Here is a 67,820-nt window from a genome sequence, read left to right on the forward strand (position 1 = left end):
ATACGGGCGCAAGGGGGCGGATACGTGCTTACGCAATGTTTGGTCCGGTAGCCCAGCCTACATAAGCCTGTTACCCAACACATGGCGACACACATACACTCATAGACCCACAAATTGTCTCTATCAAACACACGACATCAAAACTATGTTGCATATTTATCTTTTCGTTCACCCCAATACGTTGAGCTTGTGCTGAATACGTCATAACACAAACAAGTCAAGCACAAAACCACAAAAGTAGAACAGAACAGGAAAGAATGGAGAATAACTCTCGATCATACACGTAACTTATTTGAATTCACAGTTTAGGGGGAGAAGTTTGCTTTGTTATGCGTCTGCAAACCTCATTAACCAACCAGCATCTTTAAATGGCGTGTATAAAGAGAGCCTGGCTGTAAATAAGTTTAAATGTCGTACCTATCAGTATCGCCTGGTCGTATTTCTCCAGCGCAGCCTCCATCTTCCTCTCGGCGTACAGCCCGTTGCCCTCTCGCCTCAGCTGGCCGGCCTGGTGCAGGGTCGGGAACCACTTGGCCAGTAGGCTACTCAGCACCACGTTGACCCGGTAGTTCTGGACGTCGTCTACTTTGGCGCTGTGCCGGCACTCTTTGCACACGGTGGGCCGCTCCTGCTCCTTCTCCGGCTCTTTCTCCTTCTTCTCTCGCTCCAGACACTTTTTGCAAAAGCAGTGTCCGCACGGCAAAGTCACCGGCTCGAAGAGGAAGCCCAGGCACAACCGACACGAGAAGTCGTTGTGCCCGCAACCTGTAGCCCCGGCACCCGGACACCGTGTCACCGCCGCCGCCACCGCCTCCTCCACCCTCCGCAGGGTACTGTTCAGGTGGTCGCCCCCGTCCCTCCTCCTGATGCTCCCGGACAGGTACTCTATGAGCTTCACCAGATGTGCAGGTCTCAGTCTCTCGATCTCCGAGGCTTGTCGGTAGACGCCAAAAGCTTCCGTAAATTTACCTGCGAACGCGAGAGCGTCAGCCCGCTTCACCATCAACTCCAGCCGGCTACTTGGCTCTCCGAGTCCCGCTAGCTGGCACTCGTAGATATCCGCTGCTAAGTCGAAGTTTCTCGACTGGAAAGCCTCGGCGGCCAGCTGTAACATGCTCTCACTCTCCGTCCCCATGGCGCCAGGCTGCTGGAAGAACTCTATGTGACGCATGTGTGCTTGTTACCTGCGCTGCCATTCATGTTTCCCCCCCGCAGCGGAGCTCTGAGTAGCACACTGCGGTTCCATGGTCCGCTCCAGGAAGTGTAATGTAGTTCTCAATGGAGCAGCCAGGGAGGAGAAGAGAAAAAAAAAAGGGTTATGTAAAAACTTGTGTCACATGACGCCGGACAGCTGTTCTCATTGGTCGAGTTGGGAAACTGTTACAAAACAATCTGCCATAACAGTTTGAGGGTCTGACCCGCCGACAGCCTGGGGGGTCAGAGGAGGGAGGGGGGCACGACCTCTTTATCTGGCTCATCCACACTGTTATGAACCAGTAATGCTCATTTAGACACCTACAAATATACTGCACTGTGTTTACACTGGCATAAAAAATAAATAGAGTAAACATAACTATTATCCACCACTTTTTTCACTGTATCATTGCTTTTTGGCCCATATTTTACAGCTTGTTCACATTTTTTTCTTCCAATGTGAAACTGTCTGTGATGATAAGTAGCTGCTCAGAGCCCTGTGATGATAAAAAAAAGGTTGCATGGTTGTTTAAGAACAGATTTTGAAATAAAAACTAAATGATTTATTTGAAAGCATTTAACTTCTCCATCTTTTATTTTTCTATGCATACCAAAAAGTATTTGGAATCTACTACTGTTTGTAATTTTGTAATAATATAAGCGACTGAGGCTGGTCACCAGCTTTAAGTGATTGTTCAGACGTTAACTTGTGTTTGTTCCGTCTTTCCAGTGTCACTGATAGTCCAGGTTTGACCCTTTGTCTCACTGGCAGTGTGCTGCTCCAAAATTAATGCAAGTGGATACATTGCCCCAAACGACAAGATGTGAGCAGCGATCCAAAACTGACGAATCTCTTTAACAAAGCACACCAGCACAGAGAAAGGTTAGGAGCAATCTTTACAGACTCCTGACTCCCTAAACAGCAGAACTACTTTTTTCTGTCTGAAATACAAGGACTCGCCCTGTCTCCACCAATTTCCCCCATCAAATACAGTGTATTGGTCACACAAAGGCATTTATTGGATGTAGAAGAATATGAGTAAAACTTTTACCACCACTTAAGACTCGTTGTCTCCGCAGGGCCAACACCATCCTGAAAGATGCATCCCACCCTTGTAACTCCCTGTGCTGTCTGTTATCCTCTAGAAGGCGATACAGATCACTGAACACGCGCACCACCAGACTGAAACACAGCTTCTTTGTAAGGGCCATAAGTGAACTCAACAAAATCAAAGATTAGACAATTAGTACCCCAAAAGTCAATTGCAATATTGGGACATATTGGGACATATTGGCATCTTGGACATATTGGGCATCTTGAGCTATGGTCATCTGCAGCTATGATGTCATGTGATGTCATATGGGGCATGGGACATGCGATGTCATATGGGGTGTTGTGGGATGTCGTGATGTCATGTGATGTCATATGTCATATGAGACATCTTGAGCTATTGGGACATCTTGAGCTATGGGACTACTTATGTTTGAATGTATGAATGGAACTGCGTGTTGTTTATTTATTGTTATTTATTATTTATTTATAGTTGTTTATTGATAGTTTATTGCTGTTTATTTATCACTGTTCAAATATTCAGGCACAGCACAAATGCATTTTGTGGTATCATCATGTACAGTGACAATAAACGCTATTCTATTCTATTCTATTCTATTCTTTTCTATTCTATTCTATTCTATTCTATTATCCAGGTCCAGGTCAATGATGCAACAGGCTAAGCTAAGTAGCCCACGTGTGCCTCTCCTTTGCCTCATCCTCCATAACTCAAGCATTCAGTTTGTGGGTCAGGAGGGCACCTCAGCATGTGAACCCTCAACTAAAACCCTCCTGTTTGAAAGACTTCTTCCTTTGTTGCCAGCCTTCCACTTAAACTATTTAGATCTTAGAATATGGCCACGTAAGTATGACCATCTGATAGAGTTTGATCTTTATCCACAGCTTGAAAAGTAAAGCCACACCCACACCTCTCCAATTCAACCCCTAACAGTTTCTAAAAGCATTCTTAGTTTCCAAATGTGTACCTTAAACATCAACGTATTAGTAACCACTGAGCTGGAGAGCACTTTGGAAGTAATGAGAGTCACTGTGGATCTGAATTCTACACTCTAAAGCATTGCAGGCACAGAGCAGGAATGCGTCCAGCACTGCTCCACCTTGTCACCTCCCCCAAACTGTTTTGCATCCTCCCACTAAATTGTTCCATAACGCTTGGGCAGGGGCCAGAGAAACTTGTGCAACGGTTATACAAACTGAGCAGGTGAAGACATTCATGTAATCATTTGCATCAGAAGAGGCGGACGTCGACCTCTCTCACTGACCCTCAGATCCATTTCTCGGGTGTCAGACATAACAGCACAAGGCAACACATCTTTGTCAGCTGACGACTTACCAAACTGACCCATCAGCATCAGTCTTTGTTGCATAGAAACGTGTTTGCATAATGTGTTGTTGTGTTAAATAAACAGTTAGCAAACGAATGAATGCTAAAGGGCTATTAGATAAATGTATCAGCCCATTGTTTTTACTACAAGTGCTACTACAGATGAGAATGAAAGGGAGTATAAGTATAACTAGTTGTCTTTGTTATGAGTGCACATGTACTGTAATAAGAAGCCTGGTGTAGTTAGAGGCAGGTGGAGGTTAAGGTTTTACTCTTATAACTCTGGTTAAGAGATTATCTGGGCTAGGAGCCTATCACGACCAGAATAAGCAGCATTGGCATGTGTGTGAGTGTGTGTGTGTGTGTGTGTGTGTGTGTGTGGGTGCGTGGGTGTGTGTATTCGATGCAGATTACCGTCTAGTTAGTAAAGTAAGTGCTTGTGTCGCTAGTAGCTGTATTAATATAGGTCGGCTTTTCTATCTTGTGAACTCAATCCAACACAAATGCACAAACATTGACTGACACACACACACTCTCACACTCTTGCAGAAAGCTAACATAGACACGGACTGACACCTATGCAAATGAGCACACGGATACAGGCTGTTATGCAACACGCACAGAGCACCTTGAAAGATTGTGTGTGTGTGTGTGTGTGTGTGTGTGTGTGTGTGTGTGTGTGTGCGAGTGCGTGCATGTGCATGTGTGTTTGTAAATAGGCCAACAGTGCAGTCTAGCCAGCTCTTCCAGAACAGACTGTCTGGACATTGTATACTGGGTCAGTACCAACGGTTTTATCAACACCCCAGACAGGAGAGCCCATTACACAACAGAGTCTCATTTGGCTGAATAGAGAGATGGACGATCGTGTAATGGATACTAAAGCTGCAAGTTTTTTTTTTATGTCAGAACACCAGCAGGATCTAATTTCCTACAGCCAATCTGATAGAACAAGGCTTTCATTAGATAGGGATGTGTACCCATACTGGACAGAAAGACAGGATAGAAGCAGGGACTCCAGAGTGTGGAGCCAGATTTGAAACTGATAGTGAGTTTGACGCATGTTCCTTTAGAATACGGAAACACGATAAGTCACGATAACCCAATTTAATCACGGATAAAAGTTTCTCATGGTTGTTTGAATAATGAGATACAGGCAGTTGACAGATCTGTTACGTATCAATTCAAGGAAAAGAGCTTTTGTGTAAAACATTGCCACTGAAATACAATCAGCACGCAATGTACCGAATGATTGAAGCTGACACCGCCTGCCTTGTTACAATAAATAAGAGAGGGAATCAGTAAGAACAGAACGTGTGTAACTTCAACTCCCCATTTAAGATTGCCTGTTAAAGTAGCAACACAATCCTTTGCCTTTTCAAAATTCATTACCAAGCTTCCATTAGACATCCCTGCATTTATTCATTTTATAATAAATGTTTTCCCTACTTTTATTTCCTAGAGCCTCCTTGTTCTTGAGTCATCCTAATGAAGTTTACTGAATACTGAAATATGAACAAAAAGAACTTCTGCTGCATTCACTAAGAGTTTGGCAGGGTTGAGTCATTACCACCTCAGAGGAACGACCCTGTTAAGGTCATTGCATGAAGATGGGTTGAGATTAGATATGAAATAACAATAGGCCCATATTTCCAATTTAGCTATAAATCCATCCTTCCATTTTCCACCCCTTATCCAGGCCATGGATGCAACAGGTAGCCCAGATGTCCCTCTCTCTAGCCGTGTCCTCATGCACTTCCTAGAGTATTCCATCATTTTCATCACAGGCCAGATGGGATGTATAATCCCTTCAGGATATTCTAGGTCTGTCCCGTTATTTCCTCCCAGTTAAACTGAATACCTCTCCGGGGGGGAATGTGTTCTATTTAGATGCCCAAACCACTTAAGCAAGCACCTTTCAACCTGGTGGAGGACCTTCTACTCTGATGTCTGCTGTCCTCACAGGGTGAACTCATTTCAGCCCCAGACTCATTCCTTTGGTCACTACCCAGATCTCATGACCAAAGGTGAGTGTTGGATTGCCTCCTGCTCTCTCTTTACCTAGGACAGTGCAGTGGAGCAGCAGTGCTTCAGTCAAACTCCTTCAGGTGCGTTGGCGGTTATCAGTGTATCACTCTAGATAAAATGTAAATTCATATAATAACCTCAAAGTCCTACATTTCAAATAAAGGAGATGAAAATAATTTGACAGTAACATTCAGCTTTTATTAGAGAAATGTGCAAGAGGTTACAATAAATCTCTTATTGTTATAATCGAAACACATTCAAAATAACAGGAAATCCTCATTTTACTTTTCACATATTGTACATTTAAATACTGTCAAATGCATGAATTGACTGAGAATCATTTCTACCATGTACCATTTACTCTCGAACACACAAGACTGCAGTGATGTTGATTGGTCACAAACGCTGGATCACAAGACATCAGTTCCCAACAAGAGTTCCCATTTGGTTCAAGAGTTCCGGAAGATACAAACTTGGCTGCATGTGTATTATGGCACAACAGACTCAAACCTCCCAGCAACCTCTGACTGACATAAGGTATGATACACAACTAGACAACACAACAAGAGGATAACAGACCCAACAGGTTATGGTGACACAGGAAAGTGTTTGCTCTTCAGAACACCTGTCAACCCACTGAACTTTACATAATAATTGTTTTGGCATTTGTTAACTGGTTATATAAGCGACCCAATAAACTGCGTCATTTGTGGAGAATATTACATTTAAGCATGGCTACTGTGGAATGTCAAAAGAAGCCGTTTACACAGTGATTTGTAAGGCAAAGAGTGTTAATAACGTTCTAAGATAGATGACATTAGATCTGTGGAACACATTCAGAGTGCATGACTGTTAGGTTGAAGTAGCACAACCAACTGTATGTGTAGGACTGTGGCAGATAAGAAATGAGGTGAAGTGCCATTTGTCCTGTAGGTATTCCTGGTATTCAGCTATCGGCCTTTACTGCATGTAGTACAGTTATCAACTCAAATGCCAAGTTGGTTTAAGATCATCATGATTACAATTACTTTATAGATCATCATAATTCTTGTCTAGTGTGCAGAAAATATACAAAATTTAAGTAAATCAGTGTGATTGAAGGACAGCTGTGTGGCTCAGTCTTGGATCTTGAGAACGCTCCTCTTCTCCAGGTCGTTCATCTCTTTAAGGATCAGAGCCACATTGTAGCGAAGCTCCTGGAATTTGGACACAGGCACCTGAACAGGAAAACAACAACAGTTCAGACAATGCTGACTGAAAAAGGCCTCATACGCCATTCAGCAAGTGATCAAACATGTGCTTGTGTCTTCACTGCGTCCTGGAGTTTGGGGCGTGGTGACACGTGGTACCAACCTGTGCCTCTCAGGGCACACAGGAGGAACCAGAGCGGCCCAAACCAACAATGTGATGGTAGCACAACACAATGCAAACCTTGAATGAATCAAACTCTAATGCGGGGGAATGAGAAAGAAAAACAGGAAAAGGAAACAGAAAACACTCAAATACAAGATAAAAGTCTAAAGGGTTAAAATGAAATCTGTGCTGCCAACAAGGCTGCTCTGGGCATTTTCTACATTAGCAGTGTGGGAGAACACTCTGCGTTCAGCTGCTAGAAGAAAGGAGAAGCTTCAGCGTGTCTAAGTGAATGAAGCGCTACAGGATCAGAGCCACGTGGATCCAAGATTCTCCCATTTTATTAAATGAAGGGCATCCAGTTGGTGTTTTGGAAGGTGGGTGTTGCTTCTCCAGTGAACAAGCACGAGTCGGCTTTGTCAGGAAGGCTACATGTTCTCCAAAATATCACGGCTGTTTGTTGACTCGCAAAAGGTTGATGTCAAATCTGAGGGCCCAAACATGTGCAGATCCCCAGTGCAGTGTAACTGTGGGCCATTTTGAAGCCCCATGCTGTGCACATATGGACGACTATTTCAGGACTGAGACCAGACAGCCCAGACACATTGCCAAGGTTTGGAGGATAAATAAAGGGTGTGTATGCTGCTCTAAATACTGTGTGTCTCACTGCTTTGATTAATGCTTCAGCTCTCAGTGTGACTCATCATCTGTCTGGATGCTTCTGCTAATGAACCCAGAGCTGAGGGAGAACATTTGTGTTTTTGTGATTGCACAGCAGATCCCTGAGTGTCCCTGAGAATCTTATGAACACAGATAAATTGGAGGCGAGGTAACGCATCAATGCAGTCTGCACATCGCATACAGTTGCTACTAATCTCCTAATTCTGGTGTAATCTGATGATGTAACCGCTACACTTGGTACATTGGCAGTCTGTAGCTCAAGTCCTCCTTCTCTAATGACGTTAGGAGGCTCCTTGACTGGCATGCAGCATCAAATCAGATATGGAATATGGCGCCCCCTGTTGGCTCAGGTTACTAATTTGTTAAAAATCTGCTGAAGCCTGTTTCATAATCATTGCTGAAGCCTGTTTCATAATCATTGCTGAAGCCTGTTTCATAATCATTTGCTCACATAGCTTCATGGCTATTGATGTGTTACAAATCCTATAATAATATAATATTTAAGATTCTTGGTGGCCATCCTTCATTTTCACTTAAGAAACAAGACAAATGTGTGAGTACCTCAAAGCGTTGAAGCGTCCCATCTGAAAGTTTCATCTGCATCAGGACAGACGGCTGCAGCGCTCTGGCTAAAGAGCTAGAGCGGACACAGAGAAACACTTTATCACACCGGTGACACTGCATTTGACTGCACAAATGATTATTGGATTGTGAAGAGGTGGCTTTGTGTTTGGAAACCTTATGACAGGCATTTGTCACAAATATATATTACCTGGTAGAAATGGCAACATCCACTCTCCATTTAAATTCTTCTATAGTGGGTAAATGGGGGTCGTGCTGGGAGGTCGCTGCCTCCAGAGCTGTGCGACTGCAAACACAAAGATAGATGTGAGCAAAGAGAACGTCTCCATAAATGTAATCGGCACACCAAATATAAGAGGGCAGCTGTTCACAGATTTGTAAAGACCATAGAATCCTTCCAGGGTGAAGGAACACCATGTGACCTGTGTACTGATGAGATCTGGATTAACGTACCGATTTCCAAAAACCACACTGGAGAAATCTGTGATGAAATCTTCAGGAATCCTAGTTAAACAACAAAACAAAATCAGAAACAATAAACAGGAATGATTATGGTCCAAAGCTTTGAATTGTGGTAAAAGAGTAGAGAGATCCTTGCCTCAGTTCTTTCAGATCTTCTTTGAAAGTCTATACAGAAAGGCAAAAATAAAATAGTTATTCATGGATTTATTTAAAAAATGACTTTACACATTGAGTCCAATACTGTAAGCGACAGTTTAGTAACAGCCTCTCACCTCCTGTTTGAGGGAGGCCATGGGGATGCGGATGGCCTCAGACAGAACTCTGTACATGCCAGCTACTATGTGATTGAGTGTCTCAGGTGTGATGGCGCTGGTCTCTGCTATGGACTTCAGCACCTCTCTGCATTCCTTCCCTTCTAACGCACTGACGACAGCTGGAGAGAGAATTCATTAACAATTATTATTAAGTTTAGCACTTCATATTAGATGACTATCTCCAATGTTTGTCTATTGTCACCTCATTTCATATAAACACTGCTCTGTTATTGAACTTTAACACAACATGTTGCTGCTACACAAATGCCACTGATCGATCAAGTAACAACAATAAAGAAGAAACGAATCACGGATAATCAATGTTGATGGTTTGTATAATACATCTCACGTTTGTTTGTTTGTTGTAAAAACAGTTATTTCATCTTAGCTTTTACCTTTAAGCAATTTTCTAAACAGCTCTTGGTCCACATCCTTCAGGTTTTTGGACAAAGCCTCGATTTCTGGCGGTATCCGGCCCCCGAGAAAGCTGGAGTCTTTCGCGTGACTCGACGCCATGCCTGGATATTAATTAATATCGTGCGATATAAGACGATAATAAAGGAGAAAAGGAGGAAGACTGAGTGGAGTTGTTGGTGTTCGCTCTCTTCCTGTTTGGATGACAGCTTCCGCTCTACGTCACGTGCGCGCGCCTGCGAGTCTCGCGGTGACAGTTGATGGTTAGATCATCGGTGGAAAGAAAGGATTTGCAAATGGAGGTGGCGGAAACATTCTCACTTTGAACGACACAAGGTTAGTGCGATTCTGTATCTAAGTTCACCGTTGCGTTGTCGTTAGACGCTTAGAGTCGTTATCCGGCCGAGAAAACGAGTCGGGCCTCGATTTATGGCTGATAAACGATACGTGGACATTTCGGAGCATTCGCAAGCAGCTAACCACGCTAGCTTGCCCTGTGCTTCAGCGATACGCGAAACTCTTTTACTAAATGTTATAAATGCGTAACTTCGTGGTATTCAACATTGGAGATGATATAAAGTTACTTTATATGTTTTATTGCGTTCGCTAAGATGTTTGCAGCATTTTTTGCGACGCATTGTCAACACTAACAATTAAGGAGTTTGATGTTTACGACGGGAGACCTCTAGCGGTGGTTCCCTGAACAGTTTTCTTCCCGTGTTGAGCTCAACAACAAATCCCTTTAAATGTGTAAAACATTGCTAAAAGTAAGCATTAATAAAACAAAACACAATGAATCAAATTAAATATTGCAAAAAACTGCATTTTACACTTTTATTTTCGAAGCTTTAAGACATAAATAAAACTTGAAAGAGTTGGAATAATATTTACAAATCTCCTTTTTTGATTGATTTGCTCACTCAAATATCAGTAAATGTAATGGCATTGAAAGCCACTATTGGTCAGGCTCATATTTATAGTATATTGGTGATACATAGTTATATAGATGGATGAAAGCATTTGCAGAGGACAAGTTATTAATTCTGTACAAGAAAATCCATTACATAAGACTTTGAACTGATTTTGCTCATTGACCTTTTATGTGGCTGTTGTTTATTTATTGGATTGAGATCTATTGCGTGGTGTTCCATGTGGGCGGCAGTGGCTCAGTCCATAGGGGATTCAGCTTGGGAAACGGAGGGTCGCCGGTTCGAGTCCCGTATGGACCAAGAAAGTGGACTGACAGCTGGTTGCCAGTTTGCCTCCAGGGCACTGCCGAGGTGCCCTTGAGCAAGGCACCGAACCCCTAACACTGCTCCACGGGCGCCATATAATGGCTGCCCTGCACCCCCTCTGTGATGCATGTGTTTGTGTGTGTGTGTGTGTGTGATATGAGGGGGTGCAAGATAAATTTCAATTGCATGCAATTTGCTGTGAATTGCATGCAAAATGACCATTAATAAAGTATCTTAAATCTTAAATCTTATGTGTTTGCCTTGTGTTTCAGGTACATCTGGCCATGTCTGAGTCTGTGTATGAGAAGTTTTTGGCCCCTGAGGATCCGTTCCCTCTGCTGTCTCAGAGGGCCAACCTGAGCGATGTGGGGACGCTGGACGTCAGCGACTTTGGCTGTCAGCTGTCCTCCTGTCACCGGACAGATCCACTGCACCGCTTCAACAGTAACAGGTGAGAAGAGCTCGAAGATCATTGCACATTTGAGGGCTGGTTTTTACTTGTACTTGTACAATGTGGTTTGAACAGTGATCATTTCAGGTTCTCTGTTTGCCGCAGGTGGAACCTCACTTCCTGTGGGACCAGTGTTGCCAGCTCAGAGTGCAGTGAGGAGCTCTTCACCTCTGTGTCTGTTGGGGATCAGGACGACTGTTACTCACTGCTTGACGACCAAGAACTAACGTCTCTGGACTTGTTTCCTGAGGGCAGCGTGTGCAGCGACGTCTCCTCCTCCATCAGCACCTACTGGGACTGGTCTGACAGCGAGTTTGAGTGGCAGGTTAGACCCAGTTACATTTCTCTCTGTGGTGCATTAACTTTTAAACGCCACTGTTTCTGCCTACTTTAAGACTCCATGAGATGCTGGTGTCATATTTTTCTGCATCATTTCTCTACTTCATTGTTGTTTTGTCTTTCTGTTGTCCTCCCAGTTGCCTGGCAGTGACATTGCCAGTGGCAGTGATGTCCTGTCCGACATCATCCCCAGTGTGCCGAGTTCACCGTGTCTGTTCTCCAAGAGGAAGCCCAAGCCTCACCCTCACCGCAACCTGGATGAGTTGCCCTGGAGCGCAATGACCAACGATGAACAGGTACGCTTCATCTCATTCCCCCTGCTTCTTAGAGAGACGAACACACACACACGTGGACATTTACAGTATCTGTGCCTACCTGCAGGTTGAATACATTGAGTACCTGAGCAGGAAGGTCAGCACAGAGATGGGCCTCCGAGAACAGCTGGACATCATCAAGATCATCGACCCCTGTGCTCAGATCTCTCCCACTGACAGCGAGTTCATCATCGAGCTCAACTGTCTCACTGATGAGAAACTCAAACAGGTGAGCTGTAAAGAAATGAAACAGCACATGTGAGGAGATCAGTAAGAGAGAGAAACAGATTTTAAATGGTGAAATTTATGAACCGCTTGTCTAACTCTTCCACCTTTTGGCCCTCAGGTACGTAGCTACATCAGAGAGCACAGTCCCCGGCAGCGGGCCAGCAGCACAAGAGAGAGCTGGAAGAGGAGCAGCCATAGCAGCGCCAGCACCAGCGGCGTGAGCGGCGCCAGCAGCAGCAACGCCAGCATGGTCAGCTCCGCCAGCTCCTCCACCGGCTCCACCGCCTCCAACTCTGTAGCCGGTAAGGCGCCGGCTCTGTCGGCTAAACGTTACATTAGTTATCAGGCGTAGTGATGCTTCCTGTCAGGGGAGCCCGACTCGGTTCTAACGCTTTCCTGAAAGCTCCTCCCGGGCTTTAATCTGGCTTGTGGTCGTCTGCTCCAGGTGGCACCGCTTCGGCCTGTAGTGGAAGCAGCGTCGCCAACATCAGCAGAGCTCACAGTGACGGAAACCTTTCCAGTGCCGCTGAGCGTATACGGGACTCTAAAGTAAGGAAGCTCAAGGAGAGAGTGTGAGGGTGTGTGTGTTTGGTGTGTGTGTGTGTGTGTGTTTCTCAAAGTGGAGCAGATCTGTTGTGGTGTTGGATGTTGTGGTGGTAGTTGTGCTGATTTTGATTCTTCAGTTCTTATTTAAGCTGAATGGACTTTAGGGGCTCAGTCAGGCTGAGTCTGACTCTGACTGAGCCTGCCCCTCACACATACATGTGGTGCATGCTTTACATTCTTAGTGGTTTAGTAAATACTAGTTGCGTAATTATTTGTGCGATGTAACTGCTCCTTGGTTGTTTACTTTCCTCCTCTAGTGTTAAACACTGAGTGAAGCAGCTCGACCTCTGGAGGAACAACAGCACAGATTCTTACACATTACTGCAGATAGAAGATTATACCACTGAGCCTGAACCAGAACAAACTGTGGAGCTTTGGCTCCCTTGGCTCTCAGTTCTCTGCTACTCTGCTCCCACGTCTCTGTGTCTCCATGTTACTCTGGAGTTCCCACATGAGTTGTAAAGTCTGCTCTCGGCTTGACAAAATCCAGGATCTTCCCGTCTCTGCTGGGGGAAATGTTTTGTTCTGACACAAGAGCATGAAAGTGTTGACACACAGGAGCTTGACATGTAAGCAGGAAGGTGGATGGCCTGATGATGGGACCAAGAATCAAAACTCCACGTACAGTTTGATGTTACACGGTCCTTAGATGTTCATGGGTAGTCATAATGTTGTTTTGTGTGACTTTTCCATTTTGACCTTCACCTTGACCTCTCCACTAACGTCTCTCTGCCCGTCTGCCTCTTTCAGAAGCGTTCGAAGCAGCGTAAGCTCCAGCAGAAAGCCCTCCGGAAGCGGCAGCTGAAGGAGCAGCGACAAGCGCGCAAGGAGCGGCTCAGTGGACTGTTTCTGAACGAGGAGGTGCTGTCGCTACGGGTGACGGAGGAGGACGACCACGTCGACGACCTGGACATACTGATGTGACCTCAGTGAACTGATCAGTGCTCCCGCCAAGTCTGATCCCTCGCCACCCCGCTGCCGCCATAGAGCTTGTCCACCATGACCTCATAGATCGCAGCATGCTTTAGCTCATTATTTGGCAAAAATGCTTGTAATGCATTTTGTAAGACAGTGTGATTGCCAGTAGTAGTTTCCAGTAGCTTGTAAGATAGCCTGACATATTGCTTGCTTATACTAGTGCAATACTGCTAGCGCTAAAACTTATGATAATGCTAAAGTAGCGAATAATAGTAACGCTGGCATCGCTCCGACTATAATACGGCTCAAGCTTTGTTAGGTATCCACCTCCATGTAGCGTGTTTGGCCTGCTTATAGCCACAGCTGCTGCAGTACAACAGCTTACTACAACCAGTGCAGTCAACATGAAGACTGTTCTAGATCATCGCTTTATCTGCTGCTACTTATACAGCCACGACTGGAGGAGGGACAGATCACACACTACAGTTTGTAATAAGCAGGGGTGGCAAAAGGTCAAAGTGTTAAATAGCTACAGGAAAGACCGACTGTGTTCTTCTGTAGCTCCAACTTACTAACGGTTACTGCAGGTCCAGACGACAAAACACACGAGGAAATGCTGCAAAGCTGTCGGACAACATGGCAGCGTGTAGCGGTGTCACATCTTTGATGGCAGACGCCACATTGGTTGTTGCGTCCGTGGTGACAGAGCTGGTGGCGTGTGAAGATCCGAGCCGATCTGTCTTTGTGTCCGCAGAGCGCCGTGGGTCCATTTCACTCTTTAGGCTTAGAGGGAGCACTGAACACCTGCATGTTAGAATCATTCACATCTTTATTTACATACTTTTCTCTTTGTTGTAAATAACAGCATATTTTCTTCTTTGAATTTTTCCTTTTTTTTTTTGTCTCATAGTGTGTTTATATTCCCGTCACACGTGGTTATCGAAGCTTTCAGGACACGTATTACTGAGATATGCTATAGATCGCCATCGATTCTTTTGACTCGACTCTTAGTTTAATGCTTTAATCCAGCTTTATTTCCTTTATGTAACTTTCACTTCAGTTGACTTGTGGTCGAGCTGCTGTGTGAGCGACTCACTTCTCTGTTTACACTCAGTGTTTCTGCCTCACGTTGACTCAAACAGTCAGGCGGATCTTATTCTCGCCAGGTTTTCAATGATTTGACTCTGAGCTTCTGATCTTTCCTTAAGTCTTAATAGAATTTATACGAAATACTTTCCTTTCCTCTTTATTTGAGCCTTATAGTTTTGTTTCTAGCTGGGAGGGGGTCGGGGGTCTGCGAGGGTCTATGTTGCTCTGTCTAGCACAATCAATCATCAATCTGTTTTTTTTTCACTGTGTACGTTTAACATTGAGCCGTTTCCTCATCCTTCAGAAGTGTGTTTAATGTTGCAACAGCACCAACACCTCAGAGAAAGGCTTTTAGTGAACATGACCTGTCCTGTTCTTCTCACCAACACCATTGTCTGTTTGTTTTTGTGTTTTTGTGTTTTTTTTCCCCTCTCTTCTCGGTTGCATAACAAACCGCTGCAGTTATTGGCCCCAAATCCTGCTTTCTCTTTCTAATATTCTGTGTACTGAGCTTTGACTCTGGTCTCTGTCTCCTGTATAAAGTTATTGATTACAGCAATTGTGATAAAAGCAGCTTTATGTATTCAGTAGTGATGAATTAGTAAAATTCTATTTTGAAAAGAAGATCATTTTGGAAAGAAAAAGCTGCAGTATGATGCAACAAAGCTTTTGTGTAAATAAATTACAGTTTAATTGCTTAAAAGAGGAGTATTTCGCCGGTTAAATTATAAGAAATTGACTGACAAAGATTTTTTTTTTTTTTTGCTACATCCATATCAATGTCACAAATACAAGCATGTTACATCTACAACTGAACTATCGGAGGCATTTTTTACATGATTCCTTTGTTCCTTACAGACTGCTGTGCTCTCTGTATTGACTTTGTCCCAGGTGGAGTTCCATTCTGTTATGCAGGTTGTAATATCCACCTGTTGCCTGTAGATGTCGCTAGCCAGAGATGTTGATGCTGCAGGTAGGACTATGAAGTCCATTCAGCAGATGTGACACGTTGTAAACTTTAAAGAATTAATTAAAATAAAATACATTGTTGCATCTTATGGAATTTGTGTTTTTTTTGGTATTGTCAACAACATACAACTTAACATAACAACATACTGTATGGTAAAGAGACACAGCACAGATTTAAGATAGGGGTCGCCAAAAAACAATATTTGTACCTTTGATGCATAATCAGTTATTTATACAGTGATAAAATGAAAACATACTTTTAATAAACTTGATTCTTAATATTAAAAGCTTAACACCAGTCCATTTACAAGGTCAGAAGAAATTTGTTGGAATACACAGAACATATCAGATAAACGGTGATGAGTTTGGCCGACAGATTTTATCCAATTCATAAAGGATTACATACGTTGATGTACTTTTGCCCATTCCAGTATTTTCCAGTAAATAAAGAGGAAGAACAACGTCACCCCTCACACACTACGCGTAGTTTTTTTCCCACCCGAGATCCGACAAACAGGACGTGATGGCCCCGTGACACCGACATGTCGTACATATCGGTTTTGCGCGGCTATGGCCATATAGTTTTAGGTTTAGGCTTAACAACCCTTCGCCTGATAATATAAATTTATAGATTTCGTGTTTTTGTTGAGTTCCTCTAATTTCTTCGTCTACTCTACACTGACCGTCTTGTCATCGAATCTGTGGTAGGAACAGATTCGTCCGCAACGTATAGACGTCACTTCCGGGAACAAAGGCAACTTCAACGACAACAGGGGTGAGCCCGCTCTGGCTCCTCATTGGTCGAGAAATATGGAATCAGGTGACGTAGCACTTCCGGGTCTGTCGTGCACGAGAGAGGTAACTGTCGGTCATTCCACATTGTGAGCAACTGAGCGGCGGTTCGCCTCGCTAAGGTAAGACTGAGTCACAGGATACTTTATGGCGCATTTCTTTTTACTACCATCATATTTTTTTACACTGCTGTTAATATTTGCAGACGGGATTGATCATTTTTACGCCCTAGTAGTGAACTTATCGAGCGGTTATCGGTGATTGAGTCTGAACTGACAGCGCGTGGCCGCTTTTGTCATCCTGTCTAAACCGCTATGTGTTCGGACTGAACCAATGAGCTTCAGCCGGAATATTGGGTTAAAAGTCTTTTAAAAGCAATTACATCTGAATTGAATTTCATTCATTATAGCGGCGTTATATTTTATGAATGTCCTTATTTTCTCTAAGTCGTGAGCACTTTGTAAATGTAGTCTCATGGGTAGAAACGCCGAGGCCACAGAATGATGATAATTTAACATTTCCTGTTGTATGATCGCTGTTTGTTTGCAACGTATGTTCAAAATGGCCCCGTTACCATGAAAAAGTGTCAGTAATTGAACGTTTAGCGTGTTCATCTTACTGACACGTTATCAGGCTGCTCCTCTCACATGAAACCATCACAATCCTCGCTGGACTAGTTCTTCTTCGCTCAATCAGAAGAAGATAAACCTCAATAAAAGCAACATGGTTATGATATCAACTACAACGTCAGGAGCAAACCATGTTGTCTATTTATTTTGGCCAATAATCCCTCTAAAAGACAGATACCGTGGATGAAGAGGTGTAATGACTCAGTGTTAGGGGGTTTACATCTTTACACAGCTGGGTTTGTCATGGATGAGGTATATCTGTGATTTCAACATATCAGAGCTTGTAAGAAGCGGTTGTGTGTTCCAATCGACCTGTTACTGTGATGTGTGAAAATAGGTCAACTGTGCTGCTGACAGCTGTGAGAGACAGTTAGTTACATCTATACATACAGAGTTACATCTACACACATTCTGTTATGTCAGCTTCCACTAATGCTTTAATTTGCCTTAATGTTGTGTCATTGCGTCATCCACAGCGGTCGCTTTAACCTTCACCTAAATCCTCCACACTGCGAGGGTCAGCTTGCACTGGAGTGACCTTTCCCCTGACCACTGCGTGGGGTGAGCCTTAAGAGCACTGCCATTGGTTGTCTGTAGCCTGAGCCTCTTCAGTGTGAATGGCAGGGTTGTGGTCATTGGCCAAAGTCCAAACTGGTCAGCAGGACCAAGTCACATCTCCGTGTACTTCAGCCTTCCATGACCAGATCAGATAGCCATTGTTTCTGATAGGGAAACAAAGTATCTTAATGCTAGAAGGAGGGACTTTGCCCCTTTTAACACCTCCCCCCGCCATCTGATGCTGTATAAATAGCGTTTGAAGGCTGACAGACATACAAGAGGTGCAGACAGAGAGGATGTAAGTGTGCAGTTTGACTGCACACAGTGAAGGAGAGGTAGGACACTTAAGCTCTTGACTTTTCTTAGCAGCTTCCTCATAGATTCGTAACCAATGTTTTGTTTGTATTCTCTTTTTACAATACGCACGCCTAAATTCTACTTCTGGCACGCAACTTCCTCCTTGTCTCTGTTGTGTGAACTGATGTTACCCTCAGATGCTGCAGAGCTAATCAGAGTGTTGATGCTGGTTTATCGGGGGGAACAAGTTCAGAATCCTAGTAGATATTTTTGTAGAGCAAAAATATTGTTGAGTCCTTTGAAGTGTGTGTGATAAATAATCTTAATCCTGATTGTATTTTATTTTCTATATGATGAAATATTTTGTGTTTAAGTGGATGAGATGTGTTTGTATAAAATTGATAAACTTCGTGTGTTTGGTGTTGTCAGGTTTCTTGACACACTTCCTCTTAGGCAGCGAAGGCAACTTGCAGAGCTCAGCACACAGTTCCACAACTTCTCTGAGCACCACTTCCTCCTGGTTCCCTGCTGGACGTACCCGACAGAGAACAGCATGGGTGTGCAGGCAGATTCTGCCCTTCATACCCTCCTCCTCCTCCCAGTCCACCTCCTCGTATGGCTCTACTCTGTCCTCTCCTTCCTTCCCTGGTACTTTTTCACCAATGCTGGGGAAAGGAAAGCTTTGTCCAAGCGGACCAAGGCCCGTTCCACCACAGGCAAATCAGAGGGGCCCTACCGCTCTGTGGACCAGTTTGAAGCTCTGGCCCGGGAGGACTTCCTCGGCAAAGACACGCTGGATAAGCTGTTTGATCAGGCTGTGGAGCGCTTTGGAACGGGAGATTGTCTCGGTACCCGGGATATCCTGAGTGAGGAGAACGAGGTCCAACCCAGCGGGAAAGTCTTTAAAAAGGTGAGTGAGCCCATCGTGTTCCTCCTCACTTAAACATGGTCGTTTAGATTAAAAGTGTGTTTGAAGTAATGAGCCACTCTTTCCCCTGCCAGCTTATCTTGGGGGAGTATCAGTGGCTGTCCTACCAGGAAATGGACTCTGTGATCAACCAGTTTGGCAGCGGGCTTGCAGCTCTCGGGCAGCAGCCTAAAAGGACCGTGGCCATCTTCTGTGAGACCCGAGCGGAGTGGATGATCTCTGCCCAGACCTGCTTCAGGCACAACTTCCCCTGTAAGGATCTCCTGCCTGTGAACTGTGACTCGTTTTGCTTCTGATTTAACCCGCGTGTTCTGATTTCACTCTGATTCCGGCTGTTGTGTGTTGATTGCAGTGGTGACGTTCTACGCCACACTGGGAGACGACGCCATCGCGCACGGACTGAATGAGAGCGGCGTGTCGCATCTCATTACCAGCTCAGAACTGCTGGAGTCTAAACTCAAAGTGAGCACCTTAAACTTACCAAACCTGCTCCCTGTGTGTGTCTGGAGAGCTTTGATCGCTGAGACGGCAGTGAAACGTCTCAGCGATCCACAGCAGCGGCCCTCTGGGTCAGTAAATAGAGCTGAATTTGATTGAATCAGACTTTCTATAGGAGTGCAGGAGGCAGATTGATTGATTTGTAAGATGTGGGGCTTTCATTGAGATGAGGTGTGTGTCTCTGTTTGCAGAGCCAATCAGGCTGGTGAGAGTATGAGACAGATAGAGCGGGCTGCTGTTTGAGGGTAAACTTTGTCACGTCAATGTTTGATCTGTCAACAAACACAGCTCCAGCGGTGAGGGAGACATTTCAGCTCTGCACTTTCATCGGGGTTACAAATCAGAAGCCGACGAGGTTCTTTATAGGAGTGGGTGCCATTATTGGAATTCACAGCAGCGGAATTGGCAAAGAGACAAAGACGCCGATCAACTCCAGACATAGTCACTGTTCTTCAATCCCAAAAAAAATTATATAATGAATTCTACAAGCTGTACTGCGTCCATCTACATGCAGCCATCTGATACATGTCCTCTGGGTCAGAACTATAGAAACCTTATGGTATTTACTATCATTGTCGGCCCAATTAATTAGGGTTAACAACATTTAACATTTAGGATATTTAATAGAGTCTGATTGGGAACATCAGCATCAAACCAAAGTGAATTAACTTCAGGTTTTATTTAGCGTCTTGTCTTATTGGCTTCTGCTGGCACACAGGGTCGATGTGTGTGTGTGTAGAAAGAGCCTACAGTCTAAAGGAGCGTGTCAAAGGAAGTCACGTGTCTCGTTTTCTTGTCTCTTCCTTTGGCAGAGCGTGCTTCCACAGATCCCAAAACTGAAACATGTGATCTATGTGGACCAGAAGAAAGTGAGCACGGAGGGTTACCCTGCAGGTCTCTCCCTCCACAGCATGCAGGCTGTTAGAGAGCTGGGAGCGCTGCCTGAAAACAGTGAGTCTCCCTCCCTCCCTCCCTCCCTCCCTCCCTCCGTCCATACCTGTGCTCCAAAACACATAAACCACCTGCAGCCTAAACCATGACCTGTTTGTCCTGCAGTGAGTCGACCTATAGTGAAGCCCCAGCCCTCTGACCTGGCTGTGGTGATGTACACCAGCGGCTCCACAGGCCTCCCCAAGGGAGTCATGATCATCCACAGCAACCTGATCGCAGGAATGACCGGCCAGTGTGAACGCATCCCTGGACTCGGGTGGGTTTCAGTATTGTAGGCGGCTATTGTGCAACACCGCCGGGATTAGATTAAGATTCCTGCCCGACGACAGAATGCCGACAGAAGCCCCCTGATCAGAGTCCCGTCTCACGCCTGTGAGAGTTTGAGAGACGCTCCTCTCCTGTTCCAGATGGAAGAGCAGTCGGCTTAAGTTGTGGAGGCATTTACATGAAGCAAATGAAATCAAGGCGTGGATAAATATCATTCAAATGACTTAAAACGCTTCACACAGAAGTAAATCCAGACGGCCCAGGACGCCGTGGCAACACGTTAACTGTAGTGAAAGTGACAAAAGCGTCTCACAGCCGTCGACCGCATGATAGAGCCTCATGTGCAGGAAGAGATAAATATATATCAGGGAAATAGACACTGCATCCCTCTTTACTGCCACTCTGAAAAAAATGCTTAGAATCTGCAGTAATGTGTAAAATGTTCAACCCTGGTAATAGCTGCTGCCTGGGCCTGACCTTTGACCTTTGTGTTCTGTAGGCCCGATGATACCTACATAGGTTACCTGCCTCTGGCTCACGTTCTGGAAATGACCGCCGAGATCTCCTGCGTCACTTACGGCTGTCGGATCGGCTACTCCTCCCCTCAGACGCTGTCAGACCAGGTAGCGTCTGCACCAAAGCCACCTGTTCCCCCTGTTAGTTTGCTTCATGTGCATTGCTGTTTGATTAAACTGTTTGCCTCCTTGTGTTACCAGTCAACAAAGATCAAGAGAGGAAGTAAAGGAGACAGCACAGTGCTCAGACCCACCCTGATGGCAGCTGTGCCTGTAAGAATGCAACTCCATTATTTCGACTTTCCTGTGACTCATCTCTCTCTCTCTCTCTCTCTCTCTCTCTCTCTCTCTCTCTCTCTCTCTCTCTCTCTCTCTCTCTCTCTCTCTCTGGCTCTCGCTCTCTCACTGACTCTGGCTCAAACTCTCTTTCTCACTCTCTCTCTCTCTCTCTCTCTCTCTCTCTCTCTCTGTCTCGCTATTTGTTGTGTTTGACCTACTTGTTGTATCTGTGGTAGCAATCTGTCTGGATTCATTTTTCATAAAGGAAATCATGGACCGTATCAACAAGAACGTGATGAGTAAAGTTCAGGAGATGAGCTTCATTCAGAGGACGCTGTTTACAATGGGCTACAGCTATAAACTGGAGCAAATCAGAAGGGGCTATGATGCGCCACTCTGCAACGCGTAAGAAACCCCTCTCTTCCCCTCAACCAATAATAATAATGATGATGATGTTATGTCAGAATGTAAATCAGACACACAGCATCCGGCTCCTTTGCAGTCGCTCATGTACAGCTTGTCTCTTCTGACCTTTTGTAGCCTGTTGTTCCGGAAAGTGCGGCGCCTGCTGGGAGGACGAGTGAGGTTGATGTTGTCAGGCGGAGCGCCTCTGTCGCCGGCCACTCAAAGATTTATGAACGTGTGCTTCTGCTGTCCTGTGGGCCAAGGATACGGACTCACTGAGACCTGTGGGGCCGGCACCATCTCAGAGGGTACGAGGAGCTACAAAGAGAGGGGAAGGAATGAATGTAAAGATGGGAAAGTGCCATTTTCAGTAACTGTGATGGAATTGTTTGTTAATATCCAGTGGCTGACCTCAGTACCGGTCGTGTTGGCGCTCCTCTCATCTGCTGTGAGATCAGACTGAGGGACTGGGTTGAAGGTAAGGTGGTTCACTGTTCACAATGAATATAAAGCATTTAGGCGTCACGGGCAGAGAATTCCACACTGACCGTCTCATCTTCAGGTGGCTACACCAGCAAAGACCAGCCGAGGCCGCGAGGAGAGATCCTGATCGGCGGTCCTAACGTCACCATGGGTTACTACAGGAGCGAGAATGCGGAAAAGGACTTCTTTGTGGACGAGAGCGGTCAGCGGTGGTTCTGCACCGGAGACGTGGGAGAGATTTGCCCTGACGGCTGTCTACAGATAGTGGGTGTGTATCTGTTCAACCACATGAAGGCTTGTGTTTGACTCATGGCAGTCATGTGTCGACGCTTTGAAAGGCACCGCATTCATCCTCGCATCATAGCATGATGTGCTGCACTTAATGTGGTCGTGCTCTCAACAGGCAGCCTGTTTGTGCTTGATGAGATCATAGATGTGTGACGGATGCATTTTTTTTTGTCCCACTCAGACCGAAAGAAGGATTTGGTCAAGCTGCAGGCTGGGGAGTACGTGTCCCTGGGGAAGGTGGAGTCTGCGCTGAAGAGCTGCGCCCTCATAGATAACATCTGTGCTTATGCCAACAGGTGAGGACGCCACAGTTCATTATCAGGGGGAAGTTTACTACACACACCTCCTCTCAGTAACACCCTTATTTACAGACAAAGTATAAATAATGCATACAGAATCACATGAAGATAGAATTCTCTTCTATTCTTTAGGCTGGAAGCATGAACATCTACGCTCACAGTCACTTTATTAACTCAACTAGATGACTAATGAAGTGTTTTTGTTCATTTAGTTTAACATCAGGTGGAAACTCCCAATCATTCCTAACTCTCATGCTGACTGTTGCCACTTCTGTGCTTATAATTACACGTTGACGTAAACTGTAAACATCCCTGTCCTCATCCTTGCAGCGAGGAGAACTATGTGATCAGCTTTGTGGTGCCCAACCAGAAAAGTCTGACAGATCTGGCAAAAAAGAGAGGCATCATGGGAACCTGGGAGGAGATCTGCACGCACCCTGACATGGAGAGGGAGGTTCTCAAGGCCATCAAGGAAGCGGCTGTCAACAGTAAGAGTTGACCTTCATTTATGATGCTTAGTTTGGAGCATAGCTGACTTTTGTGTTTGAGTCCAGAGTGGCAAAAAGGTTAATTTCTTCTCTTCAATATAATGGTAGATATGTGATGGTGAGCATAACTGTCGTCTCTTTCTTTCAGTTAAACTCCAGCGGTTTGAGATTCCAGTAAAGGTGCATTTGAGCCCAGACCCGTGGACCCCTGAGACGGGTCTGGTCACAGACGCATTCAAGCTGAAGAGGAAAGAACTGAAGAACCACTACCTTCATCACATAGAGAGAATGTACGGGGGCAAATAATTGAAACAGTCCTGGCCAACAACTCCACGAACTCCACTTACCACCATAACTACTGTTCTGAACTGTAAATACTGTTTCTGGTACATGTTTGTATTTTGAAGGTGTTGCTGACACAAATGACTTGAAACTGAAGCTGTAGATAGTTGTAGTCTGATATCCAAACTGTGCTGCTCGTCATGTTTGTGTGTAGGAATCTCTAGTTTAGGTTGAAGAGTTGCTCTGAAGTGGCAACTCTGACTCTGTGAGACCATAACAGCACTCAACTGCCATCCACTTCAATCTATTTGTACTCCATTTGTAGCAGATGTTCAGTGCCGGTGTTCTCCACAGATGAAAGCTTTTGTTCCGTGTTCCATTGAGACATTAAAATGTGTTTCACCGAGGAGGCTTAAGAAGCTCTGCAGTGAAGTTGGAGTACTGATGTCACCGTGCCTTCTGTCAGCTGTACAGTGCATTTTGTACAGTAAGTGGCACTTAAGATGAAAAAATAGCTTACACATTTGTTATCCGAGTAGCTGAACAGCAGTTGAACATTGAAGATTTAACAAATCTCCGCCCAGACACACATGATTCATGGATGGTTGAACTTGCTACACACGTTGCGCAAGGGCGTGTCTGCTTTTGTCTTACGATGCTATTTTAATTTATCCGGCCAAGCCTATTTATTTTGTGTCCATTGTTTTCTGACAGACCAGTTAAAATGACTCAGGAAGAAACGATTAGCAAAGCCTAAAAAGACAAATTGAAAAGTTGAAGTACGTCAAAATTCTTGTGGGCACTTTATTTAAGAGCAAATCGCGTTTTACTTCTAACCAATATGCTTCTTATTAGGTTTAACAACTGGCAGACTGCTAATACTGCGCATGTTACCTCAGTTAACACGTCAATGTGCCATTTGGTGTGAGGTTATTTAAAGTAAAGTTGATTCATTTTAAATATACTAGTGTTTTCTATGTATTTTCCAACTGCTGTCTTGTCAATGAATTTGCTACATGAAAAGAGTTCAGACATGAACTTTGACAGTCACTTCTTGATTGGTTGAGTGATGCCGCTCCCTGGTATGTTTATTTCATCATTCTAGTCTTGCCTTGTGCATTACTTGTTGAGAATAAATGTGCTTTGGTATTCAATATGGTCTGATAAGTTCATTTTATTATAAAACTGCGGAAACAAAACACGTCATAATTTACACGGTGATGAAGATGAGAGCCTCAGCTGTTCCAGTCTTGGAAACGGAAACAGTCACTTGCAATCTTCCAAACAGGCTGATCATTGTTGGGTGAAGGCTGAGCCGTTAAGAGGAAGTTCTGGTTGAAGAAACGCTGTTTGTTCCCTTCAAACTTCACGTTGCCAGCCGTCGCCACAAGCAGTGTAGTCTGGCCCTGGGTCGCCTGCTCTGTAAGCCAAGAAAAGCACATTGATGCTGGATTAACACGCTTACGCATAAAGAAAATCACATGTTTACATTTTAAAGCACACTAGGGTATTTACAGCCTTTATGAGATGAAAGGAAAAGGAACCTTCAGTCCAATATTTGCTCAGCCACAGAGTGAGACGTGGTGTAACACACACAGCCAGTGTGATGTGGTGTAATACACACAGCCAGTGTGATGTGGTGTAAATCACACACCCAGTGAGACGTGGCGAGACACACACAGCCAGTGTGACGTGGCGTGACACACACAGGGAGTGTGATGTGGTGTTACTCACCGTGCACCTGCTGACAGTCCAGTGTGTAGACCTGGAACTCGCTTGATGGCAGAGCCTCAAAGAACTCAGCGAGAGCATCCTGTCCTGACACCGTGTTTCCATTCCACACCAAGGTGGCTTTGTCCAGGTAGAGCCGGGTCAGATTCTGAAACACCACAGACGACATTTAGGATAGAAACATGCACATTATACTATGGGGACACAGTTTATCCAAACAAAACATGTTTCTCAGCTGACAGTCATAAAATATCGTCCTCCCTGCTGTGATCAAACTCAATCTCTAACGCCATTAAAGTACACTGACACAATGTTGAGCTGGATGTCACTCACCCTCCTTTTCTTGTCCATGCAGTCATAATAAATGGAGACAAACTCTTCGGAGTATCTGCATGACTGATCGGCGAGCGTCCTGACATCCTGAAATAATGATTATCATCAGTTATTCAGTGCTTATCGTGATGTTTATTGACAGCAGCAAAGAGAACTAACATACAAGTTTCGGTCTTTTCCTGGCAAGGCAAAGGCACCCCGACGTTACATAGTGACAAGACGATAACGAGACAACGTGTCTGCGTCACCAAGCAGGTTAAAGTCATCAGATAACATGGTAACTAGTTCATCGACAACACCGCCTCGAACACGTTGGAAACTAGCCCTGGATAGCTACTTAGCTAACTTAGCATGAGGTAATTTCGCACATAAAGCTCAATACTTACAAGTGTAGTTGCCATTAATAAACGAATAGACGTACGGAGGTCGGGCCGCGGCGAAGAGTTTAAATAGTCCTCAAGCGTGATAGTTTTCTATGTATTCTTTGTCTTACGCTTGTCTGCTTGAATTACTTTCTGTGTTTTGAATTTGTTCCTTTTAGCAATAATAGCTAACATTCGCTTGCATGTATTACTTCCTGTACTACCAATCGCACTTACCAAAATAAAGTGCTGATACGTTCGCTCCAATGTACCTTAAACGCATTGGCTGGATTTTACTCTGAAAGGGTTTACAATCGGTTTATTCAAAGCGGAAGTAAAATTCTTAATTTCCTGAGTCATTGCGGCGTTGAAAGGAAAGTATTGACAGTCTCGTCTGAACTAAACAGTGGCGGTGGAAATAGTATTATAAAAACTTTAAACTTGGTTTAAAAATGGAAGGGTCGGTATCTAATGTGGAGGTGTGTAATCTAGCGTACACGGGGCAGATTGACCAATTAAAGCAATGCATTATTTCAGATAAATCGCTCGCTTGTAAAACGGATCAGGTAAGAGAGAAAGTGCACGTAGCTCAGTGCAGCACAAAGCCTTTCTATTTTTATTATATTTCAGTTTTATATTTCACTTTCTTCTCCTTCTCTGATCCCAGGACCACAGGACCGCTCTGCACTGGGCTTGTTCTGCTGGACACACAGAGATCGTGGAGTTCCTGCTTGACTTTGGAGTTGAAGTGAATCTACAAGATGATGTAGGCTGCTGCTTTAAGTTCATAGTTTAATTAACCCTTCATTCTACAGCACATGTGTAGTTGTTTTCATGACAGAATATTAGGAGCACCTGTCAGTAGCTTGCGGAGTAAACCTGTTTATCTGCTCTCTAATACTTCCAGGCTGAGTGGACTCCTCTCCACATCGCAGCGTCTGCAGGCAGAGAAGACATCGTGCGGTGCCTCATAGGTAAAGGAGCTCAGCTGAACTCTGTCAATCAGAATGGCTGCACTGCTCTGCACTACGCATCCTCCAAAGACAGATATGAGGTGAGGGGTTTGCTTGTATGAAACATTGTTGTGCTGTTGGGTGTCAAATTGAATATTTCTTGAAATGGGAACTCCACTGATAACACCTCTCTAATGCCTCTCTAGCTCCATGTTCCCAGACTCTCTGACTCATAACTGCTGCCTTCTAAAGTAGCATTCTGAGGGCTGAACTGGAAACTTATTTTAGTCCAACTTTGAGTCATTTGGTTGTGATCATAGCTCCTATCTTCATGGGGAACAAGGTCAGGAGTGAGATGTTACATTTTACACACATTGAATTGGATTGTATGAACTGATACAGACAAGGGAAATATATTGTGTTATTGGTTGTGTATTTAACAAGACCTCTGCTAATGGGAATAATGGACATTGTCAACAGTGGACATGGTGCGTTAGAGACTCCTGCTCACAAACGTACACATAATCTTTGCTGTGCATATTTAGCTGATGCAGAGGGTGTGAATGTGTGTGTGTGCTCTGGGTGCAGAAAGCTGCTGCAGCACTGCTCTCTGTTGGTTGAACTTAAAACCTTCAGCCATCCTGCATCTCTGGCCACACAAATGCATGAGGTCAAGTAAATGCTTGCCTGCTGATAAAATCATCAAAACCTGATTTGATGATTTGATGTATTACTATTGAAGCACAACATAACACTATACCATTGATGAAACCTCTATGAAGCATGTGAGTAACACACCTGACTCCCCCCCTCTTATAGATTGCCCTGCTGTTGTTGGAAAATGGAGCGGACCCCAATGTCACAGACAAGCTGGAGTCCACGCCTCTGCACAGAGCCGCTGCTAAAGGAAACTACCGCCTGATCCAGCTGCTCCTCCAACAGAGTGCATCAACCAACATCCAGGATTCACAGGGAAACACTGCTCTGTACGTGTCTGGGTTTGGTTCTCATCCCTGTTGTTTGGGGAGGGAGAGGTTCTTTCTCTTCAGCTCAGCCTCTCAGTGTTGTATCTTCATATTTACCATCTTGCCTCCATTGTGTCCTCAGCCACCTGGCATGTGATGAAGAGCGTGTGGAGGCTGCCAAGCTGCTGGTGGAACATGGAGCCAGTATCTACATCGAGAACAAGGAGGAGAAGACCCCCCTTCAGGTGGCCAAGGGGGCTCTGGGGTCCATACTCCGTCGGATCGTTGAAGGATGATTCACACCCTGCTGGTGTTTCAGCTGGACTCCTGTCACCTCTTTGTGTAACCACAACTTCCATTCCCACCGTCCTCCTTCGACCAGCCTGGAGTGGCACAGTCCACTGCCATGATGAGGGTGCAAGCAGAGGAGGAAGGTTGACCAGAACTTTACAAACTTTACCTACTATACAAGTTCCAGAGACCGAGCATGGAAGCTAATGTCTGCTCACCGTCACTCTCCTGTACTAACAGGTGCAAAATGTTCCCCTGGAGGTTTGACCTGCGACCTTTGACCTGTGCCCAGTCTGTGCTGTTACACAAGAGTACTTTCATTTAACCTGCCAAATTTTTCAGTTCTCAAACATTAAACTAATTTGTTTTTGAATTAATTGTTGAAGTTCAAGTAACACAACCTCACATTTCTTAGAAGTTTGTTATCTTCCAGTGGAGCTGTGAGGTGAAACATGAAGGCTCAATAAACAACAGGATTTATACAAATAAAATTGTTTTCAGATCCTACAAATGAACTCACATGACCTATATATGATTTTTAAACTCTGCAGAGTGACAAGACATCATCATGGCCTCAGAGGGGAGATGTGTGTAAACATAAACAGATCTTATCTGCTAATAGAACCTGTTGGTGAAGTTGTGATAACTTTAAATGACTTATTGTATATTAAACCTTTGAAGTTGGTTTACAGCCCGCCAGACAAAGAAAGCGCCTTTAATTCTGAAGCCCCGCCTCCTCTGACGTCACGCGGGGACGCGCCACTGGCTTTCACTTCCGCATTGTGAGGTCGCGTCTTATTGACACTTCGCCATTAAACACTTTGTACTGTTTTTAACTTTCCCAATGCACGACGAACAGGTCGACGTCACAGAGTGAAGACCTGCTGTCCTCGGATGCGCACAGGTAATGTTACTGTAACTAATGGAGCCTCAGAGAACCTTTGACCTGGATAATGTTACGTAGCCTTTCTGTGCTAAACTAGCTTGGTGGATGACACCTCCGCCATTCGGTCTGCTGATCGATCTTTAACGTTACAGAGTCCAGGTTGTGTTTTTATGTGGCGGAAGTCTTTAAACGCTGTGCATCCCTCTAACGTTATGGCTGACAAGTGTCAAAGGCAAACGGCGGTGAATCTTTAGTGACGTACACAAACATCTAAAGCTGCAGGACGATTCCAGAGTTTTCTGCTCCACAATGTAAACACACAGCAGCAGAGGCTTCAATAGGAAGAGTGTGTTGTTCTATTTATGCTTAATCAAATGTTATGTCATTTAAATGTTTATACATACACACACTGATCTAGATGTGCATGACTAAACAACTCAGCAACAACAAAGTGACATCCGTGCAGAACACTACGCAGTTTAACATGCAGGTGAGGCATTCAGGACACAATGATCTCCCAGCACAGTTTGGTATCAGGTCACAGAGCTCCATCATCATCATCATCATCATCATCATCATGATGTTCTCACTGAGCTGCTGGATCCAAACAGATGAATCATGAACCTGCTCCATGTTACAGTTCAACACACTGATGTGTGGTGGAGCACCTGGCAGATCCTCCCTCAGAGAGAATGCATCGTGTGTGTGTGTGTGTGTGAGAGAGAGTGGCACTCCTCTCTGCTCTGCTCTGCAGTCAGTGTGTAACCTTTCACCTTTAATATTAGAATTCCATTCCTCTAATCCACCCGGTGATCCTGGCTCTTTAGCAGGGTGTGTGTGTGTCTGTGTGTCTGTGTGTGTGTTGTATCAGACCTCATTGTGGCTCATGAGCCCCTTGAGGAGTGTGTTGTGTTTGTCCCTTGGATTCTGTGTGGTCTGGTGTGTGAAGTGGGTGTGTCCCGGTGTGTTTCAGTGTGTGAGCCTGCAGCCAATCCTGCCTGTCCTCCCCCCATCGCTCACATGGATCAACCACCGCCTCCATGTGACCACAGCCTAGCAGCTCCTCTTAAAGCCACACCGACCCGTCTGGGCTCTGTGTTCCTGCCTTCATTTCACTTACACATTTTGTTCAACCCTCTGAAATGAACTTCAGTTGTGCCACAGATAATTAGTGACAATATTAACCTGTTAATCTACCAAGAAGTGATTTAGCTGATATTTGAATCTTTAGATGTTCAGTTAAAATGTTCAATAACTAGATAAATGTATTTTTCTTTCTCATTCCAGGCATTCTGTCATCAAACTCCTCCCCTCAGCCGTGTCCTGGTTGATGCCATCATGTCTGCCGGCACCTTGGAGGCCGACCATGCTGTGGACTTCTCCTCCATGAACAGTCGCCTGGATTCGTTCTACGGCTCCAGCCTCGCTCAGCAGGTGTCGGCTGAGCGACTGGCCCGGGCCGGCTTCTACTTCACGGGCCACGCTGACCGCGTCCAGTGCTTCAGCTGCCACAAGACTGTGGACAACTGGTGCAGAGGAGATACGCCTGTAGAGAGGCACAAGGAGGTAAAGATGACTCAGAGCAGCAGGGTCACATGGACGTGCCAATACACATTCTGATTTACAGTCAAGACTCTGTTGCTTATAACAGACACAGAGCTACATGAATCTCATCTTATTCTCTAATATATGGCTGTAATCTGTGTTGAGTTGACGTTTCTAGTGAGTTGCAACAAGCGCCGTTCATCCAGTCGCCTACAGACCTGCAGAAACATTATCCTTTCTATTTAATTGGACATTTTTATTTTATTTTTTATTTATATTACGAAATTAAAGTCGTGTCAGACATGAATGGACCCACTCCACCCTTCCACACCTATAATCATGGATGATGTCACAGTTGGCATGAATATGTTCACAACAGTTGTTAATGACATCAGTAACCATTAACAAAGCTCAGGATCCAGAGAAGGAGCTAGTGTGCTTCTCCCTCCTGCAGCCTGTGTTCACTCAGGCAGCTCCACTCTGCCCCCTGCAGGGGAAAGAGGAGGAGGAACAATTACACATAAACATTGTCTATAAGAAGCTTCTATAATTCCATGTCCATGCTGATTCAGGCCCATCTGACTCTTTGCCCTGTGTGACAATAATGATGGCATCCAACTAACAAGGTGATGTCATCCAATAGACAGTTAACACAGTGATGTCACACTTACAGTATGTTATAAATGTCATTCATCTCTGGCTCCTGCAGTGAGTTTGGAGCGATCGGAGGAATGGTTCACGCTGCCACTCTTATTTTTCATACTGATCTAAATTGTCGTCATACTTTGCCTCTGTTGCAGATTTCTCCATTCTGCAAGTTTCTCAACTGTACCCAGCGTGTCAACTATAACCCGGGTCAGGACGCCGCGATGATCAACGGTTCCGTATACAATGAGGAAGCGGAGGACATGGAGTTCCGTCTGAGAACAGGAGGGGTGGTTGATGAGTCCATCTACCCCATGGCGGCTCACATGAAAAGCGAGGAGGCCCGCCTTCACTCCTTCTCCTCCTGGCCCTCTAGCGCTCCCGTGAGGCCCCGTGATCTGGCCCAGGCAGGCCTCTACTACCTGATGGAGGATGACCGGGTGCAGTGCTTCTGCTGCGGCGGCATGTTGATAGGCTGGGAACGAGGCGACACAGCCTGGGGAGAACACGCCAATCACTACCCCTTCTGCTTCTTCATCCTCGGGCACGATGTCGGCAATATCCCATTGGAGGGAGGAGCCGAGGAGGAGCGCAGCAGGAGTCAACACTCAGACTATCGTGCTCCTATGGAGAGATTTGAGAAGAGGCTCAGCAGCTTTGCAGGCGTCCAGCACCCAATTGACCCTGAGAGACTCGCCAGAGCGGGCTTTCATAGCACAGGTACAACACTTAGAGAAACAACCACTCACACTCGGCTTGATTTCATGAGGAGTTTGATCACAGCCATGATTGCTGATAGGTTAAAACTGTGTGTGTGTGTGTGTGTGTGTGTGTGCTTGCAGGGAAAGCGGATCAGGTGTTATGTTTCAGCTGTGGTGGAGGTTTGAAAGACTGGAAGCCTGAGGAGGACCCGTGGGAAGAACACGCCAAACACTACCCCGGGTAAGAAGGAGCACCATCAGCTCCTCGGCTCTTACACATCAACGCAATCAACAAACGTTTCCCTTATTGTGACCTTTACTTCTTTTTTTAAACAGATGCAGGTTTCTTTTGGCAGAAAAGGGACAGGAATTTGTCAACAACATCCAGCTACATGGCCGACGACAAAACGGGGCCGTAAGCAATCTCATTCTCTTTTTTCCAACTCATTTAACCTCAGCTATGCAGCGCTCCTGTGATGATGAGGGGGGTCGCCTGCACTAGTCTTTGTGGAGAATGTGATAAGATCAGTATTGTAATATTTATTGACCATAGTGTCTGCCCCCAGACCCATTTTGAGCATTTGTGCTAAATTTACTCTTTTTCTTTCACCAAAATGCCAGATAAACTTGTATATTACTGAGGTCACAATGTGCTGTTGTTGGTACCAGATACTTCTTATGAGTATGTGGGAAAACAACTTATACTGACCTTAATGAGCCTTTGTGTTATTTACATTATATTTTGAAATAACTATGATATTTCTATTTGTTTCCAGGCTGCAAGTCATCAGAATGGCCATCCAAGTGACAAGAAAGGTAAAGATTTTTTTTGTTTTACTACATTTGAAGAACTAAGAATGATTCAAATAAAATCTGCTTGAACATCAGGGATTTAGAAACGAGCAAACAGACTGACACGTGTGAAATCCGCTGACTTCTCAGAATCAAGAACTGATTTTTTTCCCTCCTTTATTCTTAGATGAGGACCCGATGGAGAAACTCCGAAACCTGCAGAGGGAAAAGCAGTGCAAAGTGTGCTTGGACCGAGACAGTTGCATTGTGTTCATCCCCTGTGGGCATTTGGCCACATGCAGAGAGTGTTCACTGCAGCTCATCAAGTGTCCAATCTGCTGCGGGGCCATAACGCAGAAGGTCAAGACTTATATTGCTTAATGGACTCTGGACGAGCCCACTTTAATGCTGCTTCCTCGCCCCGTTTTATGATTTCTATTTTTAAATTATGTATATAGCTTGTATTATATTTGATGACTATAGTTTGTTTGTATAAGTCTTAAGAATGAGGGAACATATCGTACAAATGTCACAGGGTGGCTATATTTTCACAATACTCTAAATAAAGACTTTTTGTTGGTTTTGTTTAATACAAAGAATTTTAGGGCCTTGTTGTGTAACACACCTAATGACATCACCGTTTCCATCCTTGTCACCGTCTTTCTTGCCAGACGTGCCTTTTTAATGTTACACTGAACTGGAAAGTGGATTCCATTCTAATCACAGTTCCATACACTTATTTGTCCAACTCATCTCATTTCTTTTGACGTGCACTCAGTTTGGTGTGCACCCAGTTTGGGTTTTGATTGATTTATTATTTGCTGCTCTGTATTGATATTTATGCTAAATCAGTTTGGGCATAACTTTTGCTTTTACAAAACAGATTTTACCAAGATCTACATGTTTTGACTGCAATTTATTACTCATGCAATGTCTAATCTCTTGTCAAGGGTGAATAAACTAAGAATTTGATTTCAATTTGGGCCTTTACTTTCCTTTCCTTACCTTTCTTCTTCAAGTATCTATTTGATATTAAACAAACGCCAACTTCAACTTAATATTAGATTATATAGAGGTCATCTTGGTTTATATTAGAACAGTAAAAATGAGTCTTGCTGTGTGCTTATGATGAGTTTATATAACTTTTATACAACTGACTGCATACAGAACATTTCCATGGGGCAACTCCTAATTAATTTCTAAATAAGACCTCAAGCAAACATAATTGTGAGATGTGAGTGCAGTCAGCCAGGGAAGCGTTGTGTCTTCGAGCAATAGTTGGCAAAATCCAAAGAAAGTGTATTTGATGTATGATATAAATAATAATGAGGAGTTCAAAGTCGAACTTGAAAGGTTCGAACTTTCTCTTGGCGATTCCTCGAGCAGCAAAAAGCACAGCGCCACCCAGCCGTCTACGTTGCAACTACTCGCGGTCACCACTAGGCGGCGGGTTTGAACAGCACTGCTCATATAGCCTGTGGCCGCTAGGTGGCAGCTCTGCACCAGGATTTCCTCCTCCTTGATCGTCGAAACAACAAACCGAACTACGGAGCAAGCGGGGTGAGAGAGCGTCCGAAACCGCCTGTGACCGCGACTTTTAAACTCTTTTTTGCAGAATTGTATTGAAATTGCGACACAGGCCCGGGTAGAATACTAAAAGTTACGAGTCTGTCGGAACTACATTTCACAACAAGGTAAGTTAGCCGTAAAATGGCGGAGAGCTATCTCGAAGTTAGTTGATTTGTATTTTGCTAGCCGCTTCGCTAGCAGGCTCGCGCCAGAGGAGCGCAGACCGCGGATGTCTGAGCCGAGCGGCGCTGCTAGCTCGCCTCGCGCTGTACGGCTACATCGGCTGTTAGCTAGCTCACAACTGCACTTCTGGCGTAGTGGCGCAAAATATGACGCCCGCACCCGTAAGGAGCGCTTTTCCCATTCTTGCTACCAAGTTGCACTTTATACATTTGTAAACAAAGTGTTTGTTGCTTATGCAATACGGTGCTGGAACTCCCGAGGCAAGATGGAGGACGCAAGGACGTGATGTTTTTTTAGGCGACGTTAGCCGTAGCTGCTATTCAAGCTAACTGCTGCTAGTTGGTTTTTACTTGTAATTCTGAACTCGTTTGTGTAATTGTTCCGTGTTTGGACTCGTTGTGATGACGTGATTCTGTTGTTGTCGAACAGGAGCAGTTTTCATTCTCGGAAACAGGATTAATAAACGTTATTATGTAGTAGCCAACATTAGCTTGCGTTCGTACAGTAAAGCTTACGCTGTTTTGTTGTTATGGACTAACTACGCTGTTGGACGCAGGCGGGATTCTTTTTGTAGCGCTTAAGCTTCATGTTCCAACTTCTAATGTGAGGAATCAGTTTGTTCACGTTGTGTAGCGGCTCCACACGCTCACTGCCCCGTCAGGACGAGCTGTTGTCGGGTAAAGAAAGCAGAATGCTCGGTTCCCCGTAGCTAGTGGCGCTAGCAGCAGCAGCGCACCGGTGTCAATTTTGACAGGCGCCGCCGAAGAGCCCAGCCGCTCCGGCGCCCGTCGTCGGACCCGCTCCGTAGGTTAGAGCACCGTCTGCTTTCTTTAATCGACCCTTATCTGTCACACATTTCGCTATGATGTAAATTCGCCCGATCGCTCGTGTCACAGGAACAAGTTTATGAGAACTCGGACAGATTTGGCGCCACTTTTCAGTCGACACCCATATAATCCCACCGGTTTGTCCTGCAGTATGATCACACTGCTGAGGAAACGGGACGACCATCCACTCTTCTTAGACTTTTGATCTGCATCACCAAGTTTAAACTTAAAGTATAACTAAGCCACACGTTGTGTTGATGCTGCCTGAGTCTGCTCCCAATTGTTTTGAGAATTTTAGTTTGACGTTTGCGTGTGTGCATGATGTGATTGCTTAGCCTGAGCTGTCATTTGCACGATGTGATCACATTTATACCTCCGTTTTCTTGAAAGTCCACCCAGTACTTTCAACTGCTATTATAATTTCAGGGTGACATAGTTAACATGTCGGCAGTGCATGAAGGAGCAATCACAGACACACCCAGAGAGGGCACATCCACATGATGGGAGGTCACGACTGCCTCTTCTACTGAGCTCTGATCCATGGAGTGTTTTCTTTTTATTGACTTCTCTGAGTTCTGTTTCTATAATTAAGTGAATCACACACTCGTATGTATTTTTAGATTCTCTTTAAAGTAAGAATATTCCACAGAATAACTCTCCCCTCTTTTATTTTTATACAGTTTATTTCATCTGTGTGTAATTCACACACAACAGTGGTGTAAGTTTCTCTGTGGCCTGCAGTGCCTTGTTGATGTTGATACTTTGTTTTGATTGGTTGCGATATGTATGGGGCGGATAGGGCAGCGCCATATATGGCCATTGAGGAAGACACACAGCTCAGCCTTATGTGACGTTGCCTGCAAACCAACCGGAGAAAAGAAAGGGAATGAGCCAATGGGTGCAGTGCCGAGCTTGACAGGAGCGTTTGTGTCCACCCCCTGTTACCATGTGAAACTGTTTCTTTTCAGAACAGCATCCATGAAACAGTAGCGCTCTTGAGAGGATGTCATTTCTGTGACTAAATTCTGTATTGATGCTCGTCTGTACCATTTATTATTGAACTGTGTTGAAATGCCTTCCAACAGCCTGCATGTGCAGCTCTCTGAATTACTTTGTATCACTTTCTAGGTCACATGCGACCTCTCCTTGTATTTCTTGAGGATCTCAAGCCAGTCATACAGTGAAGTTATCCAGAAGATGTTACAGAAATGATAGCAGCACCAGAAATACCATCCGATTTCCCCTTCCCTCAGTAAGTGGCTCTCTCTCTCTCTCTCGCTCTCTCTCTCTCTCTCTCTCTCTCTTTATGTACAAATAATATAGCTGAGGTTGATGTGAACTGAGGCCTAATGGCTGTTTGTGTCCACCAGGGATACAGACACTCGATTCTCATCAGACACAGACTTCTCTGAGGATCTCGATGGAAGGAGTGCAATCCCAGCTAAGGGAAAGGTACAACATGAATGTCTTCTTTCTCCTCCTAGTCGCACAACATGAATGTCCATGTCATTGCTGCTCCACGTTCTCTTCATCCCTGCCAAGAGCCACACATTGTATTTTTTTCCTTATGGTTTGTTATTCGTTTTAAGGGGGGAAAGAAGGGGAAGAAGGCGGCAGGGGAAAAGGGCAAAGGAGCCAAGGGAGCAGGTCGGCTAAATGGCCACCACCAGGAAAATGGCATGGAGAACATGATGCTGTTTGAGGTGGTGAAGCTGGGCAAGAGTGCAATGCAGGTATGAACAATAGCTTTGAGATTGCAGCATGACATTTTTTTCATTGACAAGGATGTATTTAACTAAGAATGTTTATCTTGTATTTGTAATCCTGTAGTCTGTGGTGGACGACTGGATTGAGTCTTACAAACACGACAGAGATGTCGCTCTATTAGACCTCATAAATTTCTTCATCCAGTGTTCAGGATGTAAAGGTACGTGACATCTGAACCTACTGAAGAACATTTGGAATAATTGAAAGAATGAAGAAGAAAATATTTGAATCTTTGTTTGTTCCACATAACCACTGGAGGATCTGTGTTCTCTTCTGTCTAGTGTGATGTTTACACAAGACTTTGTCTAAACCGTGTGTATTCCTCAGGTGTGGTCAGTGGAGAGATGTTCCGCAACATGCAGAACTCTGAGATCATTCGAAGAATGACGGAAGAATTTGATGAGGTAACGCTTGTTCTTGTGCAATAATTTCATAACTGAACTTTGAAGTCAATTTAATTGAGATTAAAGAACAAGTTCCATTTATGTGCCAGGACCAATAGAACTGTCTTTTTGTCAGGGACAATAGCCACTGTGAATGTTGGAGTTCCGTATTGTCCTGATCATTTCATTCACACCTGCTGTCCTCTGTGGTCCCTGTAGGACAGTGGTGACTACCCTCTTACCATAGCAGGCCCCCAGTGGAAGAAGTTCAAGTCAAGCTTTTGTGAATTCATTGCCGTGTTAGTGCGCCAGTGTCAATACAGTATCATCTATGATGAGTACATGATGGACACGGTCATCTCGCTACTCACGGGACTATCGGATTCCCAAGTCCGAGCCTTCAGACACACCTCAACACTGGCAGGTAATGTAACCAATAGATAATGGAGTGTCACTTAGCAGTTGATGTTTAATGTTATTGTCACATTTTAAACACTTTGTTCTTGAGAGGGAATTTGTCTGTGGAAAGGTCTTGCTGCAGGAAAGCTATTTTATTTTATCTTTCACATAAAAAACGCATTATAAAAGCATTATGAAAACAAGTTAAATGATAAAATGGATGAACTGAAAACAAGCTGGTAGTTTGCTGTCATGAAGTGTAGCACAGTGAGTAAAGCAGTCCACTCTGATCTACTAGTCGGAGTTCTTATATTGTTTGTGAAGTATTCTGTTCTTATTTTATGTTTTTTTTTTTCCGGCAGCCATGAAGCTGATGACAGCTCTGGTGAATGTAGCTCTAAACCTGAGCATCAACATGGACAATACTCAGCGCCAGTATGAGGCAGAGAGGAACAAAATAGTAGCCAAAAGGGCCAACGACAGGCTGGAGCTGCTTCTGCAGAAACGCAAAGAGGTAAGTCAGGCCACATGTTAACTCATTTCTTTTTTTAAATTTTACTTTACGTTACCTAAAAAGTCTCATTGAGACAAAGATGACAAGATGAGCAGCAGAAACGTTTCTTAAAGGATTAAAAGAGCAGAAACAAAACAGAGCAGCAAATTTAATATGAATCCAGTAAAAATACAACTAAATAAACGGTGGCACGCTAAATTATAAGTTATTGTTTAGATATTTTTGGTAACATTTTACACTGGCAAGTGTTGTGTTACTAATGTTTAGCGATGCTTGTGATGTTGTTGCGCTTACAAGTCCTTTGGGATATGATGATGAAGAGTTGGGACGATGTGATAAATGTGAGATTTATGATGTGAGAAATTTGGCTCTGCTGCTTGTTTGTGCTCACATACAGACAATCCCAATTATCTTGTGTCGTGATCATGACTTCAGTTTTGGATTGCTAGTTTATGGAGTGGTAAAGCTAATTTTAAGTTCTGCATCCAGGGTTGAACAAGCTTTCATATTTGTGTTACTGGGTGAGCTCAGAGCCCGATCCATGAAGCTTTTGTTTAGGTAGAAGATATGGATTGATGTCACTTTTTTTTTTTACTTGCTCACTCAACTGATTGTCCCAGCGAGCATGCACCCATTATATTGGCCTTGAACTAGAAGGAAAACAAATATGTTGCTGGTCAGTCGTCTGTTGTAAATGAAATTTGGCTGGAAGGAGTTTTCTCCATACACTCAGGGACTTTGTCACACTATTGCAAATTCATACCAGTCTCTGCACAAGATTCCAAAATGTTTGAGTCGCACTGATCCATCGGCCTGTTCTCTTCTTCTTTTGTTAAATGTAAAAATGTATGCTTAAATTAATTTTATTATTTATTTTAATGGATTGGATTGCCACATGCAGCAGACATTCTTGCTCTGATCTTGTAAAAGTTAAATCATTTATTTATTTATTTTCATGAAAGTGGATTACACTTTGCACAGGACTCGGACACCAAATCTCATAATTTCCCCAGAGTAAATCAAAGCTGTAAGCGTCGGACATTCAGCTCCATCTCTCTGCAGGCCAACATGTCTGCACAGTACACGGGTGGCACATGTAGAGCAAGAACACGGACACCATCTACAAATTCAAACATTGCACACAAGGATGAATAATCATGAATTACTTTTTGACCATAAATCAGTTCTATTTACCAAATAGCAGTAGCACCTCTGTAGGTGGTTGGTCTGTTAGTACTGAGTGTTATTCATCTTACATTGTCAGTTTGTTAGGTTATGTAACAGCAGCTCCCACAGGGCTTCCATCTGCCACATCGCAGCACGGCAGCAAAGTTGGCCGTCTCACACAGTCTTGTTATGGTAACGATGCCTCCTGGTCACCTCTCGCTGTGCCGGGGCGGCCTTTATGTTTGATCAAACAAGATGAGCTCATGTATTTTTGTCCTCTTCTGCATTTCAGCTCCAAGAAAATCAGGACGAGATTGAAAACATGATGAACGCAATATTCAAAGGAGTGTTTGTTCACCGATATCGGTACGGCCCCGCACAACTCAGACACCTTGTCAAGTGGTTGACTTACTATTGCTGCTGCAGTGATGTCGTTGATATAGAATCGACACTCATTGTTGCATTGTGTTGAGCTCGTATTGTGTCATGTTTTAACAGTGATTCGATAGCAGAAATCAGGGCCATCTGTATAGAAGAGATTGGAGTGTGGATGAAGCTCTACAGTGACGCCTTCCTCAACGATAGCTATCTGAAGTACGTTGGATGGACGATGCACGACAAGGTGGGTTACTGGAACCATAATACAACTTTTTTCCCAAACTGTGATTTAAATATTAACAGACATTCACGGCACTACCAGTACCTACATGGATTGATTGGTCTTTTAATGCATGGACTGAGATGATAATTCGGTGTAATCAAGTACTTTAGTGGTCTTGTTAAAGGAGCGGTTCACTTAACCACAAAACTTTTTCCACTTAACAGTAGTTTGTGTCGTTGTGCAGATCATTATGGCTTCATGTTTCTCTCTACTGTTCATGTGGTCGATGCAGTTTCTTTAATGATGCTGCATTATGTCTCACTCCAGCAAGGCGAGGTACGACTGAAGTGTCTGACGGCTCTTCAGGGTCTCTACTACAACAGAGAACTAAATGCAAGACTGGAACTCTTCACCAGTCGCTTCAAGGTCAGTGCCACCTGCTGGGAAACTTTGAAATAGCAGCAAATTCTGCCAAAGATTTCAATGGAACTGACAAACTTTGACTTGCTTACCAGATGACTTTAAAGCTCAATTAAAAGTACAATCCCTCTCTCTTTCTGCTTAGGACCGCATTGTCTCCATGACTCTAGACAAAGAGTACGACGTTGCAGTACAAGCAATTAAACTACTCACTCTGGTCCTGAAGTAAGTGGCTTTTTAGTTGGTTTTTGCAACAAAATCCATGTTCACCCTGTCTCAGTAGGACGTAGTCTGTAAGTCAACGTCAAGTAGTAGTGATTTCTAAAAATGACTGAGGCTTCGTGGCGACACATTTGCTACTAGCAGCTACTTTGTACGTTGAGTTGACTGACCCTTTGTGTTTGCCTCTGCAGTAGCACAGATGAGGTGTTGACGCCTGAGGACTGCGAGAGTGTGTATCACCTGGTCTACTCCGCACACAGGCCTGTCGCCATCGCAGCTGGAGAATTCCTTTTTAAGAAGTATGTCAGACATATACATTGATCCAACGACTAATGTGTTCATGTGCATTTGCTTTACACGCTTGAAAAAAGAACTCTCCTCACAGAAGTGCAGTTGAGCTGTGATGTGGATGTTGGTTTTGTGTGATATGTCACTTATGAGCGATATGTGGACCTCCAATCTCAGACTATTCAGCCAGCGAGAAGTGGAGGAGGAAGGCGCCCCCAAGAGGAGAGGCAGGCTGAGCATCAATGCCAACCTCATTAAGACCACTGTCTTCTTCTTCCTGGAGAGTGAGGTACATTGTCTATTTGGCTTTCATTAATGTGGGTTTCATTCTTCTTATTTGTTGGAAACATTGAAGAGAACATTTCTCTCCTTAGCTCCATGAGCATGCAGCCTATCTCGTGGACTCCCTATGGGAATGTGGTGGAGAGATCTTGAAGGACTGGGACTGTATGATCAGCTTACTACTAGATGACCCACTGCCTGGAGAGGAAGGTAAGGCAATGCCCCCCTGCACGCCTAGATCACCGGCATGTTTCCCACGGCTGAAACATCTGAGTCTTGATTATTATGACATGTTTCCTGCAGCTCTTACAGACAGACAAGAGACAGCTTTGATTGAAATCATGCTGTGCACTGTACGCCAGGCTGCTGAATGCCACCCACCTGTGGGCAGAGGCACAGGGAAGAGGGTAAGAGGCCAACACACTTAGAACACTTGGATATTTTAAAGATAATTATAGTTATTTTCAACATGGACTGTGTTTTACAGTTTTCTGCCATTACAGCAATTATTTGAGTGAACAAGCTAACACACTCCACTAGCTCTGTTATAGATCTGTTCCCATTGCACAGCGAATGGTTTGGGGCCTAAACAGACGGGTTTTAATTTTCTTCAGCTTCTAATATCTGAGCTTGCTTGCTTGCTTGTATTCATGGGCACCGCTGCTGATGATGGGACATGCATACCTTTTCTAGAAATGTGTTGTGAGAGATAGTAGACAAAACTAAGAAAATGTAAACAACTGTCTGAAGGCTTATCCTGAGTAGTAGACCATGAGCTTGTGCATGCCCGCATACTACTGTGTGTTTGTTGAACCAACTGTGATTGTGCTCAGGTGATGACTGCTAAGGAGAAGAAGACTCAGCTAGATGACAGAACCAGGATGACAGAGCTGTTTGCCGTGTCATTGCCCCCTCTACTGGCCAAGGTATGTTACATCCTCCCTCGTCTTTCTGGTCTTCATGCCATTGACATGTGGCTTCAGCTCTCATGAGCGTTGTTTTCACCTCATCGCTGTGTTTTGTCGTGCAGTACGCTATGGATGCAGAGAAAGTGACCAATTTGTTGCAACTGGCTCAGTTCTTTGACCTGGAAATCTATACCACAGGACGTCTGGAGAAGGTTTGGCCCTTTCCCTGATTGGCAGAGCCTAAGCTTTTTTTATTTTTTAACATGAAACAAATCAACTAAATCATTGTTATTAAATAGATGCAATAATAGGTTTGTCTCCCTCCTTTGCTGTTATTATACATGATTATACCCTTGTCCTGTCCACCTCAGCATCTGGAGTCCCTGATGCGTAAAATCAGGGAGATCGTGGAGAAGCACACAGACACTGAAGTGTTGGAGGCCTGCTCCAAGACTTACCATTCCCTCTGCAACGAGGAGTTCACCATCTTCAACAGGGTGGACATCGCCAGATCCCAGCTGCTGGATGAGCTGGTGGACAAGTTCAACAGGCTACTGGAGGATTTTCTACAAGAGGTAGGAGTGCTTTCAATCATAAGATCCTAAACACGCATGCATGTTGTCCTTATGGAGAATTCACACTGTCCTCTTCCTCTAAACTTTAATTGTTTATCTATTTAAATTTTGATTTGGTCAAGTTAAAGTCAAGCCTATACCAGCATCGTATGAAACATCATCACAGCTTAGTATTATCACCGCCATGTCTAACTCTACAGCTTTAGTATTCACAAGAGCCTCTGATGATAATGAATGCTCCATTTACATTTCCAGGGTGAAGATGCTGATGAAGACGACGCCTATCAGGTTTTGTCAACTCTGAAGAGGATCACAGCATTTCACAAGTAAGGGATTTCTTTCTTTCCGCTGTAAATGTTTCTCCATGCACCTCATGGTCTGGTCTCTCTGTCAGCACAATCCTCTACCTGTTCATCTGTGTCTGAACCTGACGGAGACTTCCTCATGTGTCACAGTGCACATGACCTGTCACAGTGGGACCTCTTTACCAGCAACTTCAAGCTCCTCAACACAGGGATAGAAAATGGAGACATGCCCGAGCAGGTAAAAAGATCTCTGGCACACACAACACATTATACAATTTATGATACTCACACACACACACGCGTTACATAAAACCCAATTTTAAATGTCAAACTGATTCATTTGTGCAGATTGTGATCCACTCGCTGCAGTGTACCCACTATGTGATCCTCTGGAATCTGGCCAAGATATCCGAGGGCAGCTCCAAAAAGGTAAGCGCAGCCATGCCAACTTCACCGTCCTCATTTGGCCCCCATTTAAAGCACCCGGGTGCTGTGTGCGAAAATGTCTGACGGTAAAGATGCTTTGGCTTTTGTCTGTCAATCAGGATGACATGACGACCCTGAGGAAGCAGATGAGGGCATTCTGTATGATGTGTCAACGCTACCTCACCAACATCAACACAGCTGTCAAAGAGCAGGTAAAGTGAGGTCAAAACTCCAAATGTTATTTCAGCAGTTTTATAAAGTCACCATAAAAGCAATGCAGTGGTGGTTAAAGCATTAAAGACGGTTCAGTCGAAGTTTAAGATGAGTTTAAAGAGGTGATGATGATTCAGTCTGACACTTGGTTTACATTCAAATACAGCTTTGATTTGTCCAGTCCATTGGTTTCTAAAGCTCAAATCTAAAATCTTAAATTGCTTTGTTAATCAGCCTCATGTTCATAAGCTCTAACCCGATCTATAACGCAGCCTGTCAGCAGATCAATCTGTGCCTCTGAACTGTTTTGATTCATCATATTTCACAAAGTCACATTGTGTTCACTGTAATTGCCTGGGGTCTTCATGTAGACCTCATTTACAAGGAGCTGCGCTTTTTAAAAACTTTTTGTCCCCATTCTTTTCTCCTCTCCTTCTGAAGGCGTTCACCATCCTGTGTGATCTCCTGCTCATCTTCAGCCACCAGATGGTATCCGGAGGCAGGGAACACCTGGAGCCTCTTGTTTATTCCCCAGAGGACTCACTGCAGTCTGAACTGCTCTCCTTCATCCTGAACCACGTCTTTATTGACCAGGATGACGAAACAAACAGCACAGGTACATGACAGACACACATGTGTCTATGTGGAGCGTAGGGAATTGATGTGCAGAATTCAAGAGGAGCCAAAGTAAAGTAATTGCTATTAACTTGTGTTTGTGATGGTTGATCCAGATGGGCAGCAGGACGACGAGGCTGGAAAGATTGAAGCTTTGCACAAGAGGAGAAATCTGCTGGCTGCCTACTGTAAACTGATCATCTACTGTGTGGTGGAAATGAGGACTGGAGCTGACATCTTCAAACAGTACATGAGAGTAAGAAATGAGTTTCTAATTACACTCTTTGTGGGAGCCACAATCGCTACTGATAGCTGCTGCATAATTCAAATCCTTCATTATCATCATTAACATTCTGTGTTATCTTATATCCCTTCATTTCCCATTGTTACAAGTTATGTAGAGACGACCTGGCAGTGTTTAGATCAGTGTTCCAAGCAGGGGATGATATCTGCTGTTTCTTAATGAACCGTTTAGTCCTGATCTCTAATCATTTCAAACTGTCCATGTTATCAACACAGTACCGAGAGGATTTATGGCTATTAATGTGTTTTTCTCTTAACAGTATTACAACGATTATGGAGATATCATCAAGGAGACGATGAGCAAGACTCGACAAATTGACAAGATCCAATGTGCCAAGACGCTTATCATCAGTTTGCAGCAGGTCAGTTCACAGACTGGGTCTCTTGTTCACTCGGACTGTTTCTCTATGAAAGTGGTTGAGCTTCTGCTTCACATCTCTCTTCCTTTTAGCTGTTCAACGAAATGCTGTCCGATCTGGGTCACGGGTTTGACCGCTCCTCGTCTTCGTTCTGTGGAATCAAAGAGTTGGCACGTCGCTTTTCTCTAACCTTCGGTCTCGACCAGGTCAAAACCAGAGATGCCATCGCTATGCTGCACAAGTGAGTCTCCGCTCTGCTGGTGTCGTGTAACTTTGCTTGACTTTGTATCTGGGAACTGAGATTTAGATAAACTGAAGGCCCGAGGCTCCAAACGTCCTCTATCCATCCAGTATTTTCCTTCCTTATACGATGTTTCAGACCTAATATATTATATCAGGCCTGTTATAGGAGAGGAAAGCATGTATTCAAGCGTAATCCAACATCTGTTATGTAACACTGACATGTGATGCAGAGCAATAACAATCATCTCTGATTTGATTCTCGGTACATATTTCAGAACACGTTTATCTTATTTAAAAGCTATAATTATGCAGCAGTGGTGAACTCATTTCAGCTCACTTTCCACACATTGGGCCTTTTAACTACTCCACTGGCATGTACGCAGGGTTTTCCTTCCCTTGTGTGGATCGTTGGTTTATAACGTCACACAGATCCCAGGGAAACCAGCGTACATGTGTGGACCCTGTAAGTTGAGAGCTTGCGTGTCCTTTGCACTTGGACGGTCTGCATGCGTGCACGTGTCCTGTGTGTAACGGGATACGCCTGCCCAGCAGCCCATCCTTCAGGTTGTGCACATGTCGGGTACTTCACCGGCAGTTTAACTCTTATTTGTAGTAATTTAGTTGTGACACACTAAGCAGCTTATTCAGTTTCTATCTGCATTGTTCTCACCTCTTCTATTGGCTTAGTAGAAGCTGGTTGCTGAGCTGTTCTGACTGCTGCATGACCTCGTTTACTGTGAATTATAGTGAAATGTGTTCCTGCAGCTGCAAGCGCAACAACTTTTTTTTTTTGGTGCATGGGGACATAACTTTAAATCAAACGACCCCATTCATTCTTTTTGAAGGTTAAAAGGAAAACGTTGAGCCTTGGGTATAATTAATCAACTTTTTATTGATTGTCAATGCCTCAGTTTTATGCTATATTCATTTTAGCATGATATGTTAAGCAGATTTTCCAAGTACACTCGAAGGTTTTATTATAAAAACAACCACAAAACCTTTTGGCTTCAGAGGAAACTTTAAATGTGCGAGAGTCTGAGCTGCCAGGAAAACCATTCTGAGGTTGAACCTTTGGTTTATGGATTCATTGGCTTTCCAAATGCTCATATTAGAACATTATTGGTACAAATAAACATCAGCAGACTTCTCATTCACATGTAGTTTTAACACCATTGGACCTAACCTGAGAATACCATAACATTGACTTTAACTTGTAACAAAGTTTATTTCAGCTAATTGAAGCTCATGTCCTTATATTTGTCTCTCTGTCTCTCCACCTTCCAGGGATGGCATTGAGTTTGCGTTTAAGGATCCCAGTCCCCAGGGAGAAGGTGGCCCGCCCCTCAACCTGGCCTTCTTGGATATCCTCAGCGAGTTCTCCTCCAAGCTCATGAAGCAAGACAAGAGGACTGTGTAAGTGTTCCTCCCGAGCTGAATGGCAGCAGGCTTTAGTGTGTCGGCCCAACAGGTGTTTGGGACAACTGGGTTCTGTTGCACAAGTGGCACAAGTGTGAGGTTTTTTTTTTCACCATCTAGCGGGAATGTGCACCTGGTCTCCTATGTAAAGTTTATCCTCTCTGTGTGTGTGTGCGTTTGCACGAGTTTGCTCATCTCGTCTCCCTGACCTCCCGCGTCTCCCCAGCCACATGTACCTGGAGCGCTTCATGACGTTCCAGATGGCGCTGCAGCGAGAGGACTGCTGGCTCCCCCTCATCTCCTACAGGAATTCCCTGCAGGCCGGCGGGGACGACGACACCATGTCTGTGATGAGCGGCTTCTCCAGCAAAGGCTCGGTCCGCTCAAAGAGGTCCAAGACGCCTGTCGTTACAGCTGGAACCTCAGCAGCCAAGAGGAAACTCCCAGAAGGTAGAAGAACAAGCAGGAATCAACACAAAGTTATAACACCACTCCCTTTGCTCTACATTCATCAAAATATGTTAAAGCGCCTACTAGTGGTGATAAGCAGCTCTCAACATCCACCACTCCAAACATTTGCTCCACCATTACAAATTTCAGGAGTCCATACATCAGTGTCATTGGTTGTTGGCCCCACGGGTGGCGCCGATCGTGGGGGAGCTCAAGTCTCACATAGCTCCTGCTAATTGTGACAAAGTGAAAAAAGCATCATACATCAATCACACTGAAGTCAATACTGTGTGAAATGGAGCCTCGGGTGCTTTACCAAAAGTTTTCTCAGCTTTTAGTGTATTTACTTAAAATGCAGTCGTCTCTTATTGGAGCAGTCGTTGCTGCTGTGGGAAGCGGCCCACCTCTGCTCTAAACAGCTGTGGGAAATGCAGCACGTAACAGTGCAGCCTCGGCGTTACAAAAGCAGAGTTGAAGCTTAGATTAACCCAGATGCATTCCTGTCAGGCTGGTGCAGTGAGGAGATTAAACAGCAGATGGTAGAAAGAGTCAAACGGCTCCCTATGAAATCACATACGAGCCCATAAGTCTTCAAGTATGCCTCCAGAAAATTCCCTATCATTCCACTTCAGGTGGTCAGACTCCCCATGATTACATCGCCTATCCAAATTTCCTCCCAGCTCACTTTTGATGTTGGGGGAATGCAGCTCTGGTATTTGGGGATATGAAGCTGCTGGGCAGTTTGAAGAAGCATGAACTCTGTGTGTGTCTGTGTGTGTTTGTCAACTCTGTGGCCTTTCCCTTCCAGACGAGAGCAGCAGCAGCAGCGAGGTATGGCAGCAGAGCATGCAGACCCCCGTCATGCTGTCGTCCCCCCACCTTACCTCCACTGCCATGCGAGAGCCTAAGAGGGCTCGTGATGACAGCTTCATGGGAGTCTATCCCCTCCCCCATGACCAGCAGCAGCAGCAGCAGACCATCCAACTCCCACAGCACCATCAACAGACGCCTCAGCACCACCAGCCACCCATGGATTACAAGTATGCACGTCCCTCTGTTGCATTCCAGCCCAGCTTAAATGATTCTGTCGCCTCACGCGCCTCACGGCTCCAGCTGTGAATTCTGATGTGAATTGTCAACAAATCGAATGGGGAAAAATGTCTCATTGTTGAAAATGCGCAAAAACTTTAGTAGACTCTCCCGAGGTGGATAAACTTTTGTTCGATAAAACGAAACGCAGTAAAACTCTGATGGAAAGTAATTTGCCACATAAAAAAATAATGGAGATGAAACGCATGAATTTACAAGGAGCTGAGAGCTGCGGTGCCGAGATACCCAGAGTCCAACAAACTGGAGAGGCTGCAGCAGCGTCACAGAGGAGAAAAGCTTCTGTTCTCTCTCACACAGGAGCTGCTGCTTAGTTTCATTCTTCATGTTATCATTTTTGTAGCATATTGTTCCATTATAAATTGCAAAAACACTATTTTTCCGTGAAAAGGTCTAAATGAAATATGGGCTGTAAGAACTTTGGTGCCAGCAAAGGGAAATGCCATTTTGTTTTAATTATCAGTAATGTGCTTGCATCCTAATGCTTCTTGCTGCAGGGCCTTCATGAATGTATGAAGGCTCATCCAGTCCCATCATCCAGTTTGCTGGATCGCTTATTGCTCTGAAAATGCAATCAGTGGACTGGAATATGAGCCAAAATACATTAGGACCAGCTTCAATGTAATCTCCCGTTTGCGTGGTATTAATTTTGAGGGCAAATGCCCACAGAATGCTTGAGCTCTGTGCCAAGAGCCGAGGCCCTGGAACACTGAGGGACTGCTTAATTGGTCCAACACAACTTCTCACGGCCTAGCGGGTCACTCATGGAGTTCTGTCTGAGGCGCTTATGCTATCTGCAGTTATAAACGCATACAGAGCAGAAGCATTGTTCAGTATGTTCACTTTGTGTGTGTGTGTGTGTGTGTAGTTCCCAGGTGACGTGGATGCTGGCCCAGAGACAGCAGGAAGAGGCGCGCCAACAGCAGGAAAGAGCCATGAACTACGCCAAGATCAGGACCAATCTGCAGCATGCTATGTGAGACACACACACACACACACACACACACACACACACACACACACACACACACACACACACACACACACACACACACACACACACACACACACACACACACACACACACACACACACACACACACACACACACACACACACACACAGATCTCTTACACATGTAGCATCACAGATGCATTTCTATAACGCTGCTCTGGTTCCTCTGCAGTCGTCGTGGCACTGGGCTTATGGAGGAAGACGAGGAGCCCATTGTGGAGGACGTGATGATGTCATCTGAGGGGCGGATGGATGATCTCAATGAAGGCATGGACTTTGACACCATGGACATTGATTTGGTGAGATGCTCGTTTTACTGAATTTATCTTTCAAGGATTTTGACTGGATTCAAAATTCTTTCCTTTTTTCCCCTGATGGATTTGTACTTTATTTTATTGGAATAACAAAATATAAAGTTATCTTGTGTTCATTGTATGGGGGAAACTGCTGTCTTATAATTGTGCGCTTTGGTCCTGTTTACATACAATTTACACTCTTAAATCATTGGTAGCTCCTGTTGCTGCTCCATGTGGTCCCTGTGTTATTTTCAACATTGGACTCACTCAACGTTGGTTCACAATATTGTTTGAATGTTCCCCCTATGAGTTGAACACTATTTAGCTGCGAGAGGAAGGATTACATCTCTGTAAATAACGAGATGTCTGTCTTTCTGAGTGATACCAGACGATTCCACGCTTGCATGTCTCTCACCTCCTCACCTTGTTAAATTGGACCCGATGTTGCCGTGGCTGCTACCAGTGCAGTAATGCAGCCCCACATTTGTTACGCTGTAGTGAGCTGGGGTTTTTTTATGGCCACAAAAGTGGATGAGATGCCATGTGGCAGGAGGCAGCTGCTGAAAATGTGATCTTCCTCACTGGAGATGCAAACATTTGATAGAGCCAAACATAATATTCCACAAGCCTGGTTTCATTTAGATAGAAGTCAAATCCTCCATTCTCCGTGTTAGCTCTCTTCATGCCATCACACAGCGCCAGTGCTCACTAAGCAGCAGCAGCAGCCCAGAGCTCCGTGCCTCATGTGCATCTGCTGCTCCTCAGGCTGTGTGGGGTTCCAGGCAGGAACACACACACAGCCTGGCAGCCATGATGAAGACCCTGGGTGAGGGATGTGTAGTTTATCCGTTTTTCTGCTTGTCAACTTTAAAGACCACTGCGGGAGTCATTTGTAATCAATTCCAGCAGTTCCCTTTTTTTAGCACCGCTGCACCTCAGCATCCCTAGAAAGAGAGTGCAGCCCTGCACGTCTGTGATAGATTCAGGTTCACACTCGGTCCCAGGTAAAACCTTCAGTGAGGAGAATAAGGTGAATGGATGAGCGTCTCTGACTCCCCCCTGTATTTCTCTCTTCCAGCCGCCCTCGAAGAACCGGCGTGAACGATCTGAGCTCAAGCCAGACTACTTTGACCCCGCTTCTATCATGGACGAGTCGGTAAGGAACGCTCCCGTATCGATGACATATCACTGAGATTTGTTTAGACTGGAATGCACATCGACCCGTGAGGCCGCACGCCGCCCGCACAGTGCAAACACCGGCTAATAGGGCGATTCCTCAAAGCCCGGTTATGTTTAACAGTGAGCCGGGGAGCTTTGGAGTCATAAGTTGTGACTTCCTTGTGACAAAAAGCAAAACAGACAGAAGCTCTTGTGGGATGGGTGTGAAGTTAATCAGTTGTAACTTAATGCTGATTGTAAACTGGCTCCATGTTCTTCCTCATGTCACTAACTGTGCTGTGTCTCTTCCAGGTCCTGGGGGTCTCCATGTTTTAAGCTTATATCCAGATGATTTGGACGCTGGGAGAGAAGAGGCGCTTTGTATTTAAAGAGAATTTTAGATGCAAAAAAAACGGAAGTGTTTTCTGTATAAAATCGAAAAAAAACAACAACAAAAAAAACCCCAAATCAGGCTTGTATCCACGTGGACCAATGACAACCCACACACCCAGTGTTGCTTGCTCAGAGAGGACTTTGTTTCAAATATTTACTTTTATAATCATGGGTGAGCCCTTCCTGTTGAGGCGTAGTGTGACAGGCCACTTCCAGACCCGATTAGAGACCAGATGAGACAAATCTGAAGAAAAATCCATCATAGCTTTTTCTTTTCTTTTTTTTCTTTTTTTTTTTATGGGGAAGAATTGGTGTGTTTAACTTAAGAAAACTTTTTTTTTTTATGTCTAACCCTTTTTACAATTGTAGTAAGTTACCAGGTGTGAAGTAGTAATTTATAAACAGACTGTAGTAGCTTGCTTGTACTGTGTTAGCCAAGTGGATGGAGGTCTTTCTTTCTTTCTCTCCTTTTGTTTTTCTTTTGATTTTGGTTTTATTTTTTTTATATTCCTCCCTCTATCTCCTAAGTTCCTTTCCCTCGTTTTTGGACCTGATTTGCGGTCCCGATAACCACTGGTGGTTCAGGTGGTGAGACGTCGCGTAGAATCAGTGAGGCTTCCCTTTACGCTGTGAAGATTCACCCCCGAGTCTGTTTGAACGCTCCACACTGATGAGGTTAAAGCTTCTAAGCCGTACAGACCTGGACACTCCCGACCACCGTCTGCTAAAACTTAAACGCGTGTCCCTTCACAAACACCGAGCTGAGATCTTCCCCCATAGTGCCACTGTGTGGGCTCTGGAAGAGAACAGGTCATTAGACGAAAATCACCACGTTTTTTCTCTTAAATCCAGCATAATAATGTTGAAATGGGTATCTCTACGTTTTAAATAAAAAGTTATATGAATCGGTGCTGATTTTATATATGTGCTTTTGGTTTTTTCTTATTTTCGACTTTTCAACCTTCAGTCACAAAGTTTGAGAGACGTGTAAGTAAACCTAAAGAGTAAAAGCATGTAAAGCCATGCATCAAGGAAGATTTTTAAATTTGTATTTTTATGGTTTTTCTTTGTCTTGATAATGTCTTCGGGTTTCTACCTTTTTTCCTACGTGTAAATTAGTTTGGATAAAACTAATGGAATTACTTGTGAAATTCAGCTTTAAGGTTTTCTCAACGTGAAAAGTCCTGTCACACAGTAATTACAAGTTTCAGATGTTTAACTAAAAAGCTAGTCATTCAGAACATACTGAAGATGAGAGAGTGATTCAGCAGCGCTGTGGCAGCTAGACAAAGCTTAGATTTTGACACACATTTGTCACACACAAGTTTTAACAAAATGTTTTGTCTACTGAGGTTTTTATTTTATAGTCATTCCATGCCGAAGCCTTAAACATGCTTGTGAAGGTCATACTTCTTACGTAATCTTCCATGTCAGAGGATCAGTCATGTTTAAAGGTGGATCATTGGCTTCTTAGAACAGGAAACATGAGGTGGTCAGATGTAATGTGATAAAGTAGATGAACAGCCTATGTGTGTTTTTGCCTAATTATTTTATGTAAGTAAAAAGAAAATTCTTTTAAGGAAAAAGTACTGTTTATTGTTTGTTACTTACCACTACATTGGTATAAATTCTTATTAGATCATGTGTATATATACAAAATTTAAAGTTTCTTTTCCTTCGTTTTTTTGCCATTTCTGTGTTTTTTTCCTGCACTCTTGCATACACTCTAAGTTGTCTATTATCCCATCTTTCGGTCACTCTGTTTCTGATTTGTACTTGTCTGGAGACAGTAACTTTTGAATAAAAATCAACACATTTCATCTGTGGTAAATATTTCCTGACGTCTGCTGGAGCGCGTTCTAAATGTGACTTTACTGTGAGGAGAGCTGCAGTCACCTCAGCTGCTCTCACTCCTGCTGTAGACCCACAACACTGCAGGGATCCATGTCTAGATAGATGAACAATGCCACCAACACACAGCAATCCAACCGTACAGCCCATAAGTACACACACTGATACGACAGTAGACTCAGTAAAGGAGAGCAGCTGGAATGAAAACCTCAGTCTGTCAGTAGAGCTCACGGTGGAACGAGCCTTTAAGAGCCAAAGTGTAGGGAAATGGTGATGTTCTTCATGATCACAGACCTCCCGTGGTCCATTGAAGCAGGATTGAGTGCTGCTGCAGTAGCTCTATGATCCTGATCCTTTGATCCCACAACACTGCATATTCTTCAGTGTCTCCCTGCTGCACACACTCCAGTGTTCACTTGATCACAATAAGCTGTTAACCGATTCATGATTGACTGTCAGGTGCCACAGGGAATCATGTATTGACTTCAGTGCCACTAGAGGGCAGTGTATCCACACACACACACACACTAATGTCCCCTCCAGCCTTTCCACCGCTCCATGTGTCCGTCACAGTAATGTATGTATCTTTGACGCTCTCCCCTCCCATGAATATGTATCCTCACGCTCGCATCCCTTTTACATTTGTGCCGAGCATAATATCTCCCACTGAGACAAAGAGCCGTCGCGGCTGTAATCATAAAAGTGAGGACACGATGTAGTGGAAGAAAGGATGAAAGCAGGAGAGGCTTTCCGTGTTAAGTGCTTGATTAATACAGAGGAGCACAGATCAATGCGGGCGTGTTAGAATAGGAGCTGGCAGCTCTCCCTTCATGTTCAGCCTGTGTTACATGAAGAGCCTCGTCTCCTCCTGACACAGTCTGCTCATCACGTCCCTGCGAGCGGAATAATGCGCGGAAGAGCCGTCGCCGCGGCAGCCTGGTTGACTGTCATCTGGACTGTCAGGCCCACTTGAGAGCTCAAACAGGAAGCCATTAGTGGCGTTCATGCAGCAAGAGAGCTAAATAAGAGAGTATAGTTGCTGTCAAGTTGTCAGATTAGTTATCTAAAGTTTTTTTTGGAGGTCTCTTCGGCTCTCTGTCTCTATAAAAGAGGACATTTTATGGCTCATTCCCACAGCAGTGTTGTGTTGTGTTGCTGAGGTCAGGGCTGATCAGAGACTCGGCTCAGGATCTCTGCTCGTATTTACTTCAGATAACCCAGAGGGCCTCACAAGCCCTATCAGTTCAGCCAGAGCTGAGGTCAAGGAGCACACACACACACACACACACACACACACGGACATCAGATCTCGGGTAAAGGTTATCATCCTCACATGATCTGAACAGTTTTTCTTTTATATCTGTTGAAACTCACAGGACAGCACATTCCACCGCTCCACCTGAAGATAAATCTACAGAGTATTAAATCCGTGTGGTTAAATCATTAATGAGCTCATCTCTTGTAATCTCTTTGAATTCTAAGGGGTGAGAAAAGCAGTTGACCCTAGGGAATCATTAACCTGCCTCAGATTAGACACACAGGCAGAATACAGCTAAACCTGAATGCTTAACTCTGATTTACTGGACAGGTCGGATCCTCCTTTGCTGGTTAAAGTGAAGATATTTGAGCATTTTCCGGTCTTAGATGTCTGAAGTAGATCAGAGTAGAAGAGTTCCACCTTGTAAATACGTTTTCTTTAGCTACTATTCATTCATTCTCTCTCTCTTCGTCATATACACAAACATTTAGGAGAAAAATGTGTTTTAAAATGTTCTTTAAGAGGCTGAACGACACAAAGGTTAGGGTTTAGGGCTTAGTTTTGAATGTTCACTGTACGAAATAAATGGTTGCTTTTCATTTCTTGTGCATGTAAGAAAGTCCTGTCTAACGTTTCTGCGTAGGAAAGACAAATTCGCAACAAAAGCATCCCATTGTTTCGTGATTTTACTGTGAAAATCTTCATTTCGTGGCTCATTTGTTACTCAGGAAAGCTGCAGCAGAACTCCAGACTGCCCCGCGCCCGTCTCACCGCTCTCACATCCTCGACAATTCAGATCCATATAATGTTTCAACAATGCACTGCACATCCAATAAAAGATCCGGTAACCAAATAAATGGAAAGAATCCTTGCTGGATTAAGAGGAGAAGCTGCGAGCTCCATAACTGAGAGGTCAAGGCGAACGTGAAATGCGAGCGGATCAATGCTCTTCATTATGGAGAGCAGGCTCCACCACTGTGCCTTAGACAGGCCGGAACAGGTCAGAGATTCCAGTGAATGGCTATGAATAGAGTGGCGTGGGAAACCTACTGTCAGTTTGCTCTGTATTGACACGGAGGCAGAGCGGCTAAACGTGTGGCAAACGAGTGAACGAGTGACGAGGCCATTGTACTGAGCCGTTGGAAAACAGGGGGATTAGTCTGTCACCCGCGCTTGAGGGCTGAGACGCTCCGGCGTGTGGAGGGAATCTGTCATCGTCTGGAGCTGCAGGTGGTCCAGGGGTCTGGCGAGGGCGGTCGACCCCGCCGAGCGAGAAAACAAGACGTGTTTCCATCTGGGAATAGCCTGATATTTACCCCGGCTAACCCTGAAATTAGATTCTTCTCACCTTCTCTCCTCACCTCACTCACATCATTGTAGTGGAGCAGCGTTCCACTCGTCCCCGAGGACCCCAGCCCCACAATGAGGTTAATAATGGCTGCGCCCCGGTGGAAAAAGCCAAACGTGATTGTGGCTTTTTTCTCGGTTTGCCTCGCCGCTCGCTGATGCAAGGCCTAGATTTCCTGCCCGTGCCTTTCCAACCCCTTGAAACTCGTTCAGAGGTGACCCAGAGATGACTGAGGGGAATCCTGGGCCAAGCTGCTCTGCTAAATCATGAGTCTCAGTAAAGTTTGGATGAGTGTCTTATAAGGGCGTGATGAGACAGGACTCATAAAGATGATGAAGAGCTCTGCATGTCGCCGTCCTCTGCCAGAACATCGCCGTGATTAACGGGGGCCAGGACACCTCCTCTAATAAGACTCATCTCTTTAATTGGCTCCTCGATATGACTGCGCAAATGGCTCCGTGTGTGTGTGTGTGTGTGTGTGGGTGGGTGTCTCTAAGTGTGAGTGTGAGTGTATGTCCATGTTAGCACTTTGATCATTTGCGGATGTAGTTAGGGTGTGTGGGAATATGTGTGCAGGGCCGTAGCTACAGGGGCCGGAGGTGATGATGATTCAAGCGGCTGTCAGCCGGGCCGAGCAGCGGTGAATAAATTAGGCCACGCCCATTTGAGCCGCAATAGCTCTTCCAGCATTTTGAATTATAGTCAAAAAATGTTCCTACAAATAATTACATGTAGAACAACTGCCAACTGTTGCTATTGGCTGCTGAAGCTAAGTGGGCGTGGCTCATTCACCACAAAGTGCTTCATCTCTGTAACAAACACGCACTACTTATTATCAAACATCAATCAACCTGACAGCGGCGCTATAATAACAACAACAGTTACATTTTTTCATAACTTCAGAGCCTCATTTACATACAGATTTACTGTAGATATATATTTGATTGGCCCATGCGGTTCTGGCTGCAGCTCTCTTTCTCTCTGTGTGTGAGTGCGTGTGAGTGAGTGTGTGTGTGTGTGTGCCTTTAACTCCTCCGCTGAGCCGCCGTGTGCTGCAGATGAGGTAAGCCTGATTAGAAAGCGACGCTCACAATGGCGGCCAAGATTTAACACTCAGCCAACAATCATTTATTCAATCTATTCTTAAGTATTGGATGTGCTGCTGGATGGGGGTGAGGTTATGTAAGAGTGGGACGGAGCCTAGTCTGACTGCGATACGATGATAATTATAAATCCAAGGGAGAGGACAGATGGCGAGGTACATCAGGGGTTCAGCAGGTATAAGTGTTATTACTCTGCTGCCAGAAAGAAAAGCAGAGAAAGTCCAAAGACAAGGAGAGAGAGTGCAGACGCAGCCGGAGAGAGCTGGTCCTTGTTAGCACGCCATTCATCAGCCCCGGCGAGGTCAGGGTTCAGGGAGGCCTGAGGGGTGGTGTGTGACCCCTCACCTCCAACCCCTCACCCCTGCCAGCACCTGGAGCTGAGGTATTTCCTCATAACATCTCATCTCTGATTTATTCTCCACCGGCAGCCTGAAGTCTTATGATAATAAGATTATGTCATAGTTTATGTTCCGCTCTAAGTGACCAACCTTCACTGGCCGTAAATCTGCCTCCATGTCGTGTGTGTGTGTACGATCAACAGATACACGCCGCTTGTCACTTTCTCTCATCATGTGGATGAAATGATAATGAAGTCTAGAGCGTCAAAACAAAATGATGTTTTATCAACGACATCATAACGATCTTCTGCCTTTCAGCAATGAAGAAGCACAAAATAAATGCTTCCTTTACGTCTTCGTTGACAAAATGCATGAAGGTGTTACACAGCTTCATCCTGGAAAATATGCATTTCATGGCACCTCCTACACTTTCCTATACGGAATCCTCTCAGCGCCCCACACCTTCCTCTCTCCCTCTCTCTCCCTCTCTGCCTCTTCCTCTCGGAGTGGTTGACCTGAGGCGAAAGGGAGTGGACGAGGTAAAGGGAGGAAAGGAGAGAATAGAGGGAGGAAACGCGGCGAGGACGGGGAGGTACAGGAGACAGAACGGGTGGAAGAGGTGGAGGAGGGAGGTCAGGGTCACAGCTGCGATAAAGAGGTCAGCATGAAAGATGTTGGTTCAGTTTGACCGTGAGGGAAATAAACATCCTCCTAAAAATAGTTAAGCGATCTGTTCATCTGTCATCCCTGTAGCCTTAGCCAGGTGTGAGCAACTTTGGGTTGCTCTGGATACACTTAGCTGGAATCTGCTGACGTCTCCTAAGGAAACTCGGGGGGAATAATGTAAGAAATGTGCCGAGGGGCCTTGGAGGAACTTCTCTGGAGTTTACGAGCCTCCTTAGACCGGCCGAGTCGCCCATCATCTTAACCCCCATCCCATAAATATGACACTGCCGTCTTAACTCCATATCTGCTCCGACCGCTAAATCCTCAACCATGACCCGCCGGCCCCCAAACAGAGCCGCTGACCTCCTCTCTCTCCCCGTATGTCTTCATTTCCTGGGAGGAATTTGCCCTGCACGTTTGGAAGATCTGAGCTTTTAAAACCTCCAGTAAAGCGCTTGTCCAGGGCTCGTGGACGGATCGCCCGCCGGCCCCCCCTCACCCAAAACACGGCCTTTAGGCAAATAAGACAAGCCGGAACACACAAACACACTCACACACGCGCACACACACACTCCCCTGTGCACGCGTCCCTCGTCTTCCCGCGCCCCTCCCTCCTTTATTTATGCCGGCGTGGCCACTTTGTTGTGCTTTTAGTGGCCGGGGTTTGTAGATGGAGCAGATGCTGGAGCTGATATTCCCTGATCCTGCAGCTCGCCCAGATAAGAGCAGATTTATGCCGGAGTGAGGGAGCATGGGAGTAATTGCAGAGGCTTTGATGATGCGGCTGAGAGCCCTCTTGTACCCTCGGCTGCTTACTAACAAGGACACCCACAGATTTAGGAGTTTGTCTCTTTGGGTTTTTACGTGTTTTCTTCCTCTTCTTCTTCTTCCTCCTCCTCTTCTTCTTCCTCGGCGTGTTTTTTGCGCGTGCACAGGTGCCATTCTGGCGCCTGTCTTTGTTTTAAGGGCGTGTCGTATTTACCGTGTGTTTGTGTTGGCATCACCGACTGCCAAACTTCCTCCCGGGATTTTTATGACCTCTTTATTTATAGCGGCGCACAGTCACACTCGCACAAACACATGACATAATCAGGATGACAGATAACGTTCTCGCTGGTGATAAGGTCGCCTCTGTGCCGCTCTTGCGTGGGATTTCTATTCAGATTTGGGCGTATTTCCCCACAAGCAGAGGAGGGAGACTGACAGATTTCCTATGAAGTCACATTCAGGCGGCTGGTTCTGCTGCCGCACTCGTCACACACCCCGGGCCTGCGTGCAGAGCCGCCATGCCTCCTCCCTCGATTGTATAAATATGGGATCAAAGCAGCAGGGTTATAGGTTTCAATCAACCCTAAACATTTAGGCTGCACCTGCTGAGGGAAACACACAGCTGATGAGGTGGTGGAGTCCCTTTACGCTGCGCTGCTGGGAGACGCTTCACTGTGTCAAGACTCCCTCAGGCAAATCTTTACTATCACTGAATATGTATCTAGATTTTGTATTTCTTTATCCTAGACACCACAGAGGGAAACGAGCTACACTGGAGTTGGGCCCTGACAAACAAACACACAAACAAACACATAAAGTTTGATGATTCCCTTCAAAATTGGGAGAGAATATAAAACATAGCATCTAAATTTGTCCCTAAGATCCAAAGCTCCACATGTAAATCACTACAAACCATAAATATCCCTAAGCTAACAGGACGTTTGTGTTGCTAGTTTCCTCTTAAACATGAACATGACATCACAGAGTAGCTACAGTCACAGCTACAATGTGAAGCTACTTTGAAACAGCTTCTTTTCAAGCAATAAGCTACTCCTGATTAAAACTATTTAAGCTACCCTGCTGTTAAAAGTAGTTAGCTACACTCCAAGCTCCTGTAGCTAACTACATTGGCGCTACTCTGGGCAATGTGACACAGTTTTGCTGAAAGACTGTATTCTTTAACAATCACAGCTTTTTTTTTAGATGTTAAAGAGTTCTTTTTACACACGAAGCATTTGAAGAACGTCGTCGTGTTTCCTCATAAATCCCGCTCTTCAATCTCTCCCCTGTGAGCAGCTCAAGCGGCCCCTGATTTGGAAACACTGCTGCGCTCTGATTAGCGTTGGCCTCTTATGGCTCTTCAGCTCAGCATTGAAGTGAGATAACTCATCTGTTGCGTGTCCCTGGGTGATGATGTCACTGAAGGACATGTCAGCCACACCAGACAGCCACAATGACACGTTGATCCCAGGGGGCTTTGGAGCCTGACCCGACTCTTGACTGCTGCAAGTGGGCTCAGACAGCACAGATACCTAAGCGAGGTGAACAGTGACACACACACGCACACACACACACACACACACACACACACACGCACGCACATGCCAACACACACACACGCACACATATCTTATCTCCCCCGGCTGCCCTGGCCCTCACCCCCGGGTCTTCCTGTTTTTCTCCGGGGCCCTACAAAGATTCCCGCTCTGCGTCAGCCGGGCGGCCGGAGGCTCCGAGTGCTGCTGAGAGGCTTTGAGGAGCATCTACTGCACAGAGCGCCGATAAGTGGAAGATCATTAGAAGCCCCTAGACCAAAAGCCAAATACAATTAGATGACGCACGCCGCCGAGATATCATAACACGGGCCAGAACCACCGAGGACACGGGGATCAAATTAGACGCTAAATCCCTCCGTGTCATTTAGCAACAATCATTTCTTTGACGCGTCACCTCTGAGGGCTACTTGTTTCGATTCCAGGCCTGCCAGAGAGCGCCGGCGTTCTATCTGCAAACACTTCAGAGAGAGAGAGAGGGGGAGAGAGAGAGGGGGAGAAAGAGAGAGAGAGAGAGGGAGAGAGCAATGAGTCAGATGCTCTGCTCCAATTATATCTACATCCTGCAGTCTGCTCTTAAACACACTCTCACACACACACACACAAACACACACACACACACAGGAGACACACAGCACCGACAGAAAAGCACACACACTTTGAAATCCACATTGCACGCATAGCTGGCAAGAAATGCACGTTGCAGTCAAAAAATAACACACACACACACACACACACACACACACACACACACACACACACACACACACTCCAACAGGAGCTTGTTGACCATCACACAGCCCCAAAGGACTGTGAGGGGGGATGTACATGTGTGCGTGTGTGTGTGTGTGTGTGTGTGTGTGTGTGTGTGTGCGTGCGCGTGTGTGTGTGTGTGTGTGTGTGAGGGGGTGGTGAGCTCACAGAGGTCGCTTTGAAGTTTCTATTCAGGTCTTTGTCCCATTCAAGCTGCTGGCAGTCGACATCTCTACTAGAGTTTGGCCCCTCCCATCCTCACACCGTCCCACACCATGCACACACACACACACACACACACACACACACACACACACACACACTCTACAAGAAAAGGAGGCACGTCCGCAGGTCCTGTCCATCACACAGGCCTTAATTAGAGTGGATTCGTATACACCCTTTTGTACCTCCTCACTCGCTCTCTCTCCTCTTTCTTTAACCCTCCCTCCCTCCCTCTCTCTCTCTTTCTCTTTCTCTCTCATTCTCTTTCTCTTTCTCTCTTGTGGGCTCATTCCACTCTCTTTCACCACCTCCCACCCTCTCTCTTTTCTCCCATTCTTCCCTCTCTCCCTAACCCCTTTTTTCTCCGGGCTTGCCCTCCTTTTCTTGGCAAAGCGGCGAGGCACCTCTCCAGACGTTTTCTTCTCTGAGCCTTGAGCCCCTTATATCCCCCGCTCTGGGTCCTGTCCCCCCTCCGGTCTGGGGGCTGAGTGTGACCTAATGTTTGACAGACAAGTAGCCTTGGAGAAAGGACTCATCTATCAGAGGCTTGTAATTCTATTAGAATAGACAGCAGAGCCCCTCAGGCCAGCCTTTGCTATACTCTCATATCAGTTTGCTCTTCTCTAAACCCTCCAGGCTGTCGGCCTACAAAATGCAGTTTATGTTAACAAAATAATCACAAAGAGTTAATGATATAATGTGCATGCGTGTGCGTGTGTGTGTGGGTGCATGTGTGTGTGTGCTTGTGTGTGTGCCTTACATGTCTGCAGCAACCTCCTTTCCCCTCAGACTTCTTCGGCGTTCAGTTCTTTGATAGGATTTCTCTCTTTTCTCTTCTATTCTCATATCGGAGGATGAAGGCGAGTGAAGATACGAAGGATCACGACCGACGACTCATCAACGGCGTTATCTGGATCCCACGATGAACACGTGCAGACAAAAGCAGCTACAATAAGCACCTATGGGCGGGCGGCTCTGCATCGCGCCTAATTACTGGTGTGACTGAGAGGAGGAAGAGTAGAGGAGGAGGAGGAGGAGGAGAAGAGGAGGGGAGGGGAGGGGAGGGTGTGTGTGTGCTTACATCTCCTGGTAAATTGAGGAGGCCTTGTCTCTTTGCGTGGATTGTTATTTGTCTGTAATCAGCGTTTTCCTGTCAGTCCTGAGTGAGACGGGCAAACGAGAGGAGGCAGCGAGAGAGAGATGCAACGGAGAAACACAGAGGAGGAAGACGTCTGGACAGCAATCAAGCTCGCCGCAAACAGGAAACGCAGTCTGCGGATGCCCCAGCTGTTCTATTTGGCCTTCGCTGTCTGCGCAGTAAAATCAAAGCAGCATGAATCGCTCACACAACAACTTTTAAGTGTCAGACGCTGGAAATAGCCGGAGTTTACATTAGCTGTGTTTTCCCACTGTCTGACCGGCTCCGTGTTTAGAGAATCATACTGTTGTTTGTCTTCATGCCCTTGTGTTTCCTTAAGTAGTACAGGAACGCACACTTAACTGTAACTGGGAGTGTTGCTGTGCGTCTCTGCTAAGTGCTTTAGTGTGTGTGTGTGTGTGTGTGTGTGTGTGTGTGTGCCTGTCTGCGTGTTTAGGGTGTGTTTTTCTCTGCGGTTAAAGGCTGCCGAGGTATTGATTACAGCTGCCACGTCCAAGTCACATGTTAGTCGTCCTCTCCAGATAACGAGGGGTTAACCGCTCGACCCGACCCGCCGCATACCTGCGTCCGCACACACACACCCAGTTAAAGGCCAAATGCGCCGCAGCCACGCCAGGCCCAGGCCGCAGGCTCCGGTCTGGCCGTGGAGCCGCACCAGAGGGACGCGTGCCAGACTTCATTATGGCCGGATTAAAAAAGCGAGAGGAGGCCATTTTAACTGATTTGAATTTCATTGCGAGGTTGCTGGATCCACTGCAGGCATGCGGCGGTTTCATCCCAGGGTGATGATGTCATGGTTTCTCTGTTTGCTAAGAGTACATATCAGATCGAGGAAGGAACTTTGTCCTCGGGAGCAGAGTTCATCCAAGACCTTTAAGAGAGAAGGAGGCAGCTCCGGCCCTCCCTCCCGCCTCCGTGTGTGTGTGTGTGTGTGTGTACCACGCGTTATAACCGAGCGTCTGTGGTATCAAACTACACCCAGGCTATTTATAGAAGCACTAATCACAGGCACCTATATGCAGTAATGACCTCATTCCTTTAGAACGACACTATTCCATGCATGGGGAGGAACAGACCGGGATCTCCTGGTGACATCACCTCTCCGGCACATTCCTTTGTCCTCACTGAACACGCCACACACACGTCACGACCAGCGGCGCCTATCTACACATCAGGACGGAAAGCTTTTTGTTTATGTAGAGCGATAAGACGATCCATTATCTGCTGTGGATAATCTTCCTGTGCTGAATGTGATGTGATGGCGTTCCAGTGAAACGTAAACACGACTCATTCCCCAGTCATTCCCATGTCACCGGGCAAAGCTCTGTATTAATACTGGGCCGGGTTAATTCTGAGGGCAGATTACATTCCGGAGCAACAACAGAGTGCCCGCCATGTCTTCCTGGTATGCCACAGATCTGAGCTCTCATTGGTCAGAGGGAGCTTTGGACGCCGCACTCCTGCTCATCTCATTGGCTCGCGGCAGATCAGGTATCTCTCTCCCCGTGACCGTCCGATTGGCCGGCCGGGTGTCAGGTATCCCAGACAGCCACCGGCCGGGGACATGCCAGCTCTCTCGGGGCAACTGGTCTGTGTTTGAGGTTGCTATGACAACACTGGCTGTGGATTCCTGCGGATGGAGCCGCGGCACTGTAAACTTTCCTGGCCCGTGTTTTTGCTGGCACACGCACACACACACACAAACACTCAGACACACACACACACGCACACACACACACAAACACTCAGACACACACACACACGCACGCACGCACGCACGCACGCACACACACACACACGCACACACACACACACACACTCAGACACACACACACACACACACACACACACACACACACAGAGACACACACACACACACAGAGACACACACACGCACTCAGAGACACACACACACACACACACACAGAGACACTCAGAGACACATACACACTTGTAAACACGCTCACTTGCAAACACTCATATAAAAGCACTTACATAATTACAGTGTGTATCTGGGGTGTGTGAGCTCGGTGTTGAGTTGCCGGTTTATGCTCTTCAAAGATCTATGGGTTGTCAGCTGCAGGATGTAGTAAAAATAATTTCAGGAACAGTGGGATGTTTCTTTAATTGTCTGTTTTCCTCTCTGCTCAAATACCAAAACCCCATCCTGGTGCTCTGTGGATCGATATCCTCACAACCATTAGGGGGCGGCATTGATCGGATAAATGAAGAAAAAATTAAGGAAGACTCTCTCTCTCCCTCTCTCTCTCTCCCCCCCTCCCCTCTCTCTCTCTCTCTCCCTCTCTCACACACTCTCTGTCTCTCTCTCTCTCTCCCCCCCCTCCCCTCTCTCTCTCTCACTCACACATGCACACAATGGGGGCACAGACATGGACATGATCAATTATGTGTCAAGCATTTCTTCCTCAATGACTGAATGGCCCAGTGACTATAGGCTACCGACCGCCTATTGTCCATCGACACTGGAGACGAGGTTCTCATGCAGTTCATTATAGCAGAAGGGGACAAACTAAAAAAGGATCCAAAGGGACGATTAATCATCATTCCTTTCAAAGTGAGGGAGAGAGAGAGAGAGAGGGGGGGAGAGGGGGGAGGCAAACATGGGGGACACTGTAATCACATGTGGTCAAGTCTGAAATAATGCAGTTTAAAAGTGTGTCCGAAAATAAATAATGTGCCTAAAAACAAAGATAATGATGTTTGTGGGAGTTATGATGATGGTCGATGTGTTCCAGGACAAAGATCTGGAAGGAGAAACGAAGACAAACAGCTGCTGGACTTTGGCCCAGTGAGCCGAACCGAGCCGGACTCCTGCTGACTTATGCGCTTTTACGCACAAACTCCACTCACACACACTCACACACACACATTGATATTCCTCCCCGAACCTCCCGCTATGACACATCAGCCCCGAGTCCGCTTCAATTTGGGTCGACGGTGGCGCTGAGGAGTTGGCTGAGGGGTGTGTGTGTGTGTATGTGGAGATGTGGGGGTCAACCCAATAACAGAAACCGCCCCCCCCAGCCTCCCCCTCTCCCCCCCTCCCCGCTCCCTCCACGTCCCCATAAACGCCTCTCCGCTTCCTGCTTCCAAGTTCGGACAGCGCGCTGTGATTGGCCGCGGCTCCACTGTGGGCTGTTCCCGTGCTCGCTGCCTGGGCGTCGGGCAGACAGACAGTTTGAGCCTGAGCTGCGGCGCACACCGGTGGACGGAGTGAACACGGTACAATAAAGAATTACACCGGGCATGGACTTGTTACCGAGCGGGTCTCCAGTCACCGTGCGGGTCTAGCGTTTCCTCGGAACCCACTTTTGGGTTTTTTACGCACACGTCTCCGCTCCGGCTTTCAAACCCAGCGGAGACGCGTTTCACTCCGGATCCGAGCGGCAGCATGCCCGAGCTGGACTAGTCTGTCTGCCTGCCTTGCCTGCCTTGCCTGTCTGCCCCGCTGGAGCGCAACACACACGGCGCACAGGACGGACGGAGCGCCGGGGGGAATATTTACAATAGAAACTCAATTCCTCCGCAGAGAAGAATAGAGGAGGAGGAGGAGGAGGCGGAGTGAAGAGCGGACTGGAATGAAGCGGACTCGGGATTCCCAGCGTGCTGCGGAGTTGTGACTGATGGATGAACGCGGTCATCTGTAGGCTAAATTCAGCGGCAGGTACCGGCGGCAGCAGCGGGGGGGCTTCGACAAAGACGCGGCGCAGCGACTCCCGACGGCGGCCGCATCGCCAACTGTGCGTCTCTCCACAAACTGTGCGTCCACACACACACGCCGAGTCTTATCTCGGAACAAGTTAGAAAAGGTCGCGAAGGGCCGATTCCCTCTCTGAGCCACAGGTCAACCAGGACACTCGGGGCTGAAGCTGTAAGAGCTGAAAGAGATCGCATCCCCGCCCAGCGAACCCGAACAGAACCGCGTCCCCCTCCTTTGCGTGTGCGGACAGTTCAGTCAAGGACACGGGGACCGGGACAGATTTGTGAATCTCTCGTCCAGAGGGACATGTATGTGCTATCGAGCTCTCATGCGCCCGACTGATCGACCCTGCAGCTCGCACACATAAACGGCCGCACCGTCCCGACGCGCCCGAGTTCTCGGCTCCTGCCCGCACGTCTCCCGGCACCATGGCGGGACTCGGCTGTTGGACTTATTACCTCTGGATCTTTATTTTAATGTGCAGGTCGGCGCTTCTCTCGGCCAAGTCGCTGGAGACGATCATCTGGAACTCACAGAACCCCAAGTAAGTGCTGCGAGTCTCTCCCTCTCTCTCCCTCTGTGTGTGTGTGTGTGTGTGTGTGTTTCATGTCAGAACTCGTAGGCTGTGTGTGTGTCTCTCTGTGTGTGTAGGAAAAGTTGCTTTAGTGGATAATTGTGAAACGTAGGAGAAAAATAATGACACAGTTTGAACCATGAAAGCAATTACGTCGGTTTATTTACAATACAGGCCTGTAATTCACTCACGCCTCCTTCTTCTTCTACGGTTGTTTATTTATTTGACTGATTAACATTTTTCACCCGTGACTATCTGAAGCGTTTATCCGCCTCGATCTTTGTTTCCAAATCGCTGTGTAAATTGCGTAAAGGCACATAAAGACGCATAAAGTGTGTGAAGGAGCTGCGGAGTGAAACAGGGATTCGTGTGCTCGTGTACCTGCGCCGCACAGGGCCGCAACTCCACGAACCACCCAGACACACACGCACACACACATTGGTTTGATTCCTTTTTTTCTTTTCTTTAATTTCCCCTTGTATTTATTTTAAACTGGTGTGTGTATCAGTGTGTGTTTGGAAGCGAGTTTCCGTTTCTGTAATGACGCTGGCGCGGCTCCAGACTCATTTCTCACTATCAGAGACGTGGAGGCTGACGGGAGTGTTTCAGCCAGAACATTTTCCTCTGAAACGTTCACATTTCTCCCTGCAGCTTGAGCCGCCTGGAGCCCAGACTGCTGCGGAGGAGAACAACCAACTATTCTCACACACTTAGACCTGACTCACACATCTGCATAGTGCGGGAATGCAAAGGGAGAATAAAGCCTTAAATACAAAGAAAGTACATTATCTTTCTGCGTGTGTGTGTGTGTGTGTGCGTGTGTGTGTGTGTGTGAGTGTGTGCTGACCTTCATCTAAGCTCAGAGAACAGAGGAGGAACACAGGCCTGTAACTAAAGTACTCAGTCTCTCAGGTGAAGCCATGATTTATCCCCTAAATGTCAAATGTCACAGGAGCTTGTTGTGCACTAAGTCAGTATGAAGATTGGACTGTGCGGGTGTGTGTGTGTGTGTGTGGGGCCCGGGCCTAATGGCGAGTCTACGGCCCATCAGCTTTTATTTGACTGTCGCTGCACAGAGGTAGTGGAACAATGAGCGTCATCAAGACAGAGATATAACACAGACACACACACTCACACATACACACACGGAGCCCCACAGAGTGTGTCAGACAAATGAAAAAGAGAAGAAGACCTTCATTGATTGATGATGTCACCTGAAAGGCATGCGTTAGAAGGTTACAGTCTCTCTCTTTCTGTCTCTCTCGCTCTTTCTCTTTCTGTCTCTCTACCTCTCTCTCTCTTTATTTCATATCAAAGTTCACATAGGCACAGTACACGCACACACACACACACACACACTCCAAAGC

The 67,820-nt window shown here is 45.5% G+C and overlaps 9 protein-coding genes across 16 annotated transcripts in view; 6 read left to right on the plus strand and 3 right to left on the minus strand.

Annotated features, from left to right (window-relative positions):
• The window catches only part of LOC142992865 (LON peptidase N-terminal domain and RING finger protein 3-like), an 11,729-nt gene extending 10,432 nt beyond the window's left edge, over positions 1-1,297 (minus strand). The window contains exon 1 of one of the 2 annotated variants that reach the window (XM_076143399.1): positions 418-1,297. In XM_076143399.1, coding sequence (XP_075999514.1) covers positions 418-1,171 — 754 coding nt within the window. In that variant the 5' untranslated portion in view covers positions 1,172-1,297. The remainder of the gene's footprint in view (positions 1-417) is intronic. The other variant, XM_076143400.1, reaches the window with a different exon arrangement.
• Positions 1,298-5,794: 4,497 nt separating this feature from the next.
• Positions 5,795-9,629, minus strand: commd5 (COMM domain containing 5). Its single transcript, XM_076143408.1, has 7 exons — positions 9,406-9,629; positions 8,969-9,129; positions 8,833-8,861; positions 8,688-8,738; positions 8,425-8,520; positions 8,214-8,289; positions 5,795-6,835 (listed from the first exon to the last, which is right to left on the minus strand). The coding sequence occupies exons 1-7, from the start codon at positions 9,524-9,526 to the stop codon at positions 6,734-6,736; spliced, it is 636 nt and encodes a 211-aa protein (XP_075999523.1). The 5' UTR covers positions 9,527-9,629; the 3' UTR covers positions 5,795-6,733.
• Positions 9,630-9,661: 32 nt separating this feature from the next.
• fam199x (family with sequence similarity 199, X-linked) lies at positions 9,662-15,662 on the plus strand. Of its 2 annotated transcripts, none has more exons than XM_076143412.1 (8): positions 9,662-9,760; positions 10,932-11,110; positions 11,198-11,435; positions 11,587-11,745; positions 11,831-11,992; positions 12,110-12,293; positions 12,437-12,540; positions 13,348-15,662. In XM_076143412.1, exons 2-8 carry the CDS (start codon positions 10,944-10,946, stop codon positions 13,519-13,521), a joined length of 1,188 nt encoding a protein of 395 aa, XP_075999527.1. In that variant the 5' UTR covers positions 9,662-9,760; positions 10,932-10,943; the 3' UTR covers positions 13,522-15,662. The 2 variants fall into 2 exon arrangements, with proteins under 2 accessions (XP_075999527.1, XP_075999529.1); XM_076143414.1 differs by having other exon boundaries at positions 11,216-11,435.
• Positions 15,663-16,356: 694 nt separating this feature from the next.
• Positions 16,357-24,686, plus strand: acsl4a (acyl-CoA synthetase long chain family member 4a). 3 transcript variants are annotated; one of them, XM_076143410.1, is made up of 16 exons: positions 16,406-16,487; positions 17,471-17,555; positions 18,279-18,759; positions 18,852-19,029; positions 19,130-19,239; positions 20,088-20,226; positions 20,332-20,482; positions 20,993-21,116; positions 21,210-21,281; positions 21,553-21,692; positions 21,828-22,000; positions 22,096-22,170; positions 22,255-22,443; positions 22,645-22,759; positions 23,093-23,250; positions 23,399-24,686. In XM_076143410.1, the coding sequence occupies exons 3-16, from the start codon at positions 18,403-18,405 to the stop codon at positions 23,554-23,556; spliced, it is 2,139 nt and encodes a 712-aa protein (XP_075999525.1). In that variant the 5' UTR covers positions 16,406-16,487; positions 17,471-17,555; positions 18,279-18,402; the 3' UTR covers positions 23,557-24,686. The 3 variants fall into 3 exon arrangements, with proteins under 3 accessions (XP_075999524.1, XP_075999525.1, XP_075999526.1); XM_076143409.1 differs by lacking the exon at positions 17,471-17,555 and having other exon boundaries at positions 16,357-16,487; XM_076143411.1 differs by lacking the exons at positions 16,406-16,487; positions 17,471-17,555 and adding an exon at positions 17,583-17,887.
• Positions 24,687-24,688: 2 nt separating this feature from the next.
• Positions 24,689-26,171, minus strand: nxt2 (nuclear transport factor 2-like export factor 2). 2 transcript variants are annotated; one of them, XM_076143416.1, is made up of 4 exons: positions 25,983-26,171; positions 25,597-25,683; positions 25,267-25,411; positions 24,689-24,952 (listed from the first exon to the last, which is right to left on the minus strand). In XM_076143416.1, the coding sequence occupies exons 1-4, from the start codon at positions 25,995-25,997 to the stop codon at positions 24,768-24,770; spliced, it is 432 nt and encodes a 143-aa protein (XP_075999531.1). In that variant the 5' UTR covers positions 25,998-26,171; the 3' UTR covers positions 24,689-24,767. The 2 variants fall into 2 exon arrangements, with proteins under 2 accessions (XP_075999531.1, XP_075999532.1); XM_076143417.1 differs by lacking the exon at positions 25,983-26,171 and adding an exon at positions 25,760-25,881.
• A 121-nt stretch (positions 26,172-26,292) lies between these two features.
• psmd10 (proteasome 26S subunit, non-ATPase 10) lies at positions 26,293-28,678 on the plus strand. The gene is made up of 5 exons (XM_076143415.1): positions 26,293-26,524; positions 26,626-26,724; positions 26,866-27,012; positions 27,731-27,897; positions 28,019-28,678. Exons 1-5 carry the CDS (start codon positions 26,411-26,413, stop codon positions 28,170-28,172), a joined length of 681 nt encoding a protein of 226 aa, XP_075999530.1. The 5' UTR covers positions 26,293-26,410; the 3' UTR covers positions 28,173-28,678.
• Positions 28,679-28,931: 253 nt separating this feature from the next.
• On the plus strand, positions 28,932-33,714 carry xiap (X-linked inhibitor of apoptosis). Its single transcript, XM_076143465.1, has 7 exons — positions 28,932-29,071; positions 30,341-30,619; positions 31,399-31,963; positions 32,086-32,185; positions 32,281-32,359; positions 32,721-32,760; positions 32,924-33,714. The coding sequence occupies exons 2-7, from the start codon at positions 30,392-30,394 to the stop codon at positions 33,115-33,117; spliced, it is 1,206 nt and encodes a 401-aa protein (XP_075999580.1). The 5' UTR covers positions 28,932-29,071; positions 30,341-30,391; the 3' UTR covers positions 33,118-33,714.
• Positions 33,715-34,218: 504 nt separating this feature from the next.
• On the plus strand, positions 34,219-52,959 carry stag2b (STAG2 cohesin complex component b). Of its 3 annotated transcripts, none has more exons than XM_076143395.1 (34): positions 34,219-34,296; positions 36,444-36,567; positions 36,686-36,767; positions 36,905-37,048; positions 37,146-37,242; positions 37,410-37,486; positions 37,685-37,889; positions 38,227-38,378; positions 39,838-39,911; positions 40,044-40,167; positions 40,474-40,572; positions 40,712-40,791; positions 40,980-41,087; positions 41,254-41,365; positions 41,451-41,568; positions 41,662-41,765; positions 42,192-42,284; positions 42,389-42,478; positions 42,638-42,841; positions 43,097-43,167; positions 43,297-43,384; positions 43,495-43,575; positions 43,692-43,784; positions 44,227-44,401; positions 44,517-44,656; positions 44,964-45,065; positions 45,155-45,303; positions 46,590-46,718; positions 46,948-47,171; positions 47,980-48,211; positions 49,147-49,254; positions 49,465-49,591; positions 50,667-50,744; positions 51,059-52,959. In XM_076143395.1, the coding sequence occupies exons 2-34, from the start codon at positions 36,524-36,526 to the stop codon at positions 51,080-51,082; spliced, it is 3,828 nt and encodes a 1,275-aa protein (XP_075999510.1). In that variant the 5' UTR covers positions 34,219-34,296; positions 36,444-36,523; the 3' UTR covers positions 51,083-52,959. The 3 variants fall into 3 exon arrangements, with proteins under 3 accessions (XP_075999510.1, XP_075999509.1, XP_075999511.1); XM_076143394.1 differs by having other exon boundaries at positions 34,248-34,430; XM_076143396.1 differs by lacking the exon at positions 34,219-34,296 and adding an exon at positions 34,544-34,649.
• A 12,402-nt stretch (positions 52,960-65,361) lies between these two features.
• The window catches only part of efnb1 (ephrin-B1), a 56,526-nt gene continuing 54,067 nt past the window's right edge, over positions 65,362-67,820 (plus strand). Inside the window, exon 1 of the mRNA XM_076143438.1 lies at positions 65,362-66,423. Within this exon, the coding sequence (XP_075999553.1) occupies positions 66,308-66,423 (116 nt within the window). The 5' untranslated portion in view covers positions 65,362-66,307. The remainder of the gene's footprint in view (positions 66,424-67,820) is intronic.

Source organism: Genypterus blacodes, unplaced genomic scaffold (genome assembly GCF_046128005.1).
Source record: "Genypterus blacodes isolate CSIRO-AG114 ecotype Tasmania unplaced genomic scaffold, CSIRO-AGI_Gbla_v1 ptg000024l_1, whole genome shotgun sequence".
Classification (NCBI taxonomy): Eukaryota; Metazoa; Chordata; class Actinopteri; order Ophidiiformes; family Ophidiidae; genus Genypterus; species Genypterus blacodes.

Coding starts and splice junctions, on each gene's coding strand:
- commd5 (XM_076143408.1), bottom strand. CDS start 9,526: ATGGCGTCGAGTCACGCGAAAGACTCCAGCTTTCTCGGGGGCCGGATA. Junction 8,862..8,968: donor TGGCCTCCCTCAAACAGGAG/GTGAGAGGCTGT, acceptor CTTTCTGTATAG/ACTTTCAAAGAAGATCTGAA. Junction 8,521..8,687: donor AGTGTGGTTTTTGGAAATCG/GTACGTTAATCC, acceptor TTGTGTTTGCAG/TCGCACAGCTCTGGAGGCAG.
- fam199x (XM_076143412.1), top strand. CDS start 10,944: ATGTCTGAGTCTGTGTATGAGAAGTTTTTGGCCCCTGAGGATCCGTTC. Junction 11,993..12,109: donor CTGATGAGAAACTCAAACAG/GTGAGCTGTAAA, acceptor TTTGGCCCTCAG/GTACGTAGCTACATCAGAGA. Junction 12,541..13,347: donor AGCGTATACGGGACTCTAAA/GTAAGGAAGCTC, acceptor TGCCTCTTTCAG/AAGCGTTCGAAGCAGCGTAA.
- acsl4a (XM_076143409.1), top strand. CDS start 18,403: ATGGGTGTGCAGGCAGATTCTGCCCTTCATACCCTCCTCCTCCTCCCA. Junction 20,483..20,992: donor GAACGCATCCCTGGACTCGG/GTGGGTTTCAGT, acceptor TGTGTTCTGTAG/GCCCGATGATACCTACATAG. Junction 22,444..22,644: donor CGGCTGTCTACAGATAGTGG/GTGTGTATCTGT, acceptor TGTCCCACTCAG/ACCGAAAGAAGGATTTGGTC.
- nxt2 (XM_076143416.1), bottom strand. Junction 25,412..25,596: donor GCATGGACAAGAAAAGGAGG/GTGAGTGACATC, acceptor GTGGTGTTTCAG/AATCTGACCCGGCTCTACCT. Junction 24,953..25,266: donor GGACTGTCAGCAGGTGCACG/GTGAGTAACACC, acceptor CTTGGCTTACAG/AGCAGGCGACCCAGGGCCAG.
- psmd10 (XM_076143415.1), top strand. CDS start 26,411: ATGGAAGGGTCGGTATCTAATGTGGAGGTGTGTAATCTAGCGTACACG. Junction 26,725..26,865: donor AAGTGAATCTACAAGATGAT/GTAGGCTGCTGC, acceptor TAATACTTCCAG/GCTGAGTGGACTCCTCTCCA. Junction 27,013..27,730: donor CCTCCAAAGACAGATATGAG/GTGAGGGGTTTG, acceptor CCCCTCTTATAG/ATTGCCCTGCTGTTGTTGGA.
- xiap (XM_076143465.1), top strand. CDS start 30,392: ATGTCTGCCGGCACCTTGGAGGCCGACCATGCTGTGGACTTCTCCTCC. Junction 32,186..32,280: donor CACGCCAAACACTACCCCGG/GTAAGAAGGAGC, acceptor TTTTTTAAACAG/ATGCAGGTTTCTTTTGGCAG. Junction 32,360..32,720: donor GCCGACGACAAAACGGGGCC/GTAAGCAATCTC, acceptor ATTTGTTTCCAG/GCTGCAAGTCATCAGAATGG.
- stag2b (XM_076143395.1), top strand. CDS start 36,524: ATGATAGCAGCACCAGAAATACCATCCGATTTCCCCTTCCCTCA. Junction 40,168..40,473: donor GATGGACGATGCACGACAAG/GTGGGTTACTGG, acceptor GTCTCACTCCAG/CAAGGCGAGGTACGACTGAA. Junction 45,066..45,154: donor TTATCATCAGTTTGCAGCAG/GTCAGTTCACAG, acceptor TCTTCCTTTTAG/CTGTTCAACGAAATGCTGTC.